The sequence below is a fragment of the Globicephala melas genome, chromosome 7, assembly GCF_963455315.2.
Source record: "Globicephala melas chromosome 7, mGloMel1.2, whole genome shotgun sequence".
Classification (NCBI taxonomy): Eukaryota; Metazoa; Chordata; class Mammalia; order Artiodactyla; family Delphinidae; genus Globicephala; species Globicephala melas.
Window position 1 is genome coordinate 75,758,232 of NC_083320.1, and position 72,089 is coordinate 75,830,320.

General features: G+C 38.7%; 1 non-coding gene across 1 annotated transcript; it reads left to right on the forward strand.

The window, feature by feature from the left end:
- Window positions 1-23,872: 23,872 nt before the first annotated feature.
- Window positions 23,873-24,005, forward strand: LOC115851127 (small nucleolar RNA SNORA72). Its single transcript, XR_004038627.1, has one exon. It is a non-coding gene; the product is annotated as a small nucleolar RNA SNORA72 (small nucleolar RNA).
- The last annotated feature ends 48,084 nt before the right edge of the window (window positions 24,006-72,089 follow it).

The following is a 72,089-nucleotide window of genomic DNA, read 5'->3' on the forward strand; positions in this document are numbered from 1 at the left end:
TGTATGAAAATTAGTAATTTTGAGACATGCTTATTAATCAAGACTTCTTTATAAATCATAGTACATTGTATATACTTCTCTTCTGCATTTTAATAACAAATTTGATTTTCCTCAGTTATTCTTGCATTGCTAACTTTCAACATTTTTCATCTACATTATGTCTGTGGCAGACAAACTATTGATCTATGTGATACGAAATAATGCAATTTTCCTATTTTCTGTTATTTAAATCCATGTTAAAATACACCTTTTGCATCAGAACTTTTATTGAGAAATGTCATATTTAAGACCTCCTAGATGTATCTACATAGGGTGAAAAAGTGCTAATTTATGAGAACATCTCAAAAAGTATTTATTACTTTTTATAACTTCTCTATTTTCTTTATTCTTGCCATTTGTAACATATTCAAAACTAGAATAAAATAATGCTGTAATTAACCTACCTTGTCTGCCAAATCAGAAAGATAAACATTTGTTTAATATCTTCTAACAGTGGTCAAGAAATGTAACAACTTTCACTTTTATTTTATTTTAACATGATATAATCATTATTAATAATAAATATCTGAAAAGCAAAAATATACATATATATATATATATATATATACACACTCCATATATATAATGAATAATTGAAGAGTCGATGCCCAGATCCCCAGGTAGCAAATTATAAGACTCTGAGAGGGATAAATTAATAACCTTGATGTTGTAAGACTTCTTTCTCACAGCTTTAAGGAAAAGAAGGAACACATGGTAAAACCCATGTCACTCATGGAAGACAACACGCAAAAGAAGGATCTTGGAAGAATTAGACCACAAAATTGATGTGTGCCTTGTGAAATGAAGGAGTCCTATTGAACATGTTTAATGATATTCACATTTCCTCTTTTCAGATTGTTTTGACAACATATTCCTATATATCTAACTTACTGAGTAATGTATTTTTTAAAGTGTTTGATTTCTTTTTCAACCACCTTCTATATAATGGGGAGCTGGGAGAGGAAAAGCATTAAAAGTAGTCAGTTTCAGACATTTACCTGGTTTAAAAGAGAGGAACATAAACCAAGTACAATCAATTGCATGAACAATGTCCCAATTTCATATAAGTACTATTTCTCTAAAATGTTTCACAAAATTGGCCTCCTGATAGTATCAAAATCCCAGAAGAGCTGGTTATTGCAGCCTGAGCTCCTATCAAGCCAGAAGTAATATAGATGAATTTGTACCAAATTAGTGACATCAATTCAGATTGACAGATTGAAAATATAAAAGTAATTTGGGGAAAGGTATCTTTTTCTTTATAACCCACAGAGGGATTCTAGAGTTTGTAGCTTGCCTTGGTTTTAAGATTTCTTAACTGATAGTTGTCAATAGTCACGATTTTTCAATAGTACAAGCTAGGCTGAATTTGTATTAACTGCAAATTGCATAAGTAGTTCATTTTCAATCACATAAATTATAGGCTGAGTGCAAGGTCGGAATTCCTTTCCAGAATTATCACAGTATATTTTCTGGATTTGACTGAAAAGTCAATTACATTTTATGCTAATAAATAAATAAGATATGAAGCCATTAATACATATCAAATAATATGTTTTTTTTAAATCAGTGATATATAAACTTTTTGGATTATATTTTTTTTAGCTTCCACTGAAAACTACAGAGGAAGTGGAGTTGAGAGTGGTACATGTTCTCACTCAGTGTCCATCTGTGAGGCAGGGCAGTTTATTTATTGTCAGATATCTCTGGGTCAATTGCCCACTGGGGTAGGACGACTACCTGAAATATTCAACACAGAGGTGAGCTGTTTGGTAACTCCATTCACTATTCAGACCCAGGGCAAGTTGAACTAGTAGGAGTCAGGGTTCAATTTCTTGAGGAGAATAATTAGTGAGACCAGGAAGAATTCTGCTCTGAAAGACAGATTGAGGAACACTGCAAGTTTGGGAAACAGAACCTCAAAATAGGGTCTGAACCCTATATGCAGGAAAATTCAGGCTCAGGAACATGAGGGGCTGGCAGCAAACTATCAGAAGAGGCTCTCTCTGAAGGTAGTGGAGCTCAGGAAACGATGTGGGACTTCACAGAGAGCATGAGAATATGAAACTCCAAGTCAAAACTTCATCAAAATGAAACCTGTCTTACATACACTATGCCATAGAGATAATACTGGTAGATGAAATATTAAAGTCTTACCAAAAGCAAGAGAGTTAAGAGGCTAAGAAATCATAAACAGTCAGTGCTTTAAAAGATTTGGTTTGGGAACTGGTAAGAGTTCAAGCCTGTTTGGTGAGGTTTTAGCAAACTTCCTCTATAGGAGAGGGTGAATGCTGATGACTGTCAATTAGCCAGTGTTGGAGATGCTTGGCAGCTAGCGAATGAGCAGTATTACCAAAACCCACCTTTCCTACACCTTCTCAATCACAGGCATTTATGTTCTTTACACAAAAATTCTGTACAAGTCTTTAAGCCAATCCAACTCAAACAGGAACTTTTATCCCTCGACAGAAGATTTAGCATTAGTCTTGGCAGCCATGGGTCTCAAATAAGGGGCTAAGCCATGGAACCTTTGTGCCTAACAAGCAATATCCTTCTCCTAACCTCAGCCTTCTCGGCTTCTTCCTGTTTTGTCAGCTAGAGTTCAGTCCAAACTATCTGAACTCCAGCTCAATCGTTAGAGTACCTGACAACTCCCATAGCTTTCAAACCCCCGTTTCATTTGCCCTTGCCGGATGGGGGTGGTGTGTGATGACAGGAGTGTCAGAGGTGGAAATAGACCCTGATGTTTTGATCTGTGGAATTTTAAGGACTGAGTTTGAGCACTGATTCCACCATATACTACTGATGTGATCCTGTGCAGGGTTGACTATTTCACTGAAGTATTGATAGGGTTAATTGAGACAACCCATACAAAGAATCCAGCAAACTACCTAGGATTAACAAGTAACTGAATCGCTTTGATGCACAGCAGAAATTAACACAACATTGTGAATCAACCATACTTCAATTAAAAAAATTTTTAAGTATTTAGCAAATGTTAGATATCAAGTGCTGCCTGAGATTCTACTCTCAGAAAACTAACCCAATGCTATGATGCTGTTGCCCCACAGATTGTCCTATTTCCTTTCTGTCCTAAAACAGCAACAAAAATAATCATTCCTTAGGAAACATATCTGATCACATATATAAAGTGCACACCAACATGCCTGAATTTTAGTAATTGTCAGTAAGTGTAAATTGCCACATTTTGTCTTTTTGAATACCAGTGTGGTAGAGACTGTTGTTTGTTTATCTAGAAACCATTCTCTTTATTTCTCCTTCCTCCTATAACCACCATTTTGTTCAGACCCCTCCCAACTCACTCAAGGGAAGCTGACAGCATGTTCAGCTCCAGAGGGGGTCATATTCAGTAGGTCTTAATTATTCCCAGCCAATTATAGGATCCTATACCTCATGTGGGTGAGCCAAAATGGCCTTTCCTGAGTGATTGTTATTTGACCAGAGATGGGCACAGGCTTTACTTGTTTCTATCAATCTGAAGGGAAGAGCTTTTAGTTCCATGGTTAAGAGAGTATTTTTAGTCTCTCTCTCTTCCCAAGCATACAACCTAAACTGCTTCTAGCAGCCATTTGGTGCTGATGAGTGAAGCCAGCCTGAGGAAGAGTTTAAAGTTGAAAAGTCATCTGACCATATTTGTAAAGTCCAGGAAATGGAATTCTCCCATTTGAGATAATTCTTCGCCTTATTAAGCCAGCCCAAATAAGATTCATTCATTCACTGCAACCAAAAGCATCTCAAATGACAAAAACCATTCTCTGCATTTCTTTTTTTTTTTCTTTTCTAATCATTTGAGCAGATCTGATCAGCTCAGATCATTCTGATCACAGTCATTTTTCTTTTGTGATCTCCATGCTTCCTTGGTTGATTTCATCCATTGCCAGTGGTTCTAATGACCCTCTATGTATTGATATATTCAAGTCAGAACTCACTACTGAGTGCCAAAATCATATTTCCAAATATCATTAGTTATCTCCTCCTGAGTCACCCACAAGTTTCTCCAAATTAGCATCCTAATCTTATAATTCCCATCTATGTTAGTATGACCTCTTCCTCTACGCATATTCTCATCATTTGTTGTATTGTCATCCACTTAACTTGAAACTTCAAGACTTCATTCTCATTTTCTCTTTCTAGCACCTATCCCAACAGCAGTGCATATTTGTCTTTTCTACTTCCGAAAGTAGCCCTGAATTTATTTCCTCTTTGCCTTCATCATGTAACTCTGTAGGCAAAGTTCTCCCTCATCTCTCATATGGGGTGTTGCAATCTCCTCTTGTTTGAACTCCCAGCCATGAATTTCTCCTCCTTCCATCTATCCTCAAGATACAAAGTATTATGTTTCTAAATCAAAAAGTGATTTCCTCCTTTTTTCTACAGGAAAATCAAACTGTTCAGCATATCTTCCACAGCTCTTCATGACCAGACCCCACTCCACCTCTCTGGGTTGATTTTCTTCTAGACTTTCTTTCACACATTTCCAGGCTCCAACCTAGAAATGTCTGATGAGGATGTCTCACTTTTCTCCAAGCATGCCATGTTTCCTCTTGATACCGCATAGTTATAAGTGTTTCTTCCTCTGCTTCAAATGTCCTGACCTCATTTCTCTGCCTGGAAAACTATTATTTATTCTCTAACATTCATCTCAGTAATCTCCTAAATATTTATCCTTAGCAGCAACCTAAGCTCTCAGCCCGAATTAATCTCTCCTTGCCCTGTATTCAAAGCATGGTATACAGAACTTCTCATATAGTATTCTCCACATGATGGCATTATTTGTAGCTTGTGAGTCTAGATCTGCTCTTAAACCATTAGCACTTTAATAAAGGGAGAGTGCATGATTCACCTGGGAATCTCTCAGACTAGTTAACACAGTGTCTGGCATATAATAATGTTTTAATAAAAGTCTATGAAAGGAAAAACAGCAGGATCTCTCAGGGCACCACTCGATGGAGAATGCATGTTTTCTCAGGAAAGGTTAGATTTTGTATCAGTTGTGGTTTGTGCTAACTACACTCATACTCTGTCATCTGTCTATCACCTGGCAATTCTGCTTCACTTTCCAGGTTATCCTCAAGGACAAATAACTTGGAAACTCCTCTTTCAGCCAAAAGCTGAAAAATACATAGCTCATGTCCTAGATCTAAATGGAAGAATAAAGATAATCATGAATTCATTTCTAATAAACAACCCATCACAGCCTAAAGCTCTTAGAAGTGAAAAATTCATGATATCCACATCTACAAAATGCAATGAGGTTTGAATAAAATCAATAGAGAGGCATAAATTGATATAATGCTTTTTATGTCTTCTGTTACAGCCGTATTGGGGTTTTTTTTTTTGCCCAGAGTAAAGCGGTTGTTTTAAGGTAAAGGGAATGTTTTGCCAGAGCAGGGCAGAGGATGCAGAGCCAAACTTATTTCGACCCAACCACGGATCACTACTCAGGAGCCTTCCTAAAGAACAGTTCACCATATGTGCTGTAACACCTTGTGGGACACAGTGGTACTCTGTTTCCAAGCTTCCTGACATAGATGATGGCCTGCAGCCAAGTATTATGTGCTGTATTTCCAAGTAGCTTTGCAATGGTGCTACATTCTTCTAAAGTGTTGCTTTGCCCTTTCTTCTGTGAAGGTCTTGGCACATGAATCAGGAGGCTTTGCAGGGTTTATGGGAATGTAATTTCTCAGTTTCATGGAGGTCTGGCACATTCATGAATCTGATGAAATTCATTAGATTGAAATGGAATCCAAATTGTCATCATGAGACGATTCTGAATAAAACACATGTTCCCTGATGAATCTATGCTGGAAAAAAGCTGTAAAACAACAGTTTATGTGTGGCATATTTCTGTATTGTAATCACATTTTAAACTTTTTTAGTGAGAAAATCAATTGAGAAAATCTAGAATAAATAGTGCTGGGTTCATCATCATCATCATCATCATCATCATCATCATCATTTCTTGAGTGCTTCCTATGTGTTTGAAGGTATTAGTGTATTTAACTATCCCAAGAATCTTATGAAGCAAGGCACTGCTATTACACTCATTTTCGAGAAATTGAATTATGGAGTCTTGGTGTACACAGAGGACCAGGAGGCACCAAAGAAAGAGGTAGACCACTCCAGATTGGTAGGCGGCAGGTTTAATTAGCAAAGGAACTTACATACAAGTCTTGTTTTGGGCAGCCATAAAACAAGTAGATCTCTGCACCTGCCCACCAGAATCTTAAAAGTTTATATAGAGATCTTAACTGGGCTGCCATGTGTATCATCCAGATGGTCTCACCAACATCTTATTCTCTCAAGGCTGCGTCCTTGAAAATGGCTCCTACTGTGGAAATGGTGGGCAAAGCATACATCCCAAAGACAGGGACAGGGATAAGTAGCCTCCAACTGCCCTGCCCAGATCCAGCTCGAGGGTCAACTGGTGGTCACATCCTCCAGATTTCTTCCTCAAACAGGTATAAAAGTAACTTTTCCAGAGGTGCACGGGCAGGAAGTAGCAGAACTAGAAATGGAATCCAGATTGTCTTCACAGCCTACATATTTTATCACTATGCAAATTGCCTCTGTTTTAGTATTATCCAAAGAGAAAAATTGACCTTGTGAAAAAGGTGAAAATTGGACTTACACATCCCTGAGGTCAAGATATAGTGCCAATTATAAAATTTACTTTATTTTACCCTTTGATCATGCCATTAGCACTTGTGCATGACCTCGTCTTGAATACTCAGGAGTCATTTACATGTAAATTACCTTTATCTAACTTTTATTAATTTAACATGATTTAATCTCTGAATTGTGTATTTGAAAGTAATCCAGAAAATACACAAGAGCAAACATAGCCTGGAAGTTTTAAACAGCTAATTTGAATACTTCCAAAAAATAATAAACAAGTTGTTTAAGGTTATTTTGAAATCCAACAAAAAGCCAACTTAATCAATGTCATGGTCAGGTGGACAATATTTCAAGGTACAAATGAAACTGCAAAGAGTAGCTTTCAGAAGAGAGAGGAGTGGGCTATACAGTCACCCCAAAATGGAGTCTGCAACCTCTTAGGTGCAGTAAAGTCATCCAATTAAAATTACAGTTAATGGATTGCAATGACCAACTTGACCCTATTATTACAAGCTGTGAAAAAAGAACTCTGAAAAATAGATTTTCAGCTTAGAAGATATGAATTAAAACACTGCTAGAATATATTCATATCAAGTTGAGAGACCCTTGCTGACTATGAGAGGAAATGCTATCCAATTTTCAACTTCCTACAGGAGCTGAGAAGTAAAACATGTTCAGAAAGTAGAATGAAATCAATATCGTAGCAACCAAATTAATCTTTCATTAGCAAATAAAAACCATGTATCCTCATCAAATCTCAAAGGCTAAATGGTAAAAATCCCAGGAGCTTAAGATAGAAAACATACCATTAAAGCTTGAAAATCCCATTTATCAGTAAAAACAAGCTTATCTTTAATGCTATCCTTTCATAATTTATCAAGTACAACTTCCACCTTCGGTTAATACATTGGGTAAGCAAAAGCTCTTTATATGAATCACTCTGAGGAGGAAAATGAAATGTTTATAGAGTAGAAGGCTCAATGCAAGGAGGAGAGGTTAGAAATGGAATTTCCATGTCAACACTGCGTGGAAGGGGAGAAGGCACTCTGGCACAGAAACTCAGCTAGTTCCAGAGAAGACTGAAGGAAATAAAGACAAATTTCAGACCCTAATTCTCTCCCTTTGCTTTAGCTAAACCACCAAAGGAAGCAATCTGGGCTTCTTCCAAAGGAGAGAAAAGGGAAAGAAAAAAATAGATATAGATATAGATATTGATAGTATACAGGTACACAGTATATATACATAATATAAATAATGTGTACAAAATAAACATAAATACACATGTATAGAGTCTTAACTGGCATTTTGGATTTCATGTAAAGACTGCCAAATTCTTCAGCAATCATTTTCAAATTTTATAGGTCCATCGTCATAAATGCAAAATTCAACGTTAAATAGGTTTACACAATAAGAGAAGGCAGTAGAACCCTCTCTGCTGTGATAGCTTGCAGAGGGTAGGAGTCAAGTGTGATGTACTAAACAAGTTCTGTGCCCTGACGTCTTAGAAGTTTGATTATGTTGTTAATCAACTTTTCAATGGTATTGTTCGTCATTTTCTTTTTTTTAACATCTTTATTGGATTAAAATTGCTTTACATGGTATGTTAGTTTCTGCTGTATAACAAAAGTGAATCAGCTATACATACACATATATCACCATATCTCCTCCCTCTTGCATCTCCCTCCCACTCTCCCTGTCCAACCTCCCTAGGTGGACACAAAGCGCTGAGCTGATCTCCCTGTGCTATGAGGCTGCTTCCAACTAGGTATCTATTTTACATTTGGTAGTGTATATATGTCCATGGCACTCTCTCACTTTGTTCCAGCTTATGCTTCCCTTTCCCCACGTCCTCAAGTGCATTCTCTACTTCTGTGTCTTTATTCTTGTCCTGCCCCTGGGTTCTTCAGAACCTTTTCTTTTTTGATTCTTCTATATGTGTTAGCATATGGTATTTGTTTTTCTCTTTCTGACTTACTTCACTCTGTATGACAGACTCTAGGTCCACCCACCTCACTACAAATAATTCAATTTCATTTCTTTTCATGGCTGAGTAATATTCCATTGTATATATGTGCCACATCTTCTTTATCCATTCATCTGTCGATGGACACTTAGGTTTCTTCCATGTCCTGGCTATTGTAAATAGTGCTACAATGAACACTGTGGTGCATGACACTTTTTTGAATTATGGTTTTCTCGGGGTACATGCCCAGTAGTGGGATTGCTGGGTCATATGGTAGTCCTACTTTTAGTTTTTTAAGGAACCACCATATTATTCTCCATAGTGGCTGTATCAGTTTACATTACCTCCAAAAGTGAGAGAAGGTTCCCTTTTCTTCAAACTCTCTCCAGCATTGATTGTTTGTAGATTTTTTGATGATGGCCATTCTGACCAGTGTGAGGTGATATCTCATTGAAGTTTTGATTTGCATTTCTCTAATGACTAGTGATGTTGAGCATTCTTTCATGTGTTTGTTGGCAATCTGTATATCTTCTTTAGAGAAATGTCTATTTAGGTCTTCTGCCCATTTTTGGATTGGGTTTTTTGCTTTTTTGATATTGAACTGCATGAGCTGCTTGTATATTTTGGAGATTAATCCTTTGTCAGTTGCTTCATTTGCAAATATTTTCTCCCATTTGGCGGGTTCTCTTTTCGTCTTGTTTATGGTTTCCTTTGCTGTGCAAAAGCTTTTAAGTTTCACTAGGTCCCATTTGTTTATTTTTGTTTTTATTTCCATTTCTCTAGGAGGTGGGTCAAAAAGGATCTTGCTGTGATTTATGTCATAGAGTGTGCTGCCTATGTTTTCCTCTAAGAGTTTTATAGTGTCTGGCCTTACATTTAGGTCTTTAATCCATTTTGAGTTTATTTTCATGTATGGTGTTAGGGAGTATTCTAATTTCATTCTTTTCCATGTAGCTGTCCAGTTTTCCCAGCACCACTTATTGAAGAGGCTGTCTTTTCTCCATTGTATATTCTTGCCTCCTTTATCAAAGATAAGGTGACCATATGTGTGTGGGTTTATCTCTGGGCTTTCTCTCCTGTTCCATTGATCTATATTTCTGTGTTTGTGCCAGTATCATACTGTCCTGATTACTGTAGCTTTGTGGTATAGTCTGAAGTCCGGGAGCCTGATTCCTCCAGCTGTTTTCTTTTCTCAAGATTGCTTTGGCTATTCGAGGTCTTTTGTGTTTCCATACAAATTGTGAAATTTTTTGTTCTAGTTCTGTGAAAAATGCCAGTGGTAGTTTGATAAGGATTGCATTGAAACTGTAGATTGTTTTGGGTAGTATAGTCATTTTCACAGTGTTGATTCTTCCAATGGAAGAACATGGTATATCTCTCCATCTGTTTGTATCATCTTTAACTTTTTTCATCAGTGTCTTATAGTTTTCTGCATACAGGTCTTTTGTCTCCTTAGGGAGGTTTATTTCTAGATATCTTATTCTTTTTGTTGCAATGGTAAATGGGAGTGTTTCTTTAATTTCTCTTTGAGATTTTTCATCATTCGTGTATAGGAATGCAAGAGATTGCTGTACATTAATTTTGTATCCTGCTACTTTACCAAATTCATTGATTAGCTCTAGTAGTTTTCTGGTAGCATCTTTAGGATTCTCTATGTATAGTATCATGTCATCTGCAAACAGTGACAGTTTTACTTATTCTTTTTTGATTTGGATTCCTTTTATTTATTTTTCTTCTCTGATTGCTGTGGCTAAAACTTCCAAAGCTCTGTTAAATAACAGTGCTGAGAGTGGGCAACCTTGTCTTGTTCCTGATCTTAGTGGAACTGGTTTCAGTTTTTCACCATTGAGAACGATGTTGGCTGTGGGTTTCTCATATGTGGCCCTTATAATGGTGAGGTAAGTTCCCTCTATACCTACTTCCGGGAGGGTTTTTATCATAAATCAGTGTTGAATTGTGTTGAAAGCTTTTTCTGCATCTATTGAGATGATCATATGGTTTTCCTCCTTCAATTTGTTAATATGGTTTATCAAATTGATTTGCATATATTGAAGAACCCTTGCATTTCTGGGATAAACCCCACTTGATCATGGTGCATTATCCTTTTAATGTGCTGTTGGATTCTGTCTGCTAGTATTTTGTTGAGGATTTTTGCACCTATGTTCATCAGTGATGTTGGTCTGTTGTTTTCTATTTTTGTGACATCTTTGTCTGATTTTGGTATCAGGGTGATGGTGGCCTCGTAGAATGAGTTTGGGAGTGTTCCTCCCTCTGCTATATTTTGGAAGAGTTTGAGAAGGATAGGTGTTAGCTCTTCTCTAAATGTTTGATAGAATTCGCCTGGGAAGCCATCTGGTCCTGGGCTTTTGTTTGTTGGAAGATATTTAATCACAGTTTCAATTTCAGTGCTTGTGATTGGTCTGTTTATATTTTCTATTTCTTCCTGTTTCAGTCACAGTAGGCTATGCTTTTCTAAGAATTTGTCCATGTCTTCCAGGTTGTCCAATTTACTGGCATATGGTTGCTTGTAGTAATCTCTCATGATCCTTTGTATTTCTGCAGTGTCAGTTGTTACTTCCCCTTTTTCATTTCTAATTCTATTGATTTGAGTGTTCTCCCTTTTTTTCTTCATGCCTCTGGCTAATGGTTTATCAATTTTGTTTATCTGCTCAAAGAAGCAGCTTTTAGTTTTATTGATCTTTGATACCATTTCCTTCATTTTTTTTCATTTATTTGTCATCTCATCTTTATGATTTCTTTCCTTCTGCTAACTTTGGGGGATTTTTGTTCTTCTTTCTCTAATTGCTTTAGGTGTAAGATTATGCTGTTTATTTGATATGTTTCTTGTTTCTTGAGGTAGGGTTGTATTGCTATCAACTTCCATCTTAGAACTGCTTGTGCGCATCCCATAGGTTTTGAGTCATTGTGTTTTCATTGTCATTTGTTTCTAGGTTTTTTTTTATTTCCTCTTTGATTTCTTCAATGATCTCTTGGTTATTTAGTGGCATATTGTTTAGCCCCCATGTGTTTGTATTTTTTACAGACTTTTTTCTGTAATGAAATCTAGTCTCATAGCATTGTGGTTGGAAAATATACTTGATATGATTTCAATTTTCTTAAATTTACCAAGGCTTGATTTGTGACCCAAGACATGATCTATCCTGGAGAATGTTCTATGAGCACTTGAGAAGAAAGTATGTTCTGATGTTTTTGGATGGAATGTCCTATGAATATCAATTAAGTCCATCTTGTTTAATGTATCATTTAAAGCCTGTGTTTCCTTATTTATTTTCATTTTGGATGATCTGTCCATTGGTGAAGGTGCGGTGTTAAAGTCCCCTACTATTATTGTGTTACTGTCGACTTCCCCTTTTATGGCTGTTAGCATTTGCCTTATGTATTGGGGTGCTCCTATGTTAGGTGCATAAATATTTACAATTATTCTTTCTTCTTCTTGGATTAATCCCTTGATAATTATGTAGTGTCCTTCTTTGTCTCTTGTAACATTTGTTTTTTTAAAGTCTATTTTTTCTGATATGAGAATTGCTACTCTAGCTTTCTTTTGATTTCCTTTTGCATGGAATATCTTTTCCATCCCCACTTTCAATCCATATGTGTCCCTAGGTCTGAAGTGGGTCTCTTGTAGACAGCATACATATGGGCCTTTTTTTTGTATCCCTTAAGCCAGTCTATGTCTTTTGGTTGGAGGATTTAATACATTTACATTTAAGGTAGTTATCCATATATATGTTGCTACTACCATTTTCTAAATTGTTTTGGGTTTGTTATTGTAGGTCTTTTCTTCTCTTGTGTTTCCTGTCTAGAGAAGGTCCTTTAGCATTTCTGGTAAAGCTGGTTTGGTGCTGCTGAATTCTCTCAGCTTTTGCTTATCTGAAAAGCTTTTGATTTCTCCATTGAATCTGAATGAGATCCTTGCTGGGTAGAGTAATCTTGGTTGCAGGTTTTTCCCTTTCATCACTTTAAATATGTCCTGCCACTCCCTTCTGGCTTGCAGAGTTTCTGCTGAAAGATCAGCTGCTAACCTTATGGGGATTCCCTTGTATGTTATTTGTTGCTTCTCCCTTCCTGCTTTTAATATTTTTTCTTTGTATTTAATTTTTGATAGTTTGATCAATATGTGTCTTGTCATGTTTCTGCTTGGATTTATCCTGTATGGGACTCTCTGTCCTTCCTGGACTTCATTATTTCCTTTCCCATATTATGGAAGTTTTCAACTATAATCTCTTCAAATATTTTCTCAGTTCCCCCTTTTTTTTTTCTCTTCTTCTTCTGGGACCCCTATAATTTGAATGTTGCTGTGTTTAATGTTGTCCCAGAGACCTCTGGGACTGCCCTCAATTCTTTTCATTCTTTTTTCTTTATTCTGCTCTGTGGTAGTTAATTCAACTATTTTATCTTCCAGGTCACTTATCCATTCTTCTGCCTCAGTTATTCTGCTATTGATTCTTTCTAGAGAATTTTTTTTTCTTTTTTCTTTTTTTGCAGTACGCGGGTCTCTCACTGTTGTGGCCTATCCCATTGCAGAGCACAGGCTCCGGACGCACAGGCTCAGCGAGTGGTTTCCTCATAACCACTTCTGTATTAGACTTGTATAGATCAAATGCATTAAAAGATATCTGCAGGGAGTAATGTCAGTATCATGGTAGAATGAGACACTCCCTTTGTCTCTCCCCTTCAATCTGCAACCAGTGAATCATCCACAACTCAACAAAGGTGCCTATACTCAATACACCAGGACACTGGAGAATTCCACACATCTGTACATCTAAAGGTGGGTAGACTGAAACACATAGAGAAAGTAGAACCAGGGTACAGGGGAACGAGTGATGTTGCAATCCCAGATCCTTAGCTGTGGTGGCTGAACCTACTGCTCCAGAGAACACAGTAGCATCAGGGTAGGCAGCACACAATTCCAACCTCTCAGCCATAGTGATGTCTGTGGCCACAGGGAATGAAGCAGCAGTGGCAGTGGAGCCAGTGACCCTGTCCCTCCAGTGATGGAGGTGCTCATGACTCTTACCACCCTTCTTGTCCACAGCAGTGGCACCCACAAATCCAACAATCCCAGACATGACAGAGGCACCCGCTAACCTGGCTCCTCCCTCACTTCACCCTCCTCTCACGGCAGCAGAGCTTGCAACACAAGAGACCCCAGATATGGCAGAAGGGCTTGCCATCCTTGTACCCCAGGTAGGGATGCCACTGACACTAGCAGCAGAAAGGTACCAATGACCCCAGAGGCACAAGCAGGGACAACAAGGGCACCAGGCAACACCTCTGAGAGAGGTGGTAGAGGGTAGAAAGTGCCAACTCTCGAATATAACCAGGGGTAGCTCAGGTAAGAGAAACCAAAAACTTGTACTGTAGCGCCACCTACTGGAAACCAATAGAAAGCCCTTTAGTTCTAACTCCCTGAATAGAATGAAGTGGGAAAAAAGAAAAAAGAAAGATAAAAGGCTTTACCTAAGAAGATGTTTGCTACTTCAAATGCACTGGCAGAAGAGCAACTCATCAAACACTATGAAGAATCACTATAACACAGTATCACAAAAATAAAATGGCAATTCTCTAGAAACTAAACTTAAAGTCAATCTAACGAGAATTCAAAATCACTATCATGAAGAACCTCAATGAGCTACAAGAAAAGTCAAAAAGGCAGTTCAATGAGATTTGGAATAAAATTCGTGAACAGAAGGAATACTTGACCAGAGATTTAAACTCTAGAAAAGAACCAAACAGAAATTATGGAGCTAAAGAATTCAATAAATGAGATAAAGAATGTGCCAAAAAGCATTTTAAAAAGAGCAGACCATATGGAAGAGAGAATTTGCAAACTTGAAGATAGAAATCTAGAAGTGATACAGGTAGGAGAGGAGAGAAAATTAAGATCTCAAAAAATGACAAAATTCTGTAAGAACTATTGAACTCTTTTAGGAAGGGAAACTTTAGGAAAATGAATATCCCAGAAGGAGAAGGGGTGGGGGGAGAAGGGAGCAGAGAGTTTATTTAAAGAAATAATAGCCCTTCTTATTAGATTGATTGAAATTCTTTACCCGTGCCATGAAGAAAAGGAACATGTTAATGTGAATTTCAGTGTGAATAAAGAAAAAGGGGAAATTACATAGGAAGGAAAGTCTATGGAGGAGATAAATGATGGGTATCAAACTTTGGAGGTGGCCTAATGTGTCCACTAGAATTAGGCACCTGAGAACTGTCATAGGAAGGGAGGAAAGGAAGGAGAGGTCCCCAAAAGAAGCAAGGCAGGGGTGATATTTAAGCCAAGCACTGCCTTCTTTATATACTTAACTGGCTTGATTCTGCCAGGTACTTCTTTCACTAGGACCAAAATGTTCAAGACAAAAATGAAATACCTAAACTCAATGCGGAACTATGTTCAAGTCAATTTTTCTTTAGAATGTAAAAAGCACAAAAATATTGGTAAAGATGTGGACACTGGGCCAAAAATGCAGCTGGGAATAAAGGTGATGAGCATCCTTTTTGGGTGTGGCAATCTCACATGAGCTCTGTGTGTTCCCCTGCTCATGCCTTAAAGATGATCTTCGTGTCCATGCTCCTTGCCAGTCTTTCAGGAGCAACACCTCTCTGTTTTAGGTTTTCCGGAGGTATATTCTGAGTTATATGAGATGAGACGAGATGACAAACGCTAAAATAATCTGCACATTCTCACGGTTTGCTGCTTTCCCTTTTCTCCTTTTCTCTTGGATTTCTTCTTTTTCCAAGAAATAAGAGTCCAACGTATTTCACCTGTATTTCTTCTCCCCCTCCCCCTCCCCAGCCCCCTGGTTCTGTGCATGTATATTGAAGAGGCATTGCTGTGGCAACCTTCTGTGAGGAAGCTTTCAAGCTGCTCTATTACTATATATTAAAGAAGATCATACCAGAGGGAACCATTTTTAAGGTAGAAGAAATTTAACCAAATTTATATCTCAAAATTAAGAGGCACCAGGACTCAGAGTGTAAAAATATTCTGTAAGTGAGTTCCTCATTTACAAATATTATTAGTGTTATTACTCTTTGTATTCATTTTTACCTTGGGTTTGGAAAACCATTTCCATTTTCCCCCTAGAACATACTGCAGATTGGCATCTGGTACAGTTGTTCTTAAGTGTATTCCTCAGTGTGTGCTATAATAAGTGTCTCTCTCTTTAGTCTCTTCGGTTTTCCGTAAATATCAACTCGTAATTTTCCTCTTCCTCCTCTGAAGTCCTATCAATGAAAACAAAACTACCATCTATAGAAGATGGATTGGCTCCTGTTAGATGAATCTGTCCTGTCCAAGAGCGTCATGAACTCAGCACGTTATGAAAACCTATGATTTCTAAATGTGACTCTCAGGTGGGTGTCAAGAGGTAAGGAATATTGGAAGTAAAGTCTAGCCTTCTGTTGTGTCCTTCTTTCCTTCCTTCCTAGCTCAGTTCTCAGGTTTCTAATTCCAATGGACACATTGGGCAGCCTCCAAAATTCGATACCCATCATTTATCTCCTCCCTAGAATTTCCTTTCTATGTAATTTCCCCTTTTTCTTAATTCACACTGAAATTCACATTAACATGTCCCTTTTCCTCAGGGCCCTGGTAAATAATTTCAATCAATCTAATAAAAAGGGCTAATGTTCACTAGGATACTATTGGCCTGTTTATGCTAAGCCCTTCATAAACATTATCTCAGTCAATACTCACAGCCGTACTATGAAGTGGATACTATCATTTTTTGTTTTTAAGGTGAAGAATTTGAATGTTAAAAGCCTTCCATCCCTTGCATAACAACACACAAATAATATGTGAAAGAGCCAGATTGAACCTGGTTCCCCTGGAGTGTGAGCTCAAGCTTCACGCTCTGGACCATCTCATCCATTGCTTCCAGCTAACTAACCCTGGTGAAGACGTCTGTGACCTGTAATGCCCTAGAGTGTCTTTCTCTTCTTCTGAAAGTTATTTTCTTTTTACAGAGGAATCTGTAATGCATCAGTAAAAGAACAGATTATGAAAGAGATTTAAGCTTGAGAAATGTTTGGCACAATCTCTCAAATTCTACCAAAGTGACTGTCCTTTCCATTTTCACTAGCGTTGCTGTTTGAGCCTCTGCTCTGTTTCTTCCAGGGATAACCTCATATAGAAATGCGAGAATCCGTCTACCTCAGAGTCCAATACTCAGGTACGTAGGTGGCTGAGGCTTTTCTGGGTGACACACTGCTCCCTCCACTGGACTGTGGGAGAAGGAGAAAAACATGCTCAAATCTGAAAGTTTGACATGGTACCTAATTTCTTATGTAATTTTCTTTATTGACACGATACCTAATTTTATTTACATTTATTGAGAAACTAGGAGAGACAACATCACAAAAAACTCAGGGGCGTGATGGTCCCACAAAGCTGAGAAATAATAAGGGATTCCAATGAAGCTTGTCCCTAGCACAGCTGTGCCTTCTGTGACTAGGTTTTATTTTTTATTTAGGAGGCACAGCAAAGATGTGTTTTTCACACCAACAGGAGAAGCTTACAATTGTCATCGTGATCTGTTTTAAAGATAGAGCTGGCACCATTATCCTAAATTTCTATTTGAGAACTATAGTCTGTAGACTGCACATGCTTTATCTTTCTGGAAATATTTTACAATCTAGAAAAATATCAATATGGAAAAATATAGACCGAGAAGGTGAAGCAATTTTAACAAAGACAATCTAAGTTTACTACATTCTACACGATTCTGAATTCCATGTAGTGCAAAAATATGGGCAGAGCAGTCATTGAGCCATTCCAAACCTTAAAAATAAATCCAATAACATGGCAAGATTCATGGTTTATTAACCTTACTTATTTATTCATCCATTCATTCAAGAGTCACTTATAAAGTTCTTACTATGTGATGGACTCAGAGTTAGATGCAAAGAAAAATTTTTTATTCTCCCCCAAAAAGCAAGTTCTGAGACTAAGGTTTGGCTTTAAGTTGTTTCTTTGGGAAGCGATCTCAGGAAGCACATGGGTCAGGCAGGAAAGAAGTAAGACAGAAGGGACAGCAGCCGATGAAGTGTGTATAATTAAGTGAGTTACTACTCTGGGTCGCTAGAATTTAATCCTGCTGGCCAACTCTGCAAGGCAGTGTAGAGCATGCGCCTAATATTTTTCCCACTTGTGGGGCAAGAGGGTTGGACTATTTATATACTAGCTTTCTTTTTTTTTTTTTTTTTTTTTTTGCGGTATGCAGGCCTCTCACTGCTGTAGCCTCTCCCGTTGTGGAGCACAGGCTCCGGACGCGCAGGCTCAGTGGCCATGGCTCACGGGCCCAGCCACTCTGCGGCATGTGGGATCTTCCCGGACCGGGGCACGAACCCGTGTCCCCTGCCTCGGCAGGCGGACTCTCAACCACTGCGCCACCAGGGAAGCCCTATACTAGTTTTCTTAAGTCATCAGTTGAGGGCTGAGGCCAGGTCAGGGAAAGGGGTGATTAATTCTCTAGGACCTCCATATGAAATGCATGTGAGCATAGCAGCACTGCCAATGGAGAAAGCCCAGGCAAAGAGATGTAGGGGTTAGTGAATTAAAATAGTAAGGCCCAGGGGACATGGGCAGGCCACCTGTAAGTCTGCTACAGAACATCAAAGTTGTATGAAGTGCAGTGAAGAGCTCACAGTGAGACATGGAGGTCAGGCATACATGCGGTTGATCTGGGTTAACCTTTGGACTGACCTGAGAAAAGAGCAACATCTTGTATCATTTGTGATTAGAGGCAAGGACATAAAGTTGAGAAACATAAATTTGCCATTAGAAGTGGAAGCTGTTGATGAATTAAAGAATAAAGGCCTCATCTTCTGATTAAGTAGGGTGTAGATAATCCCCAAGAGTCAAGGAGAGAGAGTTCAGTGAGAGATATTCAAGGAATTGGAAAAGGAGACAATCAAGGACATTATGCTTTAATCATACATAAGGTCAAAAGATAGAAGAGAACAGAAAAGCAGTTTATAAATATTTTCATCGCCAAACAAGTTTTGGAGTCTCTCAGACCACATGTGTGGAAGTAGGGAGATATTTAATGAAGAGAAAATCATGGATGCACTTTGTGCCTTTCCTAATGTCCTATCAGTTTTGTCTTATGCTCAGCTGATCTCTAAAGAATCTGATTTTACTATCAGTCAGCACTGAGAACACTGATATTACTAATCCACATCAAATCACCCAGGCTCAAAATCTCAACTTATGGAAGTAATATTCATGGGAAGTTGTTTAAGCAAAATGCTTTCCATTCTTTATCCACTTCTATAAGTATTATTTAGACCGCTAGAAAAATGCATGTGTGGATCACATTTTCTTAGGGCTTCTTAGGATAACTTTCACTGAATTATGAATACTTACTGTATCTTAAGATCGTTAAAGATCTGAAATAGTCATCGAAAATTTGCTTCTATATTTGTCAAGAATTTATCAATAAATTGTCTATTTTATCATCAAATGTCTGTTTTGAAGGCCCATCTGAAAATTTTTCTTACTTCAACTGAAGAAATGATGTGTATCTAATCCTATGATGATAAAATGCTGTAACTTGTTTTACAAATATTACCCTGGCTAAAAGGAACTTGGATACAAACATGAGGCCTGAATTATTTTTATTTTTTTGCATTTACCATATTGGCCATTTGCTGTATTATTCAGTTATGATTTTCTAACTCTATTTTTATTATCATTTTCATTGGGATTTTTGTGTATGTGGCTGAAAGTCTCATTACAGAAAAGTAAGTATAAATAAATTTTAAAGTGAAAATAATTTTGGGAGCTATGTAATTTTTTTAAAAATCACAAAATATGATTATGCAAAGGGCATAGGACTATATATAGAATAAAGCCACTAATCTTATTTATGTTAACCCCAGGCCATCAAAATCACTGCTCTGTCTTTGCCATCACGTCTTTTTATGCTGATGTGATTTCAGTCTACAGGGAGTCTACAACATAAATATATCTGCATTACAGCATCACAAAATAGCACATTTTCCACATCTACACACCTAGAAAAGGGACCCAGATTTAGTGAGATTCAATTTGTCACTTTAAGATTATTAATGTACCACGGTTTCAGAAAAATATTGTGAGGGAGAACCCCAATTCATACAGGCTAAGTAAACTTGCTAGTAACGGAAGGGGTCAATATTCAAACATAGGTCTGTTTGAATTTAGAATATCCTTTCTACCAAAACACTTTATTTTGACTTATATCTTCCAACTATACAGATAATAATATGTAAAGAAGGAAATAGATGTATTGTGTTAATATCTATTCAATGCCTGGTGGCTATAAGAGTATGAAAAGCCTTGCTATGGCAGTTCTAGTACAGACCATTAATTGCATCACATCACTGACTAGTTTTGTCATATGACATTTTATTCTTATGTGTTTTTAAAGAATAGTTTATACATTTCTACAGGGCTTTTTAAAAGCCATGTATTGGTGCATCATTAAACTTGTGCATGTCTATTTTTTATGGTGATGGCTCCAATAGCAAGGCTGAGGCACTTGAGGAGGAGGGTAACTGAACTGACTCTGCTGGCAGAACTCAAGGCAGAAAGCTGGATGACAATAAAACATACACAATGTTAATATTAAGTGGTCTCAGCAAATTAGCCATGAAAGAAATAGAGTCAATGCACCTCTCCTCTGAAACTTGAGTGTAAAATGATGCTAGCTTTTGGTCTTCTCTAATTTGCACATCTGATGTGAGTGAATCAGTACACTGTCATTTATGCTGAGATTAAAAGTACAGCCACTGACAGATTATCTCATCATAAAAAAATGCTGGTGGCTAAAAGTAAGGGGTTTTGGGCTTCCCTGGTGGCGCAGGGGTTCAGAGTCCGCCTGCCGATGCAGGGGACACGGGTTCGTGCCCCGGTCCAGGAGGATCCCACATGCCGCGGAGCGGCTGGGCCCGTGAGCCATGGCCGCTGAGCCTGCGCGTCCGGAGCCTGTGCTCCGCGACGGGAGAGGCCGTAACAGTGAGAGGCCCGCGTACCGCAAAAAAAAAAAAAAAAAAAAAAAAAGTAAGAGGTTTCTCCTTTCTATGTTCACTTGATTTCCTCCATCTTTTCACTGACAGTAATAGCAGTTTCACAGGTCATGGGTAGTGCAAAGAAGCATCACTTAAAGTACTTGTCTGTCATTGTTTAGGCAAAGATGCCTAAGGAGAATGCTACCTGCTATTACAGTCAAAACCTTGTTAACAAGGTGGATTTTTGCCAAGAGTGAGGCTGAAGTGAGAACTACATCTCAGGTAAGCGGTCACCCACCCAATTATAATTACCAATGGAGTTGTAAAAAATCAAGAAAAATGTCTGACATAGGCACTGTTCTCCAATTTGGTGCTTGAGTTTCTGCACCAGAATGTCCTAATGTTGTCTTTTTTTTAATCTAACAAATCAGAATCTCTGGAAGTGACACCCAGAAATCTGCATTTATAACAAGGAAATCAAATATATTAATATTGAAGTTGACTACTATTTCCTCTAGTTATATATCAATATGCCTACTCCAGTTTGACGGGAAAAAATGACTTTTTCCTTATTATTTATCATCAAGTAAAATTGTCACAATGATAAGGATTGTGTATAATGAATGCTTCATTTTCATTTTAGGTAGTCAAAAATTTGAAAAATTCTGAAGTCCAGATCTCAGACCATAAGCTAATTCTCTTTTATTTTCATATTTAAAATACAAGAATTCAAGTAGTTCACATCAAAGTGATAATTACAGAATAATTTTTTAAATTATTACAAACATTTTAGAAAACATAATGACTAAGTCTCTACATTTTTCAAGCTAGGGCTAATATTTTAACAAATTAGCCTTGCCTCTCTTTATAACAAAGAGGGTTTTGGTCATTTTTGTGACTGGTTTATCAGAAGACTAACAAGAAAATTCTGCCAACTGATTAACATGGTTATGAATAAACCATATCCTTTAACTGTGGTTTCCTGGATGGCCAATCCTGTCACTTGTTATTTGTAAAGCTCATATAAAAAGAAAACAACCATATACTAAACAACCTAATTTTTTTATGAGATTCAGAGTAAATGATAGTTCTATGAGGTACACTTGATTATTGTCAGCTCCATTTTTGAGGTAAGCAAAATTATGGCATAGAAAAGTTAAGGACTTTGCCCAGGGTCACAAAGATGGTAAGTCAGCAAATAGCAGGATTCAGACTCAGTCTAAAGCCCATGCTCTTAACGGCTGTCTCAGACTCTTACCTCTGTTAAGAGGTTAAGAATATAATCATATTTCTAAACCGTTTTATTGTTATGCAGTTTAGTCTATATCTATCTTTTAATCTGGAAATATTATAGACCTTTTGGAACACATTCCTACCTACTACAATGATGTTATGACACTTGCATAAACTGTCAAAAAAACTCTCCCCTTTTTTAACGTTTCCAGAAATAAATTATAGTTTTTATTTGATAATTTATATTTTATCTTTTTCTATAAAGTATCTTCATTGGTGAGTATAGATAGTAATAACTATACTTATAACACATTTATAGAAATCACAGTAGAATTTATAGCAGTCTAGAGCTAAATAATATACTGTGATGATTATTCTGAATAATTTTCAAGATAAAGATCAGAGAAATTAAATGTTTTGTGTTTGTTTGTTTGCTATGCGATGGACATTAATTAATTTTTGTCTGTGAGGATCCTTGCCTCCTTCCTCATAGCACCTAAATTTCCTGTTAAGGAATTACTTCTGCCCCATTTTGGTCATCTTGCAGGGAGTGAACAGTTGATATTGTGGCTGTCAAAGGTGCCACATCTTGCCTTATGTTGGCCAACAACACCTGGGCTCCACATATGTCACAATCCTGGTCTCCCTTCAAAGGCATTGAATCTTGAGCATCTGAGGCAAGAGTGGGAGAATATTTAGAGGTGATTTATCCCAGTGGGACAAGGGGGCAGTAGCTGCTTATGTCTTTTGTCTTATACATGCAGCTGTCTCAGATTTGAAACAGTTTCTGTTTTTCTTGCTTTCTAGCCCTTTAGAACAGGTATTAGTTCCAGCCTATTCTTTTCAGTCCCCAAGCCTTACCCAGATCCTTGCAATAAATCAAATTTCACTTTATTAGCTAGAGTTGCTACTTTCTGTTACTTACAACCATGAATCCTAACATACACATCTTGTCTATTCTTTTGTCCCAGGTCACCCAAATAGTAAATGGCTGAAAAACAACTTGAGTGAACCTGACTCTCCTTACTTGAATTCTCATACCCTTTTCAGTAAGTAATTCTGCTTCCCCAAGTATACATAGTACCTTCCACATCCTTCACATTCAAATCTTGCTGTCTGCACTCTTGATATCCAAAATCCTAGAACCAAATAAAGTTACTGATATCTCTTTCTATCCAAATTGTTTATCTAAGTGGTTGTTATTTAAAATAAAAAGACAGGGCTTCCCTGGTGGCGCAGTGGTTCAGAGTCCGCCTGCCGATGTAGGGGACACAGGTTCGTGCCCCCGTCCGGGAAGATCCCACATGCCGCAGAGCAGCTGGGCCCGTGAGCCATGACTGCTGAGCCTGCACGTCCGGAGCCTGTGCTCCGCAACGGGAGAGGCCACAACAGTGAGAGGCCCGCGTACCGCAAAAAATAAAATAAAATAAAAAGACAAATTGATTTGGATAGAAAGGGATACATTGTGGGCAATGAACCTGTTCTACAGCATTAACCAGATTGGGTAGCAAATGGACAGTTACCAAATACATTTTCTGTATGAGGAGCAAAAATCTTATATTAAGACTCAGACTGCAATTGTAGAATTAAAGACTGAAAAATGGAGTGGAAATATAGGGCAATATCCTTTCAAATAGATTTCCTTTCTTTAAGATGTAATCAATATTCTCTAATAAACATTGTACGCAGCTGCCCCTGCCCTAAACTCTCCTGGGAAATTTTCTGATTCATTATGGAAAACTGCCTAAAATATCTGTACCCTCTGATAAGACTCTCCTGAACTATAATTACAAATTGTGCTTTAGAAGTTGTTTTCAGGAAAGAAGAACATCAAAATTTTATTTCCTACATATTAAGATAAAATAATATAACCTAAAGGAGATACCTATTATATGAACAATCAGAGACTGTTTTGACCTGAAAGGGATTGTAGTGACCATCTACCTCAAAATTCCATATTTATAAATGTGGAAACAGAGGGTCAGGAGGATAAAGTGACTTGTATAAGATGATAGAGGTTCAGGGCAGGCTAAACATTCACTATATTAAGATCATGCATGTGTCCCCAGACCTAGTTCTTTTCTTAGGTCTGGTTGTATAAATGCTGGTGATAAACAAAGTCTGATTTATATGATGCATCTTATGTGGGAAATGTCTGTGACTCTAGGTATCCGATCAACCTTGAGAAATGACAGCACTGTTAGTGTAATAACTTCTGAAGATAACCATTGCTAATTTGATGATTACCAGTTGCCATTAAATGAATTTAAAAATTATTGTGTTTTTTTTTCTAGAAAAAAAAAATTAGATGAGAAAGGTTGTTAGTGATCTTTTCTGACTCCCGAGCTAGTGTTTGTCCTATCACACTCTACCTATGATTGACAAAGAAATGAAAAGTTTTATTTTGTTCTTGGTCAGTTCTTGGTCATTATAATGTTTCCTTCTCAAACTACATTTGCTAAATTTTACACTTTATAATTCACAATCACATTTTTATTAGGCTCTCTACACTGTCTGTTATTAAATTGTCATGTTTTCAGATGCTTAGGGCTTTGGAATGTCCTATTACACTGGGTAACAAGGCCAAAATACAAAGAAGTACTGTGGGCTAATGGAGTCATGGAGCAAAAAAGCCTGAGGTAAGGAGCAATGCAGAAGCAAAGTAAAATAGAAAAGTACTCCAAGCAAAAAACAACTTATCAGGCTTAAGCCTAAAAGAGAATAATGTGGGTTTCTATTTGACAGCGAGAGGCAATGCTTAATGGAAAACATTAAAAGGAAATGGTTTACGGTACTTCGCTTGAGTCTTTACACATAAAAGATGTCACTTGTGTTCAGACAAGTGGAGAAACCCACGAAGTGGGGAGAAGAGCAGAAAGTCATTCTGAAATAGGGAAGAATAAAATGCCTGGATAAACATTTTATACCTGCAGTAGCTATATTTTAATAATTTAAATCATTTTTCAAGACCCTATTAAGTTAAAATAAATTATTTTTGGCATTCAGAGAAGAAAGATAGATATGAAATCTGGAAAAACTGAAGGAGGAAAAAAAGATTAAAGAAATGGAAGCTCTTTAACTCCCCTCTTCTACCATCAAAACCTTTCAAATAAAGGTTGTTGTTTTAAATACTCAGGACATTGAAGACCCACTTTCTGTATATAGATTGTAAAGCCATACATTTATTACACCAGTGTGAGACTCATCAGAATTTCCTTATGCCTCTACATATATACAGAGCTGGTGATCTCTAGTTGTTTTAATGCTATGTTTCTGTATAAAGAGTTGACATTTGGCATAATCATTATAATATTTATTTTCTGACTGGTGTCACTATACCATAGCTGCTCATCAATTATAGAAATTAAAGAGATTTTTTCTTTAGGTAGCTGGACATCAAACATTAATAGCTTGTAAAGTAGTTACTCCTTGGCTTCCCAGAGATTTCTGACACCATTACCTGTCAGAGTTTCCATTCTTTGCTTCTGTTGAAAACTGAAACTGAAACTACTGCTTCCTGGAGCACCAATCATCATGGTCCTGGGCTCTCAGATTGTACCTTTTGCCCCAGGTCCCAAGAAGAATTCCTTAGTGGCAGATGAGGCAGCACCTCACAATGACAGCACCCTCTTAAACATATTGTTTCACCTGGTCCTTAAAGAGAAGGAGGTAGGAATGTTTAATTTTGAGATGTGGTATAACCAGTGCACGGTCAAATATCAAATGCCAAGTAGGCAGCAGACTAGAAGATTCTTTTCCAATGAGTGTCCTCTTTGGAATAATCTCTAGAATCTCCATACCTTTGTCAAAATACACTTCTGTCGTTTGAGAGATTCCTCTAAAAAAAATCTACTAGTTCCAGTGGATACAAAGATAAAGTTTAGTTTCTTAGATTAATCAGAAATGGTTCAGAAGATATGACAGGTACACTTTGATGAAAGAGAAGCTTGAAAAATAAATCTACTAATTGGAGGAGCTTCCCTGGTGGTGCAGTGGTTGAGAGTCCGCCTGCTGATGCAGGGGACACGGGTTCGTGCCCCGGTCCAGGAGGATCCCACATGCCACGGAGCCACTGAGCCTGCGCGCCCAGAGCCCGTGCTCTGCAACGGGAGAGGCCACAACAATGAGAGGCCCACATACCACAAAAAAATCTACTAATTGGAGAAAATACTTAGATGAGGAAAAAAAAATCTGAGCAGTCACAGAACAGCATGAATTCAACAAATTCTAATAGCAAAATGGCTGGCATTGAAAAAGGCGTTGAGCAAGGACCAATATTGAAATTTTCCAATGTTCAGTTCAAATTCCTGAGACTATGTTCCAATAGGTAGCAACCTTGATATCTGGTCCTCTTCACTTTCTCCAAATGAGTGACCAATAGATACTGGAAACTCCAAGGTTCAGGCAGGTATTAAGGAAGTGTTATCTACCCAGAGATCATACTATGTAATTAACAAATGTCAAAATACTCCAGAAGAAACATCCTTCAGGAATGCTGCAGTGGTGAATACTGTTGGTTGCCTACCTGTAAGACCATCCTTCATGCTCCTCCATCCTTGCAGACAGAACCCTGATTTTGTTCAGGGTTCTGTGTTTCTGAGGAAGATAAGGTCATGTGTTTTTGAGGAAGATAAGTCTAAGCCAATCATGGTGGTCTCATCACTTTTGCCATTATACTCGATTGGCTTAGACAGAGCAAGTATTTCAATTCTGGCCAACGAGATGTGACAGGAAGTCTGGCTGGTGGCACCTAGTAAAGTTTCTCAACTCTTATAAAGGAACACAATACTAGAACCACCAGTTTTTCTGGATGTCTGGAACTGAGAATCTTCTTGAGGCCATGAGTGTAGCCAGTCTAAAAAGACAACTCAGTATGATGAGAATGGCAGTGCAAAAAGATTGAAAGAAGCTGTATTCTTGATGTTTAGCCTCTCAATCAACCTAGTAGTTGCTCTATATTCTGGATTTATGAGATAAATATCTCTCCTTTTAAAAAATAGCAGTGTTGAGTTTTTGTTATTTGTAGCTGAGTACATCTTAATTTTATGTAGTAGCCAATTTATAGTACTGGTATAGAATTGCAACTCCATACCTTCTTTAGATTGGAATAATTGAAGTAGATGGAAGATAACTAAATTCATGAGTAGAAAATATGAATCAGCAGTAAGTAAAATCTACAGCTGCTTTATGAAGCAGAACCTAAAACAACATGTGAACCTATTGCCTATTAGGAGCAAGGGCTCAGTCAAAATGAATTCACCTTTGAAGGAGACAACAAACATTAAATACACTGACGAAACTAATACGTGGGAGACATGTTTCCAACTCAAAGAGCAAAGCATACTGCACCTTGCTTAAAAAGAGTCCACATTCATGAGGCAAATGGAAAGTCAGTATGATTATAAGAGGATGTGGAGGAATTTCTAGTCTACTAAGTATCAAGAATCAAGATTTTCAATTTCATTTCCTACCATTGCCAGTGACATAGAAATGTTCACATTTTCTAATGAAGTCTTGGGCTTTTCCTTTTATTTTTAAAATCAAATGTATTCATACTTACATGCATTACTTCATAATGCTTTCCTATTATAATTTAAGGATAATTTCATATTCAAGTTTTCTCTGCCTAGAACTTCTTCAAGTCATCTTTAGGTCTTGCTCAAATGCCATGTCCTCTACGAAATCTTCCCTAACATCCTCAAGTCAGGAATATTCTCTCCTTCTTTTTGTCCTTGTTGTAATGTGTCTACACTAAGGTATAGCTCTTTTCAGAGTATCTCTTGCAATGATTTTGGCTATAAATGTGACTGTCAGCTTGCTGAGGTCACAAATCATACATCTTTAAATTTGCACCTTGTCATTTGGGATTGGTTTTGGAGGAAGAGAAGAGTTTACTAGACACGTGGACCAACTGGTCTCTGTGTCACTGAGTGGAGGCTCTTCCCTGTTCAGGCCAGAAAGGTCAGAAAACAATGAAAACACACCTTAGTAAAGTGTGGCTATAAGGAACAAACTTAGAAGCTTCTGACTGAAACTTTTCTTTAAACTTTAATATGAAAGATTCTGCAAAGAATCATGCTACACACAATGCAGCATATTGTCTTTTAAATAGAAGCAGTGGTAGGACAGATGCACCTGTGTGTGAGCCTGTCCCTCTCCATATGGTTTAATTAGAGCCCATACTTCATCCCTGATCTATTAAAAGTATGAATCAGATCTTATATTTCCCATAAGAAAAATCCTCACTATAATATTATTAGAAAAACAAAACAAACACAAACAAAAAACCCCTCCTTCCTTCCACAGCGTAAGTGATTCCTGTCAATCTGGCTGCTGCTGCAGCAGCTTCATTACCTCAGCCTCTTACCTCACACTGCATTCATCAGGCGCCAAAATTCAGCCTTTTTGCAGCTCCTCATTAAGTTCATGCCAGCCTCATGGGTTTAGTTTTTAGAGTTTCCTCTGCCTGGAGTCTTCTTACACCAGCCATTTTCTCACTCACGTCTCAGCTTAAACACGTCCTTGACATGGTCTTACCAAATCATCGTGACTAATATAGCACCTAGGATTTTATTTTACTAAAATTATTTTAATTACTGATTTATTTTTATGCTTGCTGTGGGTTTCCCTGATTAAAATTAAACTGTTTGAGGGCAAGACAGACTTTGTCTTTCCTGTTTACTGCTATATTCCCAGCAAAGAACATAAAACACAGTTGGAGATCAATACATATTTGTTGAAAAATGAAAGCATGAATGAATGGACAATATCCTCAAAAAGATTTTTGGAAAATGGCTAGGAGAAATGGACCTCAGCATTCCAGTGCAAGTGCAGGGCAGAGCATGTACGAGACAACTGTGATGTGCTGGCCTTTCCAAACAACCTCCTGAATTAGGAAAATGCTAACTGAGGGTAGCTTAGATACAAAGGGTAAATATGGTGAGTAGATTTTTCCTTTTGGTTTTAGAGAGAATCAAGTGCACTCTTTAAAAATTATTCTTATATTATTATTATATTATAATTATTATAACTATATTATTATTAATTATTATATTATATTATTATATATTAAAATTATTATTTAATCTGGCATCTTATTATAAGCTATCTGAGGGTAAGACCATTAAAATTCTCTAAAAAAAAAACCTCCAGCTTTTGTTTTTTATCTGCAATAATTATCTATAAGGTAAACTATATGCTTGTTTTGTCTTAAAAGACTTTCTTTTGGCTTTTAAGTTGGAAATAACGTAAGTAGGACAAAAACTTAAGAAATAAAAAATGTTAGAATTTTCAATGCTTTCACAGAGAATGGCAGCCACATTTAACATGGAATAATAGTCCTTTATTCTTAAAAATAAAGCAGATATTTTATAATCATCAGTTTTATTTATTTCTGAGCTGCTAGGTTTTGTTTTTCCCCATATTTTTTGTTCTTTCAGCTGTTGTAACAAATCTCCTCCATCTAATGAGTTCCCAAATAAACCTGATTTGAGCAGCAACCAGCTTTTTAAATTATGTTTTTATGGGAAGGAAGATGCTCTGGTAGGAAGTTATGAACGTGAGGAGTCGAAGGTTTGGCTCGCCAAGCCCTCCAGTTCTTAAAGCAGCTGCATGGGGCTCATGAAGACATGCTGCTTGTAACAGGTAAAGCAGATCTTGGTTTTACTGAAAAACGTGATAGGCCCACATCAAAGCAAAAGGTTAAAAAAGTAAAATAAAAACATAGTTTTCATCCTGTTAAATTCAAAACTACTCCCCTTTCCCTCTTTAAATATGTTGACTCAGATGACAAGAACATAACTGGGTTTCTGAATTATTTGAATACTTAAAGCTATCGTTACTATGTTTTATTTAAATCCAGATTTATCTACGTATTTATTTTGTTTTTCACATAAAACAACTGGACTTTATTTTTTCAGTTATGAAAATTTTCAAACACAAAGGTTAAGAGACTCATGTAATGAACCGCCAAAATCAATATAGCTTTTTTTTTTTAACCTATGTGTAAGGCCAACTGGCCCGAGGCAGGGGAACACAATCAGATTCACAGGTTGCATCAGACCGAAATTCTCCGGACCACCCAGTTCCAGAAACTGCCCTGGAGACATTCCGGACCACCCAGTTCCAGGAACTGACCTGGGGACTTTGAACCCAGCCCAGCCTTCCCGCCTTTCGAGGGGCGGGACTAACGGTCCCCCAGGACACCCGAAAAGACCACCAAATAAGGAATACCCTGCGCCCTCCCAGATTCACCACACCCCTTTCCCTTCTTCCCCTATAAAATCTTGCCCAACCCTCGCCCGGGTGCGACTTCTCTGGCCCCTTTCTCTCGGACCAGTGAACCTCGCCCGGGAGCGCTCCCTAATGAAGCTCACTTGAAGCTTTCCTCTGTTTCGTGGTGCCGTTTGTTAAGATCCGACCTTACATTTGGTGCCGAAACCCGGGAGGGGTACCAAGCCCCGCGGGTTACCGCGCGGGCCACTCCTCCCCTCCCCCAGGAGACAACCAGGGAACCTCTACTCATCCACCCGATCCGGCAGAAAACGGGGTAAGTCCCCCTCCCTTGTTCCCTCCGACCCTCAGAGTCCCTGCCCACCCAACTCCCTGTCCTTAATCGCGGCCGCGTCAGGGATTCCTCCGTCCTCTCTCCGGGCCTCGGGCAACTGTGGAGACGTCCCAATTGCCTGACCGCTCTCCGACCCGCCGGGCCTCAGGTGACTGTGGAGACGTCCCAATCGCCTGACCGCCCTCCGACCTGCCGTGAATTGGAGACTGAGACCAGGGACGCCTCTCTCCCTCTCCATTCACTCAGGGACAGACTGGGGGTCATGGGAACCTCACAATCGAAACCAGATCCGAAGACGCCCCTGGGGTGTCTCCTAGCCAATTTTACAGCCCTCGGTTTCTCCCAAGATCTCCGTCGCCCGACGGCTTATTTTCTATTCCACTGTGGCCTGGCCACAATATCCTCTAGACAATTAGTTCTGAAGGGACTTTCGATTGTAACATCCTCCGTGATCTAGATAATTACTGCCGCAGGACGGGCAAATGGTCTGAGGTCCCCTATGTCCAGGTTTTTTGGTATTTGCGCTCCCGCCCCACCCTTTGTGTCAATTGTTCTACCTCGCAAAATCCTCCTTGCCAAACATCTCCTCCATCCAAAACCTCAGTCCCCTTGGATTCCTCCCCACTAACCGACCCTCCCGAATCTCTTACCACTCCCCCCTTCAGAACTCCTCTCCAACCTCCACCCTACCCTGAAGCGGTCCCTCCTCCTCCCGTTCCCACTCCGGCCCCTCCAACAGCTCCCCCGCCTCCCTCAACGGTTTCTCCTCCCACGCCCCTTGCTTACACGCTCTCACGACTCCCAGGATCCAAATCTCCTCTGCTCTCTAAGGGAGGTAGCAGGAGCGGAAGGACTGGTCAGAGTCCATGTCCCTTTTTCTCTCCAAGATCTCTCTCAAATAGAAAAGCGATTAGGCTCCTTTTCTGCCGACTCTTCCCGCTACATCAAAGAATTTCGCTCTCTCTCTCAAGCTTACGATCTAACCTGGCACGATATCTTTGTGATCCTATCTTCTACTCTGACCCCTGACGAGAGGGAAAGAATTCAAACTGCTGCCCGAAACCACGCAGATCAGGTTCACCTTACCGACAACTCCATGCCTGTCGGAGCCACTGCCGTATCTGGCACCGATCCAGGCTGGACTTATCAGGAAGGCCAAGATGGCCATCGTAAACGCGACCTCATGATCCAGTGCCTCCTGGCTGGCATGCAGGCTGCCGCTCATAAGGTAGTCAATTTTGAAAAACTAAAAGAGATAACCCAAGAACCTAACGAAAATCCAGCTATCTTTCTCAATCGCCTTACAGAGGCCTTAACGCTCTACACCCGGCTGGATCCCGACACCCCGGCAGGGGCAGCGGTCCTAGCCACCCATTTTATCACCCAATCAGCCCCGGACATCCGAAGGAAAATTAAAACGGGCAGAGGACGGCCCTCAAACCTCTATTCGAGATCTGGTAAAAATGACCTTTAAAGTCTATAATGGCCGTGAGGATTTGGCAGAATCCAGCCGACAGGCTCGGATGCACCAGAAGGTGGCCCTCCAAACCCAAGCTCTTGTAGCCGCCCTAAGGCCGGCCATCTCCCATGGGTCACAGCATCCACGGGGTCCACAAAAGGCAACCCCGCCGGGGGGCCTTCTTCAAATGCGGAAAAGAAAGCCACTGGGCTCGCCAATGTCCCAATCCCCGACCTCCTCCTAAGCCCTGTCCCAGCTGCGCGCTAATGGGCCACTGGAAGAGTGACTGCCCTACGACTGGCCCTCCCTCAGCGTCTCCACGCGGGGGGCAGGCCGACCCAAGGGCATTACCACTCGAACTGCTGGTATTGGCTGAGGACTGACGGCGCCCGGACTCGAAGACCCCCATCACCCTCGCCGAGCCCAGGGTAACGCTACAGGTAGCGGGTAAGTCCATCTCATTTCTGGTGGACACGGGGGCGACCTATTCGGTCCTGCCTACTTATTCCGGGCCAGTTTCTCCTTCCCAGATCTCAGTAATGGGTATTGATGGCAAACCATCCTTCCCACTGCAGACCGGTCCACTCCATGTCATATCGAAGGACTCCCTTTTACTCATTCCTTCTTAGTCATACCATCCTGCCCAGTTCCCTTGCTAGGCCGAGATATCCTTTTCCACTTAGGGGCCTCCCTCCAGCTGGTTAGACTAGGTCCCCTCCTCCCAACTCCTGCTTCCTCTTCTCGGCCTGTCTCTAGAACCCTCCCCCTCCTATTCCCCTCTTCCAATCACACCGAACCCAATCAATCCCCAAGTCTGGGATACTTCTAAGCCCATAATAGCAACACACCATTCCCCCGTTCTCATCCGCCTAAAGGACCCCTCCAAATTTCCATCAAGGCCCCAATTTCCCATCTCTGAGACTCACCTTAGGGGCCTACAACCTATTATCACCAGACTCCTAAACCAGGGACTCCTTATCCCCACTGACTCTCCCTGCAACACCCCCATCCTGCCTGTCCGCAAGGCCTCTGGGGATTATCACCTGGTCCAGGACCTCCGAATAATCAATGAGGCCATAATTCCCTCCACCCAGTAGTACCAAACCCATACACCTTGCTCTCCCATATCCCCCTATCCACAACCCATTTTACGGTTCTGGATCTCAAAGATGCCTTTTATCCCCCTACATCCCGACTGCTATTTCCTCTTCGCCTTTACCTGGACGGGTCTGGATACTCATACTTCCAGTCAGCTCACCTGGACAGTTCTTCCCCAGGGCTTCCGCGACAGTCCTCACCTCTTCGGTCGCTGGCACGGGACCTCACTTCCTGCTTCCTTACCCCCAGCACACTCCTTCAATATGTAGATGATCTCCTCCTTTGTAGCCCATCTCTCAGCCTCTCAAGACAACATACTGCAGATCTCCTCAATTACCTTGGCTCTCGCGGTTATCGGGTCTCCCCAGCCAAGGCTCAGTTATCTGTATCTTCTATAACCTACCTGGGGCTCCACCTTACCCCTACCACAAAAGGTCTAACAGCCAACCGCACCCGGATTATCCGTGAACTCCAGCCTCCGGAAACAGCAGAACAAATTCTCTCCTTTTTGGGCCTTATAAGATTTTTCCAACACTGGATCCCTAACTTTGCTCTCCTCGCTAAACCCTTATATCTAGCCGCTAAAAAAAACCCTCAAGGACCCCTCACCTCTCCTTCCGCCGTTGACAGGCCTTTCTCACCCTCCGTAACGCTCTGATATCTTCTCCTCCCCTTTCTCTGCCCAACCCAAACAGACCTTTTCACCTTTTTGTGGATGAACGGGCCGGAATAGCCACTGGACTCCTTGCCCAGCCTGTAGGGCCTTCCTACCGCCCCGTGGCCGACCTCTCCAAACAGCTAGACCCAACCATTCGGGGATGGCAACCATGCCTTCGGGCCCTAGCAGCGCAGCCGAACTGACCAAACAAACACTCAAACTGACTCTGGCCCACCCACTAACCGTGTTTTCCTCCCACCGGCTGGTCGACCTCCTAGGCCACAAGTCTCTCTCCCTCCTGGGCCCCTCCCGCATCCAGGAGTTCCACCTACTGTTCATTGAAAACCCTGCTATCTCCCTAGACCTCTTCCCCCGCCTAAACCCGGCCTCCCTCTTGCCTATCTCCGATATCGGGGCCTCCCCTTCCCACTCCTGCTCCCAAGTCGTAGAGGCCCTCAGCCCGCCGAGAGAGGGACTCTTTGACACCCCTCTTTAAAATCCAGACCGCACCCTCTTTGTGGACGGTAGTTTGATACTCAGTCCTGACGGACGCCGACGGGCAGCCTACGCGGTGGTAACTATCTCAACTATTATCGAGGCTAACAGCCTCCCAGAAGGAATGGCCTCCCAAAAGGCTGAACTAATCGCACTTACACGAGCCCTTAACCTTTCCACAGACCAAAGGGTTAACATCTACACAGACTCTAAATATGCCTTTCTCCTTGCACACAGCCAGTCAGCACATCAATTGAAGCACCACCAGGCATGTTTTTGTGGTGCAATGGTTCTCTCACAAGAGATCAATTCTTCCTCCCCCTTCCCATGTATCCCCATTACTCTCGTCCCTATAGCCAAGCCGAATTTTCCTCACTAATCATGCCGCCCTTTACCCGACGAAAAAGAGCTATCTTTCTTCCTCTGGTCGCAAGCATCTCTCTCATCTCCTTCCTGGTCGCTGCGGGCATCGGGGGAGGAGCCCTAACACACAGTGTCTGAACATCCCGTGACCTAGAACAGAAACTCCAGCTAGCCATCGAGGCTTCTGCCGGCTGCATCACCTCCCTCCAGCGCCAGATCACCTCAGTAGCCCGAGACGAGCCCTGGATCTCCTGACGGCCGACAAAGGAGGTACCTGCCTCTTCCTACAGGAGGAATGCTGCTATTACATCAATGAAACAGGACTCGTCGAAGACAACATAAAAGCCCTCCATCGCTTAAGAGAAGAACTCCAACGCAAACACCAACAGTCCGCCTCCCCAATTCCCGATTGGTGGCGATCCACCCTCTATACCTGGCTAACACCAATCTTAGGCCCCTTAATTCTCATCTGTATCTTGCTCACGTTTGCTCCCTGTTTTCTTAGGTTCCTTCATAGGCACATGGAGGAAGTCTCTCGGGTGGCCACAAACCAAATGCTCCTCGGCCCTTACACCTTGCTTCCTTCCTTCCCCACTGGCCTCCCCTAAGCCTCGGACCTCTGGTCGCCCGACTCCCCTTTCGACGCCCCCATTCAGCATGAAGTAGCCAGAGATCAGAACGCCGCCCCATTACACCAAAGATGTCGGGATGTAAGGCCAACTGGCCCGAGGCAGGGGAACACAATCAGATTCACAGGTTGCATCAGACCGTTCCAGAAACTGCCCTGGAGACATTCCGGACCACCCAGTTCCAGGAACTGACCTGGGGACTTTGAACCCAGCCCAGCCTTCCCGCCTTTCGAGGGGCGGGACTAACGGTCCCCCAGGATACCCGGAAAGCCCACCAAATAAGGAATACCCTGCGCCCTCCCAGATTCACCACACCCCTTTCCCTTCTTCCCCTATAAAATCTTGCCCAACCCTCGCCCGGGTGCGACTTCTCTGGCCCCTTTCTCTCGGACCAGTGAACCTCGCCCGCGAGCGCTCCCTAATAAAGCTTGCTTGAAGCTTTCCTCTGTTTCGCGGTGCCCTTTGTTAAGATCTGACCTTACACTATGTATTTAAAAGCTGATTTTTTTCTTAGAAAAAGGAGGCTAGCCATCATTTTAGGTAAGTCAAATTACAGCACAATTTGTGGGAGCCGTCAAGAGACTGCTTGAAGTCACAGTTCCCATACCTAGGCAAATATATAAACTCAAGGGGACAAAAGTGAGATGCTAAAGAATTATTTAATTGCCTGGCCACTGGAACCAAGCAATTTATTGATTTATTTTTCAAGAATCATTTGGATCTACCAAGTGCCTATTTTGACATCATGTTGCTTAAGGACAAAGAATGAAGGTCTACGGTCATATAAACATTTCTGGGTGAGGGGTAGAGGTGCTAAAGTGGCCACATTGAGCAGACATTGGCAATCCCATCAGTGACACTTGACTATTGCAACTCATGAATGTAGCATAAGATACAATTCACTTGGAAAAGATAGGAAAATAAATTACTTGTAAATTAAACAAACAAACTTTAGAGGGTTCTAACGTTCCTGAGATGGATAAAGATGGGAGGAAAAGGAGTTAAAGGAAAAATATGGGGTTGGGGTTGCCAAACTTTTGTTTCCTTAACTCTGAAAAATGATTTAAAGATAGAATTTGATTGAATTTATTTCATTACAACCAGAATGTATTGGGAGGAATAAAAAACTGTTGATGAAAATACTATGGAAGTTTTCAATGCAGTAAAGATCAAATATCAAGTAGACACTTGACATAGATTTATGTCTTAGGAAATAAAGAAGGAAATATAAAGTCTCTGCCCTTCCTAACTTTACGTTGGCTTATGCTTTCTAATTTTCTTAGAGCTGTCAGTGGAACCATTTTTGAGAACAGAGTCGCTCCCTTTCTTAATAATTTATATTTACAAGTAAGGTGGCAGTGAAGGCTTTAATGAGAGCTACTTATTTATGTCTGCTAGACACACAGGAGAATTTGGGCAGCAGGGTTGTCCACGTAGCATCCGAATTTGGAGTGTGTTGATCAGACTGGGGAAATTTCGCACGACTTTGGGAAAACTGAAGTAGAAGTAGAAAAGAAGAAACGCAAATACCAAAATGCTTTAAAAATATTATTATAGTAGGAGTTCTCGGGTCACCTAGTGGTTAGGATTCCAGGCTTTGACTGCTGAGGCCTGGGTTCAATCACTGGTCAGGGAACTGAGATCCTGCAAGCTGTGCAGTACGGCCAAAAAATAAATAAATACATAAATAAAATAAGCATTACAATATTATTATGGTAAAGATGAAACAAACGATGAAGAAAGTTTGAAGAGGCACACATACACAGTCTTCTGAAAATAGCACCATTCAGTTCCAAAGAGTCTTAGGATGCCCAAGACATCAGGAAATAAAAAGAAAAGCCAAAGTATTTCACTACTTAGTTTCCATCAGCATTTCTGGGGCCCTGGACATGGGTGATGATATTTGGTGCTGAAAATGTTCTCAGCAGATACTGTGTTAGAAGCAATCTCTCTTTAAATGAAATGTAAAATTTTCAAACTTGACAAAATGAATCAAGTCCTGTCAAATCTCTACTTATATTGATATCAATGTGTATTTACAAACATATATTCGATGAAAAGCAATTCATGGACACTGGCAAATTTTTTAAAAAGTTATCCTCTATTATTATATATGTATATATAATAATATATATAATATTATATTATATTATATATTATATAATAATATAATATATAATATATTAATATTATAATATGTATATATAATAATATATATATTATTATATATGATTATCATATGATTCCCACCAATTTAAATACTAGCAACCTGATAAAATTTGTTGCCAGTAATCTGTTTTAACTTTTATATCTGGTCCCAGGGATTGGTGCTTAATACATGTCTATTCATGAATAAATAGAAAAAAAAAAAGAGAATGAGTGTGTAAGTGAATAACCAAGTAAATACTAAACCCTTCATTTTTTGCCATAGAAACAGTATTATTTTAGTTTCAAATATTCTCTAAAAATTGTCTAACAAAGCCTAGTAATTTGTTTAGCCAAATCTCAATATATTTTCATTAAGTCAAGATTCAGTTTTCTAGTTGCTGCTGTTGTTATTTTGGAACAAATATTCTATGCCTGCAGTCTGCAAGCCCAAGGTTTATTCTTACTCTTTGTCTCTCTTTTTAAGTGACAATTGGTTAAGAAATCAGTTTCCTCCTGTGATATGTTAATATCAGATGTAACACAGCCTACTGAATTTTAAAATTGTAATCTGCTCAAGCTCACAAAGGAAATTGTGCAACTGAATTTCATTTCAGTTTAAGCTAGTTTAGTTAAATATCAGATTGCCAGTCAACAGGGAAATAGTGGAGGCATCTATGGATAATGATCATTTACTACTTTAGGAAAGACTCTGAATCACCATTTCATACATACTAACAAGTGTCATCATATTGACATCTACACAATGAAATAAATATATAGGGGGCTTCCCTGGAGGAGCAGTGGTTGAGAGTCCGCCTGCCGATGCAGGGGACGCGGGTTCGTGCCCCAGTCCAGGAAGATCCCACATACCGCGGAGCGGCTGGGCCCGTGAGCCATGGCCGCTGAGCCTGCGCGTCCGGAGCCTGTGCTCCGCAATGGGAGAGGCCACAATAGTGAGAGGCCCGCGTACCGAAATAAATAAATAAATAAATAAATAAATAAAAATAAATATATATATATATATAGCTTTCTGTTCGACTTTTACCATTTGCAAGATTTACTTGATTATACATACTGTAGCCTGGTAAAGCATTTCCACTTTGCTAAATTCTTGATATATTCTGGTACCATGTCATTTCATTAATAACTATATAACTTGTTTTATCTTCTAGGGCTTAATTTACAATCTCTGCAAGTGTATGTGGCATTGAAGGAGACAATTAGTCCACTGAAGAAATGGAAATGCACTTTCAAGTAGACTGACACCAGTTTTGCTAGAAATGCCATGGTTATGAAAAGGCAGGATGCAAGTCTGAGGGTGAGTTGTAACCCTGCACTTGAGAGAAATAAATAGTGAGACAGAACATGAGTGAACACATTGCCTGGGTTTATTTGTTTGAAAACCTGAACCTACTCTGACAGCTGTAATATAAATAGATATAGAGTGCAGAAAAAAATTATTGAATAAGGCATACACAGACTGTTTTCTACTCTCATCAATAATTTTGATACTGACAAAAGTTTTGCCTTCTGCTATTTCATCAGTCTTTTCTCTCAATTAAAAACTCCGTGAACTTTACCCTATATAACAAAAGTGTCTCTTTCCCTTCCTGCCACCTCTTTTAACGCAGACGTCACTCGGTAGGTAGACTCTAGAAATACAAATCTCACCTTTCTGCTGCTAGTTTTCCTTCTTATTACATAGAATGCAGTGGCAGCTTTTTAGATATTTTATTTGCTTTGGAATTTTCCCATTTAAAATATGAAGTGCTAAGCTAAGCAATGGTAAAACAAATGGTATAAGAGAAAGTTTTCCCTCTCTCTGACACAGACGGTAATCAATACTGAGCTTTGCCTCTCGAATTCTGCAAGTGCCGTTGCTGCCCCAAGTTATGCCTACGGTTCTACAAGCAACCAGGATGAGAATAATTTCGTAGGGGAGGAAAATATCTTTTTCTTCTCCCCTTCTAAATTCTTGACTGGTGTTCCTGTAGCAAAAGAGAGATGAACAAGAGAAAATATACAGATTTATTTAATATAAGTTTTAAGCCACACGGGACCTTCATAAGGGAATGAAGACTAAATGAAACCTGAGTGTTTTTCTGCTAGTTTGATGAAGAATGAGAAGTGGTTGAAAGATGTGATAGGACAAAGGTGAGGCAAGGCCTGTACAGATTCTTCTCTGTGTCTCTTTATTTTTGGAGATAAGGATGCTCCTTTCTTCGGATATAGAGAAGGCATCCCTCACATAGGAATCTTATGACCTGCTTCAGGGGACGGTCAGAAAGTTCTTCCTGCACATACCATTTCTCAAATTCCTTCAGCTTGAAATACACAATATGCCAAGATGCCATCTTTGGGGGTAGTGTGTCCTGAACCACACAGACTTCCATCAAGCTATTTTTGAATTAAGAATGAAACTAAACAGCACAAATAATATACAGTAAAATCTCAAAACAGACATTCACAGGCACAGGGCTGGTGGGATGACATGGAGAGATAAACATTGGCCAGCCAAGGCTGGACTTACTATGGATTTACTAATCTCATCTCCTGCTGTCTCTCAGGTTTGCAAGGACTTGAGTGGGGCTGGGAAGAACCAATCAAGTTAGAAGGCAAGTAGTGCTTTTTAGTCAAGGTTTTGGTCTTGCTACTGTGAGAAGCCTGCTATTCTGAGACACAGATATGGGGAATTTGCACATCAATGGTTTTGCTACCCTTCCTGCTGAGCTGGTTTGGCCACCTAAGAGGGAAACACCTAGGAATTCAACCCACAAATAGGTTTGTTTCTCTGTTTTAAGATTTCGAGTTCTCCTCAGTGGTTGATAGTTCCTCAGGCCTTAACCTATATCCACATTTTCACAGCTATTTACCCCAGATGGTTTTCCCCTCTCTCACTTCAGTGCCTTACACAACACAAGAAAAGTTCAGGGATGAAGGTCCCAGGAGCGCTCAGAGAGATGTACTTTGTCTCCGGGAGAAGGTGCAGAGTAAGACTCTTAGAAGGCACTAAGTAAGGTGGCAACCGTGATCTCAAGTAAAATAGCCCATTGGAATTCTTATCTCTGCATTTCTCTCACTGTAACTCTAGAAGACCACTGGCTGTACGATTGGGAAAATAATGTCTAATTCACAGGGCTGTTATGAAGATTCAGTAAAATACTGTACATGAAGTACCTAGTCCAAAACTTGGCAAATACTGTGGGCTAAATATGTGTATTTCCTTCAACTCTAAATGTCCAACCTCCCTCCACATCTCAACTTACTTCACCAAATCCGAATTCTACCTAAATAAATCTTCGGGTTTAGGAGAGCAAATGAGTCTCCATGACACTCCTCGAAATTGTATGGTTAGTCAGGATTGAATCTTCAGGTAGTATCTAAACCACACCGTATCTCATAGCCACCTTTGAAAGAACACTTGAGTAATATCTCTGTATGTGATTGGAAAAGATGTCATTTTACTTAAGAGAATAGATGCAGTTTGAAACTGAATGACAATCTTGGAGTGTTTTCATTTTCAGTTTAGCAATTTGCTAAGGAATTTTGATGACCTTGAGGATTTTAAGAAGCTCAAATGAACAAAAGTACTCTGCATGACCCCCATCACCAATAGAATAAAAAATAATTACAGGTAAACTTTTGTTTTATTTTACACAATCTCAAATAATGATGCTAAAAAAAGACTTGTAACCTAGTACCTAATTGTTTTTTTAGCTCTCTGGAAAACATGTACGGATTAATCACACATAGTTTACTGGCATGAGCAATAAAGAAAGACAATTACTACTTTCCAAAGCAAAAAAAATATAATAATAATCCACAATTTAGATCTTTAGAAATCTTCCACTGAAGGAAGACTTATTACAACAGCCTTTGAAGAAATAGTTCAGATCACCACAATCATATTTAAATACGGGAAATAAAATTAAACACATTTAGAATTCTACACTGTTCTTCTAACATGTCTTTAACTAAATAGGTGATTAATAAATATTTATTGTTAGGTACACATGCTTTGACTTTTGAAAATATTGTAGAACATACATTTAATTTCCTGAGTTTCAAACATAATGCTTGAGCATAACTATGAATACAGTTATGTTTCTGGGAGATAGTAGCCTGGAAAAGAAGGAAAGACTGTGATAAATTATTCCTCAAAAAACATTCTTTTTGAAGGCACAATGACCCAGGTAACAGCACCACAACTTTTATCATATTATATAGAATTTTCCCCCCAGAAAACCTATCAGATTTGTAAGCATGGCTATAAGAAAGAAAATGCCTTAGAGATAATGTAGTTACAAACCCATCTAAGTTCTGTATTTGTTTTGAGAAAAGATTGGCCCTGTCTGCAACCTATAGTGGGGAACTTTTGGTGTTGTCTCATCCTCCACGGTGGGTGAACTCATCCCTTTCCACTGTTCGGACACAGCAGAATGTTTATTCACAAACAGCACATTTATTCCTAGGATATCAACAAAAAGAAATCCAACATAGACCTTCACTTTTGTCTTCTCTTTCTCAAAACCTCTCTGAATTATATCTGCTCTTCACTGATGATAATCTCCCTGGTAAATCAAGCTCTTGTGACAATGAATGTTATTGAGTTACTAATTAACCTTCCTATTTTTGATATTTCTGGAGATTCTACGTTTTTGAAAATTATTTTGGTTGGAAGAATATCAGGAACATAAAATATTGCATCTGAGCAGACACGTTTCCTTTAACCTTTCCAGTAAAAGCTCACCTCAGTACCTGGTGAGTTTACTGTAATCAAATTTGTAGCTGAAAGAATAGATATTTTCTGATTTTCCCTGAGAAGCTGGTTTGCAGCTTGGCTATATAAGCTGAGAGTAAAAAAGTAAAAAGATTCAATACCAACTGTGGCTCAGGGTCAATTTATAACAATTTTTACCAAAAAATAAAGGAAAATCGAATTAAAGTAAATTTAAAAAAAACTTCTTGGGAAATTTTACAACTGCCCTCAGAACCCTTAAAATGTTCACATTCTACATTGTCTAAAATTACTCCTGTTTTCTTCGTCTTCAATAATTATATTAAAGACTAAGCAGAATATATAAAGCCAAAGGAGATTTAGCTTCAAGATATTAAGCAATGCTATTTACTATTGGAGAATAACTAAAATACGTTTTTAATAATGACAGACTAGAAAGATTTTAATCTTGGTTTATTGCCACACACAAATATGTTTAACAATTTTTATAATCTATATGTTGCTGAAAATGTATTTTGGTATGCATGTTAAGTAAATTAACATTAGCTACTGTATTATATAAACCCTGAAATCTCCACTACTTCATATTATTGAAGTTTATTTGTTGCTTATTTAAAATTCATCTAGAGGCAAGGAGGGAGTATGCAGTATTTAGTGATTCAGGAACTCAGATTGATAGAAGGTCTGCATTTAGAATGCATGTCCCACAAGGCCACCTTAAACATTGACATCCACCCAATATACACAGCAAAATAAAGCCTGAAGGGTAAAATGAGAGATTTTTATAGGCCAGTGCTGGTAGTCATATACATCACTGCCATGCACATCTTATTGGCCATAACTCAGTCGCAATAAAGGTAGGCTTTGAAATAGTCTGAGAAGAAAAGAAAAAACAGGGAAGTCTTTATGGTAGATAGTTAACCAGTGTCTTTTGTAGGCCTTTAATTCTATTAATATCCCCTTAATTCACAATACAATTTCAATATGTGTTCCTTTCAAAATGTTTGATACCCAGATATAATTTTTAAGCCCACATAAGAAATCAAAGAACATTCTTCTAAAATTATGTGTACTTGCAGACTAGTGAATTTCTTATGACTCATTCTAAACAATAAAATATTATATATTCTAAGAAATCATGATTAATAATGACATAGGTATTTGTTATAAACATTGGTTCACGTAAAAGAGAGCTCTCAAGGGAATAAAGATGTGACACATGAAGGTGGCCCCTAACCACATCCACCAGAATCCTTTGTACTTATTCAATATGCCCATCCCTCAACAGCCACAAGTGTTGCTCAAGGTTCACACCTGTAACTTCTCCAGTAACTTCTGAGTCTTGCCTGGGTAACTGAAACCATCTCTCCGGGGGTTGCCTTGAGGGTATACAACCAGATGTATATTCAATGAAAGACTGGTGGGGGGATTACAAAAGTTTTTGCTTTCTTGCCCAAAATTGAAACAGAATCTGCATTTCAGTATAAGCTCCAGAGTTCCTTGAGGAATAGGGTGAGGCTGGACTTCACCTGACAACAGGAAGTTGTATTACTACTTCTATCCTATCTAGCATCCCTAACTCCCTTATAGCTTTTGCCCTTAGCAAGTCTCTTTCATGTACACAAATACTCATTTCAATCTGTTTCTAGGGAACCTGACTCAATACAGGAGATAAATCATTTAAAATATCTTTTAAAGTCCCTGGCATCTCTAGACATATTTCGTGCAGGTAGTGAAGTTGCAAAGACTCTGAATTAACATTTTACATTCTGGAAAATATGTCTGCAATATCTCTTTACAAATCAGGCTTTTCTTGTTTTACAACTATGCTGAGCGTCTTTGGTTTCCTTTATACTCATCAGGAGCACACATGAAGTACTAGGAATAAATATAAATGAAAAAGATATAGCTAGAGAACCAAGATCCAAGGAAGAAAGTTGGCCTCAGCAAGTTAGTGAATAGAAAAGATGACAACACAAGCAAATTGATTACCAGCAGAAACTATTTCAAGTTAACATTGAATCAGTAAGTGCATATGTAACTGGAGTCAGGTATATTTAATATTCTAAAACTAATTGGGCATACACTAAATGATTCTGACCTATACAAGTTTAGTTTACTTTAACAGAATTTTTTTTAAATAGATGTATTTGCTTAGAAAATTTAAATGTACCTTCTAAATCCATGGAATAATTGAAGAGAAAAATATAAAGGTGTTACATTTTGCCAAATTAATTTATAGATGTTTTACAATCAAAAGAAAATTTCAGTAGGTGTGTGTACATGTGGAAATTGCCAACTCGATAATCATTAAGATGTAAATGTAAAGGGCAAAGAATAACAGATAATATTGAAGAAGAACAATTTTTATACTTATTCTACAGGATAACAAGATCTATTATATACAGTAAATAAGACAGTATGATAGAGGAATAGGTGAATGAAACAAAATGGAGTTAATGCACCAAATAATGCCACCACCCCAAATATGTCCATATCCTAATCCCTGTGAATGTTACCTTAAGAAAGGGACTTCATAGTTGTGATTTAGGCACAAACCATCCAAGAGATAAATAATGGAAAGATTTCTTTATAATAAGAATAGGGGGATTAAGAATCAAGAGAAACAGAATGGATATATAAGAAAATTTACCATTTAGATATGTTAGAAATCTAAAATATTTTTATTTTAAATTAGCAAAGGAGAAAAACAATCTCCGTGAAGACTCTAAATAGACCAGATCCCAAGTTTCAGTTAACCGGAAAGATATAACTATGTTAAATTTATCTGTACCTAATAAAACAGCTTCAAAATAAATGAAATAAATGTATATAGTAATACCAGGCTAAATAAATATTATATGTTACATATAAACTTATATATATTACATACAAAGTTATATAAATGATGGAGTTTTATAAGGCTACAGTTATATAAGTCTAAAGATAAATCCACAAATCTGGAGAATAAAAACACACACATATAAATCCGTGAGTATCCAAATGTCAACCATAGAAAGAGTAAACTGTTTTTTATATTTACATGGTGGAATACTATTCATTAGAAGTTCTTTGAACACAATGAAATTAAGCTAGAAAACAATAAGAAAATATGACTAGGAAATTCCCTGGTGGTGCAGTGGTTAAGAATCGCCTGCCAATGCAGGGGACATGGGTTCGATCCCTTGTCCTGGAAGATCCCACATGCTGCAGATCAACTAAGCCTGTGTGCCACAACTACTGAGCCCACATGCCACAACTACTGAAGCCCACATGCCTGTGGTCCGCAACGAGAAACCACCACAATGAGAAGCCCACGCACTGCAACAAAGAGTAGCCTCTGCTCAACACAACTAGAGAAAGCCCATGCACAGCAACGAAAACCCAATGTAACCAAAAATAAATAAATTAATTAAAATAAATTAAAATTAAAAAAAGAAAATATGACTAGAAAAATCCCATGTTTGTAAATGTACAATACAAATGCAAATACACTTGGCCCTCCTAATCTGTGAGTTCTGTATCCACAGATTCAACCAACTGCAGATCAAATATATATCTCCCCCAAATTCCAGAAAGTTCCAAAAAACAAAACTTGAATTTGCTGCACACTGACAACTATTTACATAGCATTCACATTATATTTGCAACTATTTACATAGCATTTACATCATATTAGGTATTATAAGTAGTCTAGAGATGATTTAAAGTATATGGGAAATTGTAGAATTATAATGAAAATTACACCATTTTATATAAGAGATTTGAGAATCCCCGATTTGCAAGGGGTCCTGGAACCAGTCTCCCATGATACTGAGGGTCAATTGTAACAAATGGATCAACAAATAAATTATAATTAGAATTTTAAAATATTTTAAACTGGATCATATAAAAATACAAAGGATACAGCTAAAAGATTACTTTGAAGAAAATTTATCAAGCTTAATGTAAGTATTAAAAGAATAAGAACTTTTAAATTAATAAAATATTCATTCTAAGAGCTGGGGTGAAAAGAAAAAACACAAAATCAGCAAATAAACCCAAAGAAAGTAAAAGGAAGGAAATAATAAACACCAAAGTAGAAAATAATGAAATGGAAACAAACGTATAATAAAAGATTCACAAAGCTAAAAGTTAATTCTTTGACAATATAAATAAAATTTACACACCTGTGGTGAAACTGATTAAGAAAGAAAGACACCATAAAACAATTTCAGGAATGGAAAGGGTGGAGTACTACAGAACCTTCAACATCACAAATATATCAAAATATGACTATGCACAACATTACACCAAGAAATCTGAAAATGTATATAGATGAAATAGACAAATTCCTAGAAAATTCCAACTTATAAAAACTAAGTCAACAAGAAACAGAAACGTTGATGGAATCCAGAATTTACAGAACCATAACTAGTCACAATTCCAGTTATTGAACACATGTAGATGCAGTACCAGTGAAAGGTTGTTTCTTTTGGTTAAATGTGATTCTTATTAGTCTGCTTTGACAATTTAATCCTTTATGTAAGCACAGTTTTATTCTTCTAAAAAAATACTGGAGTTAAATTTCACCGAATATTAATAATTAGGTTTTGGGGGATGGTGCTATATTTGTTATATTGTTTGGGGATCTTATTTAGTATTTTAGGTTACAAAATAAAATTTTAAAACAATATTTTATGAAATGTAAGGTACTGACACTTGATACACTCCATTTTTAGTTCAAACATACTTAAAATTTATATAATAGAACTAATACTATATAAAATTATTTAGCAACTTATGTATTGTTTAGCAACTTGGAAATGTGACAACTTTTTATGCAGCAAGTTGTTATAAATAATTCTAAAAACCTGAAAGTAAGAGTATATTATAGAAACATTTATTCATAGCTGGTACTTCTAAAATGTAAAGTGGTTTTCAAGGGAAATCAACAACATATTTAGAAAGCCACTATTACATGTATTCACTATACAGTGTCAACTGGTCTTTAGTGTTATAATATTAGTCAACTACCACAACTAGAGAATTATCTTTTGCATAAATGAGTCAATTTTCTAAGGCCAGGAGCTACTTTGGGCTTTAAAAATCATTTTAGTTTCATTGAAAAACCTTCTCATCTCCCATTTTATTTAATTGTTGTTTCATCCTCCATTCCCAGGAAATTTGAAAGAAAGTCTCTTTATGAAATAATATATGTATATAAAGATATAAATATAGAAGTTAGGTCAATTTAAAGATTGTCATTTTAATGAACAGCAATAAATTTATTTTCCTGTATCTGAATAATAACTGTGAGCACTATCTCTAGTTTGTTCAATATAACTTGATTTTTATCTCTCTGCTGCTTGAGGGACAAGTTAAACTGCAGTAAAATATAATAAAATAAAAAATAATTCAAACACAGTCTTCATATCAAAATACTCTCTAATCATCAGGGGATTGCAAACCAAAATCCCCATGAGATATCACTTCATACCTATCAGAATGGCTATCATCAAAAAGACCACAAATAACAAATGTTGGTGAAGATGTGGTAAAAAGGGAACCTTTGTGCACTGTTGGTAGGAATGTGAATTGGTGCAGCCACTATGGAGAACAGTATGGAGGTTCCTCAAAACATTAAAAATATAACTGTCATATTATCCAGCAATTCCACTTCTAGTTATTTTCCCAAAGAAAACAAAAACACAAATTTGAAAAGATATAAGTGCCCCTATGTTCACTGCAGCATTATTTAGAATAGTCAAGATATGGAAGCAAACTAAGTGTCCATAGATAAATGAATGGATATTAAAAAAATGGATAAAATGGAATGTGATATAAACACACACACACACACACACACACACACACAAAACGGAATATCACTCCGCCATAAAAAAGACTGAAATGTTGATTTGTGACAACATGGATGGACCTTGAATGTATTACGCTAAGAGAAATAAGTCAGACAGAGAAAGACAAATACCATATGATTTCACTTATTCGTGGAATCTTTGGGATTGAACCCAGGCTACAGCAGTGAAAGCCCAGAATCCTAACAACTAGGCCACCAGGGGACTCCCACTTATTCATGGAATCTTAAAAAGAAAACAAATACAGAAAGAGACTCATAGATACAAAGAACAAACTGGTGGTTGCCAAAGGGGAAGGACTTGGGGGGGGATGGGTAAAATAGGTCAGGGAGATTAAGAGGTACAAACTTTTAGTTATAAACTAAGTCACAGGATGTAATATACAGCATAGGAAATGTAGTAAATAATATTGTGGTAAATTTGTATGGTGAAAGATGGGAACTAGACATATTGTCGTGATCACTTTGTACTGTATAAAAATATCTAATTACTATGTTGTGTACCTGAAACTAATGTAATATTGTAAATCAATTATACCTGAATAAATAAGGGGTGTGGAGAGAGAAATACAACCAAATTTTTAAAAAATTTCTTAAGATAGACTGAGAATGTTGGTGGCATGGGGAGAAACCCTCCTCCTTCACTTGCTTATGTTTGTATATATTGGCATAAGCCTTTTGAAGGGAAAGTTAGCAGTGTCTGTGATATTTAACATGGGCATAGTTTTTACCTCCAGAAACATCATTATTTAAGATTCTATACAGCCATGTGTACACAATAATACAAAAGTGTTCATCATCACATTGCTTCTAGTAGCAAAATTATAGTAATAGCCTAAAAGTTTGTTAATAGGAGAATGGCATTAGATCATAATACTGTGAAATATTACACAGCCATTCAATAAAAAAGGTAAATATCTTTGTATAGGAATGAAAATATAGCTTAAATACATTGTTATGCTTAAAAACCCTCTTTATCTTTCACAATCATGCATATTGGGGAAGTAGTTTCACACACTGGTAGTGTAAAAAGAATAGAAAATTATAAGAAGACAATGCTAATAAAAGAACAGAAAATTGTATCAAGCTTTCATTTTAAGTGAAGAAACATCTACCCTTGAAGAAACTGCTTCAGACAAAACATTTCTTACTTTTAACTATTTTCTCTCTGAGTCATTTAGGAAAAGGACTGTGCCCTGGTGAACTGCTTGATTTCCCACTACTGTAAATTATATTGCAGAGGAATCTCACACCTATTCTATAAGCTGCTGTTGCTTGTATTCATAATTGCTCTCATCACAGTCAAGGTGTTTTATCAGTCTTCTGATGGGTCCCCTGCAGCTAAGCACTACTATAATTGACCTGTTAATATAAACTGAGGAATTGAGATAAAATCTACCTCATGCAAGTGAGTTGATCAAAACAAATTTGTCATATTTCTTAAATGAAAAAATATAACACATAGTATAGAGGATATACTCAATCTGAAGCATCTGAATAAAAAGATTAATATTAATCTCATTTTGAAAGTCATCCCCATTTATGGTCTTCAGAACATTTCTATTCAGATAATGTCAAAAGTCAGTTCTTCCCATTAGCTGGTTGTGACACTAAAAAAAAGTGCACCTCCCCAAGTTTCTTTTTTACTACAAAGTAATATCCATACAGATATTTCACTTCATGGGAAGTTGAAGGGGCTGGAATAAGAAGTTTAAGCAGATATTTATAATATATCCATATCTATCTTAGGCCTCAAAATTTCAAACATGAACAATACAATTTCTAATCTCTTCAATTCACAGGTGCCTCTGTTGACAATTTTCAACTCTCTTGAATATCCAAACCCTCAATCATGTAAAAATAATTCAATGTTTCTTAAATCACTCATATAATCAAGATTAGATGATGCATGATTAGTCATTGTTATAATGAAAGGGGAAGATATAAGTAAATATTTATAAATGATAGTCAAGATGGGATCACTCTGATGAAATTCATTTTTCCACAAAAGCTGATGAAATAATCATTTCAGTGTTGACAACCTCTTTTGGATAAAAGACAATTCAAAGTAAATATTGAGCTATCAAGATTGCAATTTATTCATCTTATGAGCTTAAATTGTTGCCCATAGTACAAAAATTGTTCATGTAACGACCTTCATTTTAAGATGCTGTAGGGTTTTTAAAAATAAAACAAAACAAATCTTTCATCTGTATGATGTTATTAAATCCTCACAAAAATCTCTTAATGTACATTAATCTTCATATTAGAGATGAAGAATCTAAAGTTCAGGCAGAACAGGATGCTTGCACAAGTTCTATAGCACAAATTAATAAAGTATGGACTTGAGAACTAGACACTGGGTTCAAATTCTTCTCTACTTTTCATTTATTGGGTGACTTCGTGGAAGCTACTCGCACTCTCTGTGCTTCAGTTTCCTCATCCATAAAGTGGAGTGATGGAAATGACAGTACCTTTTTCAAATCCTTATTATGATAAACAAATGAGTTTAAATGCTCCTAAACAGTTCTTGGCACATAGAAAGTACAACATAAGTATTGGATATTATTATTTTAAAACTGCAGTTGATGGAGTCTAGACTTGAACTTAAATCTTCTGATGTCAAATTTAGACTTTGGAGCAAGACAAACTTGGATTTCATTCTTACTCAACTATGCAAAAGCAGTGTGAGTTTTGGGAGAGCAATTTTCTTCATATATAGAATAGGAATAAAAATATACTTGCACACTTAATAGACTTCTTGTGAGGATTATACTTGTCAACATAGTACAAAAGCTACATAGTGTCTTATAGAGACCAGCATCACAGTAGATGATAATTCCATTTTCAACTCCTGTGAAAGTAACTTAATGCTTCTACTTACATATGATATGCTGATCAATTCATATTTATTGAAAATTTAATGCACACACAAGCACTGCTGGGTTTACTGGCTCACTTCTCAAAGTAAGCCATAAGGCATCATCCTCATTTTACAGATGAGGAAACGAAGGCAGAGAAAAGTTAGGCAATGTATCGAAGATGAAAAAATTAAGTGATGGGATCAGAATGAGAAACCAAGCAGCTTGGTACCTGACACTACATTCTGTTGCTTCTGAGCATTTCCATAGTTAGGTGCAGTTCCTAATGTGATTACTTTTTTAAACAGAACACATAAGACTGGTATCTATTCTGGTAACCTAGGAGTCAACATTGCCTAAAAATGCTTCCTACTACCAAATATCTAGAAATACTGGAATAAATACAACAAACATTCTCCCAAATTAACCGATATGCCCAGGGTCAAAAATGACAAGTGAGTGGAAACAACAGTTTTAATCAGTTGTCAGGGGTATGCCAATCTCCATGGCTAAGAAACATCTGACTTAACAGGTGCACTATGAACAGGAGACAAGATTCTGAAAGCAAGCAAGGTTGGGGAGTTGGCATACCCCACAAAAATCAGATCCTTAAAATAGAGGCTAAAGACCATTTATTGCCCAAGGAAGGGAATGGACTGGGACTACATCTATCCTGGCCAAGGCTCTGAGTGCAAGAAAACGTCTCCGAGAATTCATAATCACTGGACTGACATTCAGTGTTTTCTCATGCAGTTGAACATCAGTTCACAATTCACACCAATATGGAATGAGTGTTATGAATGAGAATTTGCAAAAACAACACACTTTAGTCCCACGAGGGTGTTGTACATTTAAATTATAAGATGTGGAATACAAAATAGTATATTAAATAGAAATTTAATAGTATATTAAAGAAAAAGAAAGACAGGATTTTTAAAGTAAACTGATTAATTAAAATGATGAAATAAATGCTTAAATTACTAATAAGAGAAATAAGAACTTCATCAAGGAGCATTGGTTCTTTATACAGGATACAATCTTAAAACTCTAGGCAGATTTGAAAGGAAATTAGAGTGCATTTAAGGAAACGAATGCAATCTTTAAAATAAAATATAACTCCAAGGACAGGTTAAACAGCACACTTTACACTACTGAAGATGAAATTAATGACATAGAAATATGAATCTGAAGGTACAACCCAAAATGTACAAGATACGAAATAAAAAGAGCTCACGCAATGTGAAAAAGTGGAAACGTCTTCCAGAGGTCTAATTTGAGTTGCAACAGTCTGATTCAGAATGTATATTGATGCAGACTTCTTAATAACAGCAGAAGACAAAAGAGAGGGAAAGATGTTTTCAAGATGCTTCAAGAAAGCCAGAGTTAAAACATATTCAGTTAAATTCTTATTGAAAAACATGGATGAAATAAAGACATTCATTGTGATGCAAGGGTAAAATTAAGACACTTTCAGACAAATGAAACAGTTTACCATCAATAGACTTTCACTAAAGGAATTTCTAAAGGATGTACTTCAGGAAAAAGGAAAATGTGCAAATGATCCTGTAGAAATATCTAACATTCAACACAGCAATGTGAACAAAGAAATGAGAAAGTGATTACTAAGGTGTAATCAAAGAGTAATTGAATTAAAAAAATAATAGTATAACAACATCTATTGGGGGAATAAAAGTTGGGAAGAACTGAAACACTGGACAACAATAACATGTAAGTCAGAACTGACAGGAAAGATATAAGAAATTTTTAAGATTTTTATTATTTAGAAAGAAGGTAGAGATTGGTTTGATTTAAACTTTGTAAGTACAGAAAAAATTTAAGTAACCATGAGAGGAATACAAATGCAGTATTTAATATCCAAACAGTTGTAGAAAACTAAGCAATACAAAGAAGACAGGAAAGGAGGTTAATAAATAGCGAAAGCAGGTCGTACAGAAGGCACAATAATGTGTTAGAAATAAATCCAAATATATCAGTAATCACAACAAATGTGCATAAAATAAGAATGTTTGGTGATAAAGATTTTTCTGGATACAAAAGAAAATTCACTTGCATATTGTTTTACAGTTACATTAAAAACACAGCTTGGCTTCCGGAAAGATGGCGGAAGAGTAAAACGCGGAGATCACCTTCCTCCCCACAGATACACCAGAAATACATCTACACGTGGAACAACTCCTACAGAACACCTACTGAACGCTGGCAGAAGACCTCAGACCTCCCAAAAGGCAAGAACCCCCCCACCACGTACCTGGGTAGGGCAAAAGAAAAAAGAATAAACAGAGACAAAAGGATAGGGATGGGACCTGCACCAGTGGGAGGGAGCTGTGAAGGAGGAACGCTTTCCACACACTAGGAAGCCCCTTCGCGGGCGGAGGCTGCGGGTGGCAGAGGGGGAAAGCTTCGGAGCCGCAGAGGAAAGCACAGCAACAGGGGTGCTGAGGCAGAGCGGAGAGATTCCCGCACAGAGGCTCAGGGCCGACCGGCACTCACCTCACAAGTCCGAGAGGCTTGTCTGCTCACCCGCCGGGGCGTGTGGGGCTGCGAGCTGAGGCTTGGGCTTCGGTCGGAGCGCAGGGAGAGGACTGGGGTTGGTGGCGTGAACACTGCCTGCAGGGAGTTAGTGTGCCACGGCTAGCCGGGAGGGAGTCCGGGGAAAAGTCTGGACCTGCTGAAGAGGCAAGAGACTTTTTCTTCCCTCTTTGTTTCCTGGTGCGCGAGGAGAGGGGATTAAGAGCGCTGCTTAAAGGAGCTCCAGAGACGGGCGCGAGCCGCGGCTAACAGCACGGACCCCAGAGGCGGGCATGAGACGCTAAGGCAGCTGCTGCCGCCACCAAGAAGCCTGTGTGCGGGCACAGGTCACTATCCAAACCCCTCTTCTAGGGAGCCTGTGCAGCCCGCCACTGCCAGTGTCCCGGGATCCAGGGTCAACTCCTCCGGGAAAACGCACGGCGCGCCTCAGGCTGGGGCAACGTCACGCCGGCCTCTGCCGCCGCAGGCCCGCCCCGCACTCCGTGCCCCTCCCTCCCCCTGGCCTGAATGAGCCACGGCCCCCGAATCAGCGGCTCCTTTAACCCCGTCCTGTCTGAGCGAAGAACAGATGCCCTCCGGCGACCTACACACAGAGGCAGAGCCAAATCCAAAGCTGAGCCCCTGGGAGCTGTGAGAACAAAGAAGAGAAAGGGAAATCGTTCCCAGCAGCCTCAGAAGCAGCGGATTAAAGCTCCACAATCAACTTGATGTACCCTGCATCTGTGGAATACATGAATAGACAACCATCATCCCAAATTAAGGAGGTGGACTTTGAGAGCAAGATATATTATTTTTTCCCCTTTTCCTCTTTTTGTGAGTGTGTATGTGTATACTTCTGTGTGAGATTTTGTCTGTATAGCTTTGCTTACACCATTTGTCCTAGGGTACTATCCGTCCGTTTTATTTTTGTTTTTTTAATTTTTTTCTTTTTTTTCCTCTTAATATTTTTTATTTTAATAACTTTATTATATTTTATCTTACTTTATTTTTTTCACTTTATCTCCTTTCTTTTTTTCCTTCCTTCCCTCCTTCCTTCCTTCCTCCCTCCCTCCCTCCTTTCTTTCTTTCTTTCTCTCTTTCTACTTCTACAAATTCTTTCTTTCTACTTTTTCTCCCTTTTATCCTGAGCCGTGTGGAAGAAAGGCTTGTGGTGCTGCAGCCAGGAGTCAGTGCTGTGCCTCTGAGGAGGGAGAGCCAACTTCAGGACACTGGTCCACAAGAGACCTCCCAGCTCCACATAATATCAAACGGCAAAAATCTCCCAGAGGTTTCCATCTCACCACCAGCACCCAGCTTCACTCAACGACCAGCAAGCTACAGTGCTGGACATCCTATGCCAAACAACTCCCAAGACAGGAACACAACCCCACCCATTACCAGAAGGGCTGCCTAAAATCATAATAAGTCCACAGACACCCCAAAACACACCACCAAACGTGGACCTGCCCACCAGAAAGACAAGATCCAGCCTCACCCACCAGAACACAGGCACTAGTCCCCTCCACCAGGAAGCCTCCAAAACCCACTGAACCAACCTTAGCCACTGGGGACAGACACCATAAACAACGGGAACTACGAACCTGCAGCCTGAAAAAAGGAGACCCCAAACAAAGTAAGATAAGCAAAATGGGAAGACAGAAAAACACATAGCAGATGAAGGAGCAAGATTAAAACCCACCAGACCTAACAAATGAAGAGGAAATAGGCAGTCTACCTGAAAAAGAATTCAGAATAATGATAGTAAAGATGATCCAAAATCTTGGAAATAGAATAGACAAAATGCAAGAAACATCTAACAAGGACCTAGAAGAACTAAAGATGAAACAAACAACGAGGAACAACACAATAAACGAAATTAAAAATACTCTAGATGGGATCAATAGCAGAATAACTGAGGCAGAAGAACGGATAAGTGACCTGGAAGATAAAATAGGGGAAATAACTACTGCAGAGCAGAATAAAGAAAAAAGAATGAAAAGAACTGAGGACAGTCTCAGAGACCTCTGGAACAACATCAAATGCACCAACATTTGAATAATAGGGGTTCCAGAAGAAGAAGAGAAAAAGAAAGGGACTGATAAACTATTTGAAGAGATTATAGTTTAAAACTTCCCTAATATGGGAAAGGAAATAGTTAATCAAGTCCAGCAAGCACAGAGAGTCCCATACAGGATAAATCCAAGGAGAAATATGCCAAGACACATATTAATCAAACTGTCAAAAATTAAATACAAAGAAAACCTATTAAAAGCAACAAGGGAAAAATAACACACAAGGGAATCCCCATAAGGTTAACAGCTGATCTTTCAGCAGAAAGCCAGAAGGGACTGGCAGGACATATTTAAAGTGATGAAGGAGAAAAACCTGCAACCAAGATGACTCTACCCAGCAAGGATCTCATTCAGATTTGATGGAGAAATTAAAACCTTTACAGACAAGCAAAAGCTGAGAGAGTTCAGCACCACCAAACCAGCTTTACAACAAATGCTAAAGGAATTTCTCTAGGCGAGAAACACAAGAGAAGGAAAAGACCTACAATAACGAACCCAAAACAATTAAGAAAATGGGAATAGGAACATACATATCGATAATTACCTTAAATGTAAATGGACTAAATGCTCCCACCAAAAGACACAGATTGGCTGAATGGATACAAAAACAAGACCAATATATTTGCTGTCTACAAGAGACCCACCTCAGACCTAGAGACACATACAGACTGAAAGTGAGGGGATGGAAAAAGATACTTCATGCAAATGGAAACCAAAAGAAAGCTGGAGTAGGAATTCTCATATCAGACAAAATAAACTTTAAAATAAAGCCTATTAGAAGAGACAAAGAAGGACACTACATAATGATCAAGGGATCGATCCAAGAAGAAGATATAACAATTGTAAATATTTATGCACCCAACATAGGAGCACCTCAATACATAAGGCAAATACTAACAGCCATAAAAGGGGAAATCGACCGTAACACATTCATAGTAAAGGACTTTAACACCCCACTTTCACCAATGGACAGATCATCCAAAATGAAAATAAATAAGGAGACACAAGCTTTAAATGATACATTAAACAAGATGGACCTACTAGAGAATGGACTTGAGGATATGGGGAGGGGGAAGGGTAAGCTGTGACAAAGCAAGAGAGAGGCATGGACATATATACACTACCAAACGTAAGGTAGATAGCTAGTGGGAAGCAGCTGCATAGTACAGGGAGATCAGCTCGGTGTTTTGTGACCACCTGGAGAGGTGGGAAAGGGAGGGTGGGAGGGAGGGAGACGCAAGAGGGAAGAGATATGGGAACATATGTATATGTATAACTGATTCACTTTGTTATAAAGCAGAAACTAACACACCATTGTAAAGCAATTATACTCCAATAAAGATGTAAAAAATATGTATATTAAAAAAAACCATAGCTTGAAAGTCAAAAAGAAAAAGAAAGGATACCTAGTCAAATATAAGCAAAAGAATGTTGCTGTTGCTATATTAATATTAGGCTATTCTTTAAGAAACAAAGCACTGTCAGGGAGTAAGAGGGTCACTACTAAAGGACAAAAGGTTCATTTTATCAGAAGTATTGTTCTGTTCTAAACTTGAAAGCTTATTAACACAGCCTCATAATGCAAACATTCACCATCTAAGATTTTTAACTTTCTTACTAAATTAATAGATTAAGCTGACACAAATTTATAGAAACTATTTTAGCAATACAATTTATCAGCTTGATTTCTCTACCTCCCAAGTTACAGAATGCATATTTATCAAGTTTATATTAATAAATAAAGCATCACATTTTAAGCCATAAAATCTCAAAAGTAGTTTATAATTGATTCATATAAATTACAATGCTACTAGAAATAGATATCAGAAAATTAGAGTCATCAGAAAGAACCCATATACCTCAAAGTACAACTAACATACAACCTCAAAATATCTCACTGAACAAAAACCAAAACCAAAACAAGGACCATGATGGTGTAAATTGAAAAAGACAAAGAACTGAATGATTAAGAAATACTACAAATCAAAATGTGATGCATACAGCTACCAGGAATTTAAAGAAAAATTTATTTTCTGAAAGTTTTTATATTAGAAGAGAACAAAAAGAAATTAATGAGCTAAGCTTTCAATGTAAGACATTAGATAACAAACAGAATAATTAAAATATGAGCAGAAATTAATAAAAGGAAAACAAAAAAAAGTCAAGCAAGTAAAAAGCCGTTTTTTGTTGTTGTTGTTTTGTTTTTGCGGTACGCGGTCCTCTCACTGTTGTGGCCTCTCCCAGTGCGGAGCACAGGCTCCGGATGCGCAGGCTCAGCAGCCATGGCTTACGGGCCTAGCTGCTCCACGGCATGTGGGATCTTCCCAGACCGGGGCATGAACCCATGTCCCCTTCATCAGCAGGCGGACTCTCAACCACTGCACCAACAGGGAAGCCCAAAAGCCGTGTTTTTTTAAGTCAGCTAGACAAATAAAACAGCCCAAACCTCTGATTGCCATACAAAAAGACAATAATTATAGGTACAGTATGGGTGAAAGAGAATTTTAAAATTGCTTTCATGCCAAAACATAGGTGAAAAGGAAAGTTTTCAAGAAAAATAAACTTAGTAAAACTGACCCCCAAAAGTAGAATACTTAAGTGTAACTATTTAAGAAATTAAATCAATAGATGTTAACCTACACATCCACACCCTAAAGCAAAAAACAAACCAGAATCAAAACACAAGAATATATGGAGTTTTCAGGCAAGTTCACTAAACATTATCCAACGAATGGATAATTTCACCTGCCTTCAAGTTCTCTCAGGAAATACTAAATTGCCAACTCATTTCATGACAAATTCAGCAAAAAATTACAAGAAAGATAAATTAAAGTTCAATATGATGAACATAGTATAAAAATTCTAGGGCTTCTCTGGTGGCGCAGTGGTTGAGAGTCCGTCTACTGATGTAGGGGACACGGGTTCGTGCCCCAATCCGGGAGGATACCACATTCCAGGGAGCGGCTGGACCTGTGAACCATGGCCGCTGAGGCTGCACGTCCAGAGCCTGTGCTCCGCAACGGGAGAGGCCACAGCACTGAGAGGCCCGCGTACCGCAAAAAAAAAAAAAAAAAATTCTAAACAAGATACTAGTGATCTGTGTCCTTCAACATATAAAAATAGAGTAGATCATGAGAAAGTTGGGTTTTTACCACTAATACTAGGTTGATTGAACAATCAAATATAATTTATCACATTGACATATAAAAGACAAAACACATATGAACAGCTCAATAATCACTGGGAAATTTTTTTTTTTTTTGCGGTACATGAGCCTCTCACTGTTGTGGCCTCTCCCGTTGCGGAGCACAGGCTCCAGACGCGCAGGCCCAGCGGCCATGGCCCACGGGCCCAGCCGCTCTGCAGCACATGAGACCCTCCCGGACCGGGGCACGAACCCGCGTCCCCTGCATCGGCAGGCGGACTCTCAGCAACTGCGCCACCAGGGAAGCCCGGGGAAATATTTTTATAAAATGAAATGCCCACCCATAAGAATTATTAGTACATTAATATTTTATTTCATATGTGATAAAATGTATTGGTGATAGAGGCAGTATGCTGATCAAATGTTCCATGTTCCCCTATATTTCCCATACCCAGTCAGAGCCATATAACTACTTACACACAACAGATTATGAGTGGTCTATGGACAATTTTCCATTTTTCTTTCCCCAACATGGTCATAAAGGTGCCACAAATTCAAAGCAACTTAAATCCTTTAAGAGTTGCCTAGACATCAAGCAGAATTTGTGTCATGCTAGAAACAAACTGTTGATATAATTCATAGAGATTTTGTCTACCCTGTCATCAGTAATACAGACAAAGAATTCATAACCAGAATTAATAATAAACTGCTTTACAACTCAATAGGAAAACTATAAACTATGCAGTAGAAAAAAATAGGCAAGAGACATGAACAGACATCACAGAAGGTGAAACTGGGAGAACTGAAAATGAAATAACCATCAAAGATCCTCAACACCACTATTTTTTTTTTAACATCTTTATTGGAGTATAATTGCTTTACAATGTTGTGTTAGTTTCTGCTGAAAAACAAAGTGAATCAGCTATATGTATACATACATCCCCATATCCCCTTCCTCTTGCATCTCTCTCCCACCGTCCCTATCCCACCCCTCTAGGTGTGTCACAAAGCACCGAGCTAATCACCCTGTGTTATGCATTGCTTCCCACTAGCTATCTATTTTACATTTGGTAGTGTGTATATATCAATGCTACTCTCTCACTTTGTCCCAGCTTACACTTCGACCTCCCCATGTCCTCAAGTCCATTCTCTACATCTATGTCTTTATTCCTGTCCTGCCCCTAGGTTCATCAGAACCATTATTTTTTAGATTCCATATATACGCGTTAGCATATGGTATTTGTTTTTCTCTTTCCAACTTACTTCACTCTGTGTGACAGAATCTAGGTCCATCCACCTCACTACAAATAACTCTGTTTTGTTTCTTTTCATGGCTGAGTAATATTCCATTGTATATATGTGCCACATCTTCTTTATCCATTCATCTGTCGCTGGACAGTTAGGTTGCTTCCATGACCTGGCTATTGTAAATAGTGCTACAATGAATATTGTGGTACATGACTCTTTTTGAATTATGGTTTTCTCAGGGTATATGCGCAGTAGTGGGATAGCTGAGTCATATGGTAGTTCTATTTTTAGTTTTTTAAGGAACCTCCATAATGTTCTCCATAGTGGTTGTATCAATTTACATTCCCAACAACAGTGCAAGAGGGTTCCCTTTTCTCTACAGCCTCTCCAGCATTTATTGTTTGTAGATTTCTTGATGATGGCCATTCTGACTGGTGTGAGGTGATACCTCATTATAGTTTTGATTTGCATTTCTCTAATGATTAGTGATGTTGAGCATCTTTTCATGTGTGTATTGGCCATCTGTATATCTTCTTTGGAGAAATGTCTATTTAGGTCTTCCTCCCGTTTCTGGATTGAGTTGCTTGTTTTCTTGATATTGAGTTTCATGAGCTGCTAGTATATTTTGGAGATTAATTTGTCAGTTGCTTCATTTGCAAATATTTTCTCCCATTCTGAGGGTTGTCTTTTCTTCTTGTTTATGGTTTCCTTGGTTATTCAAAAGCTTCTAAGTTTTATTAGGTCCCATTTGTTTATTTTTGTTTTTATTTCCATTTCTCTAGGAGGTGGGTCTAAAAGGATCTTGCTGTGATTAATTTCATAGAGTGTTCTGCCTATGTTTTCCTCTAAGAGTTTTACAGTGTCTGGCCTTACATTTATGTCTTTAATCCAATTTGAGTTTATTTTTGTGTATGGTTTTAAGAAGTGTTCTAATTTCATTCCTTTACATGTGGCTGTCCAGTTTTCCCAGCACCACTTATTGAAGAGGCTGTCTTTTCTCCACTGTATATTCTTGCCTCCTTTATCAAAGATAAGGTGACCATATGTGCATGGGTTTATCTCTGGGCTTTCTATCCTGTTCCATTGATCTATATTTCTGTGTTTGTGCCAGTACCATACAGAAGTCAGGGAACATGATTCCTCTAGCTCCGATATTTCTTTCTAAAGATTGCTTTGGCTATTCGGGGTTTTGTGTTTCCATACAAATTGTGAAATTTTTTGTTCTACTTCTGTGAAAAATGCCATTGGTAGATTGGTAGGGATTGCACTGAATCTGTTGACTGCTTTGGGTAGTATAGTCATTTTCACAATGTTGATTCTTCCAATACAAGCACTTGGTATATCTCTCCATTGTTTGTACCATCTTTAATTTCTTTCACCAGTGTCTTAGAGTTTTCTGCATAAAGGTCTTTTGTCTCCTTAGGTAAGTTTATTCCTCAGTATTTTATTCTTTTTGTTGCAGTGGTAAATGGGAATGCTCCCTTAATTTCTCTTTCAGATTTTTCATCATTAGTGTATAGGAATGAAAGAGATTTCTGTGAATTAACTTTATATCCTGCTACTCTACCAAGTTCATTGATTAGCTCTAGTAGTTTTCTGTTAGCATGTTTAGGATTTCCCATGTATAGTATCATGTAATCTGCAAACAGTGACAATTTTACTTCTTCTTTTCCAATTTGGATTCCTTTTATTTCTTTTTCTTCTCTGATTGCTATGGCTAAAACTTCCAAAACTAAGTTGAATAATAGTGGTGAGAGTGGAAAACGTTGTCCTGTTCCTGATCTTAGTGGAAATCGTTTCAGTTTTTTACCACTGAAAACGATGTTGGCTGTGTGTTTGTCATATATAGCCTTTATTTTGTTGAGGTAGGTTCCCTCTATGCCTCCTTTCTGGAGAGTTTTTAGCAAAATGGGCATTGAATTTTTTTTTTTTTTTTTTTAGCAGTACGCGGACCTCTCACTGCTGTGGTCTCTCCCATTGGAGAGCACAGGCTCCGGACGCGCAGGCTCAGCGGCCATGGCTCACGGGCCCAGCTGCTCCGAGGCACGTGGGATCTTCCCAGACTGGGGCATGAACCCATGTCCCCTGCATCGGCAGGCGGACTCTCAACCACTGAGCCACCAGGGAAGCCCTGGGTATTGAATTTTGTTGAAAGCTTTTTCTGCACCTATTGAGATGATCATTTGGTTTTTCTCCTTCAATTTGTTAATATGGTGTATCACATAGATTGGTTTGCATTCATTAAAGAACATTTCCATTCCTGGGATAAACCCCACTTGGTCATGGTGTATGATCCTTTTAATGTGCTGTTGGATTCTGTTTGCTAGTATTTTGTTGAGGATTTTTGCATCTATGTTCATCAGTGATATTAGCCTGTAGTTTTCTTTTTTTGTGGCATCTTTCTTTGGTTTTAGTATCAGAGTGATGGTGGCCTCATAGAAAGAGCTTGGGAGTGTTCCTCCCTCTGCTATATTTTGGAAGAGTTTGAGAAGGATAGGTGTTAGCTCTTCTCTAAATGTTTGATAGAATTCACCTGTGAAGCCATCTGGTCCTGGGCTTTTGTTTGTTGGAAGATTTTTAATCACAGTTTCAATTTCAGTGCTTGTGATTGGTCTGTTCATATTTTCTATTTCTTCCTGTTTCAGCCTCAGTAGGCTGTGCTTTTCTAAGAATTTGTCCATGTCTTCCAGGTTGTCCATTTTATTGGCATATAGTTGCTTGTAGTGGTCTCTCATGATCCATTGTATTTCTGCAGTGTCAGTGGTTACTTCCACATTCTTATTTCTAATTCTATTGATTTGAGTGTTCTCCCTTTTTTTCTTAATGAGTCTGGCTAATGGGTTATCAATTTTGTTTATCTTGTCAAAGAAGCAGCTTTTGGTTTTTTTGATCTTTGCTATTGTTTCCTTCATTTCTTTTTCATTTATTTCTGATCTGATCTTATAATTTCTTTCCTTCTGCTAATTTTGTTTTTGTTTTTTTTTCTTCTTCTCTCTCTGACTGCTTAAGTGTAAGGTTAGGTTGTTTTTTTCACATTTTTCTTGTTTCTTGAGGTAGGATTGTATTGCTATAAACTTCCCTCTTAGAACTGCTTTGACTGCATCCCATAGGTTTTGGGTTGTCATGTTTTCATTGTCATTTGTTTGTAGGTATTTTTTGATTAACTCTTTGATTTCTTCAGTGATCTCTTGGTTATTTAGTAACATATTGTTTAGCCTCCATATGTTTGTATTTTTTTACAGTTTTTTTTTCCTGTAATTGATTATTTTCATAGTGTTGTGGTCTGAAAAGATACTTGATACAATTTCAATTTTCTTAAATTTACCAAGGCTTGATTTGTGACCCAAGATATGTTCTATCTTGAAGAATGTTCCATGGACACTTGAGAAGAAAGTGTATTCTGTTGTTTTTGGATGGCTGTCCTATAAATATCAATTAAGTCCATCTTGCTTAATGTGTCATTTAAAGCTTCTGTTTCCTTATTTTCATTTTGGATGATCTGTCTGTTGGTTAAAGTGGGGTGTTAAATTCCCCTAGTATTATTGTATTACTGTTGATTTCCCCATTCCTGGCTGTTAGCATTTGCCTTATGTATTGAGGTGCCCCTATGTTGGGTGCATAAATATTTACAGTTGTTATATTTTCTTCTTGGATTGATCCCTTCATCATTATGTAGTGTCCTTCTTTGTCTCTTGTAATAGTCTTTATTTTAAAGTCTATTTCATCTGATATGAGAATTGCTATTCCAGCTTTCTTTTGATTTCCATTTGCATGGAATATCTTTTTCCATCCCCTCACTTTCAATCTGTATGTGTCCCTAAGTCGGAAGTGGGTCTCTTGTAGGCAGCTTATATATGGGTCTTGTTTTTGTACCCATTCAACCAGTCTATGTTTTTTGGTTGGGGCATTTAATCCACTTACATTTAAGGTATTTATTGATATTTATGTTTCTACTACTATTTTCTAAATTGTTTTGGGTTTGTTATTGTAGGTCTTTTCCTTCTCTTGTGTTTCCTGTCTAGAGAAGTTCCTTTAGCATTTGTTGTAAAGCTGGTTTGGTGATGCTGAATTCTCTTAACTTTTGTTTGTCTGTATACATTTTAATTTCTCCAGCAAATCTGAATGGGTAATCAGATTTACTCTCCCCTTGTTGGGTAGAGTAATCTTGGTTGTAGGTTTTTCCCTTTCATCACTTTAAATATGTCCTGCCACTTCCTTGTGGCCTGCAGGATTTCTGCTGAAAGATAAGCTGTTAACCTAATGGACATTCCCTTGTGTGTTATTTGTTGCTTTTCCCTTGCTGCTTTTAATATTTTTCTTTGTATTTAATTTTTGATAGTTTGATTAATATGTGTCTTGGCATGTGTCTCCTTGGATTTATCCTGTATGGGACTCTGCGCTTCCTGGACTTGATTGACTATTTCCTTTACCATGTTAGGGAAGTTTTCAACTATAATCTCTTCAAATATTTTCTCAGTCTGTTTTTTTTCTCTTCTCCTAGGACACCTATAATTCAAATGTTGGCGCATTTAATGTTGTCCCAGAGGTCTCTGAGACTGTCCGCAATTGTTTTCGTTCTTTTTTCTTTATTCTGCTCTGTGGTAGCTACTTCCACTATTTTGTCTTCCAAGTCACTTATCCGTTCTTCTGTCTCAGTTATTCTGCTATTGATTCCTTCTAGAGAATTTTTAATTTCATTTACTGTGGTGTTCATCATTGTTTGTTTGCTCTCTAGTTCTTCTAGGTCCTTGTTAAAAGTTTCTTTATTTTCTCCATTCTACTTCCAAGATTTTGGATCATCTTTACTGTCATTACTCTGAATTCTTTTTCAGGTAGACTGCCTATTTCCTTTTCACTTGTTTGGTCTGGTGGTTTTTTACCTTACTCCTTCATCTGCTGCATTTTTCTCATTTTGCTTAACTTACTGTGTTTAGGGTCTGCTTTTCACAGGCTGCAGGTTCATAGTTTCCATTGTTTTTGGTGTCTGCTCCCAGTGGGTGACGTTGGTTCAGTGGCTTGTGTAGGCTTCCTGGTGGAGGGGACTGGTGTCTGTGTTCTGGTGGATGAGGCTGGATCTTGTCTCTCTGGTGGGCAGGGCCACATCCGGTGGTGTGTTTTGGGGTGTGAGTGAACTTAGTATGATTTTAGGCAGCCTCTCTGCTAATGGGTAGGGTTGTGTTCCTGTCTTGCTAGTTGTTTGGCATGGGGTGTCCAGCACTGGAGTTTGCTGGCTGTTGGGTGGAGCTGGGTCTTAGCTTTGAGTCAGAGATCTCTGAAGAACTCTCACTGATTGATATTACATGGGACAGAGAGGTCTCTGGTGGTCCAATGTCCTGAACTTGGCTCTCCCACCTCAGAGGCTCAGGCCTGACACCAGGCTGGATCACCAATACCCTGTGAGCTACTCAGCTCTGAAGAAAAAACAAGAGAAAATAAGTAAAAAATAAAAATAACTAAAAAAAGAAAAAATTATTTTAAAAAGCATCATTAAAAACAAAAGAAGAGAGAAAAAAACCAATAAACAAATCCAGCAATGATAACAAGCGCTAAACACTAAACTAAGATAAACATAAAAATCAGAAACAAATCAGTCACAGACAGCAAACCCCAAGTCTAAAGTTGCACCCAAAGTCCACCACCTCAATTTTGGGATAAGTCGTTGTCTATTCAGGTATTCCACAGATGCAGGGTACATAAGGTTGACTGTGGGGAATTAATCTGCTGCTCCTCAGGCTGCACGGAGATATTTCCCTTTCTCTTCTTTGTTTGCCCAGCTCCTTGGGTTCAGCTTTGGTTTAGGCCCCACCTGTGTGTAGGTCGCCTTCAGGAATCTGTTCCCTGCCCAAACAGGAGGGGGTTAAAGCAGTGGCTGATTAAAGGGCTCTTGCTCATTCAGGTCAGGGGGAGGGAGGGGTACAGTACTTATAATTGGAATACAGGGAGAGACTGAGGTGGCAGAGGCCGGCATGATGTTGCAACAAACTGGGGCACACCATGTGTTCTCCCAAGGAAGTAGTCCCTGGATCACAGGACCCTGGTAGTGGTGAGCTGCACAGGCTCCTGGGAGGGGAGGTATGGATAGGTATGGCCCTGTGCTTGCACACAAGCCTCTTGGTGGCTGCAGCAGCAGCCTTAACATTTCATGGCCGTCTCTGGTGTCTGCGCTGATAGCCGCGGCTCACACCTGTCTCTGGAGGTCGTTTAGGAGGTGCTCTGAATCTCTTCTCCTTTTGCACCCTGAAACAATGGTCTCTTGCCCCTTAGGCAGATCCAGACTTTTTCCAAGAGTCCTTCCTGGCTAGCTCTGGTGCAATAGCCCTTCATGCTGTGTTCACGCAGCCAACCCCAGTCCTCTCCCTGGAATCTGACCTCCAAAGCCTGAGCCTCAGCTCCCAGCCCCCACCCGCCCCAGCAGTTGAGCAGACAAGCCTCTCAGACTGGTGAGTGCTGGTCAGCACCGATCCTCTGTGCGGGTACCTCTCTGCTTTGCCCTCTGCACTCCTGTTGCTGCGCTCTCCTCTGTGGCACTGAAGCTTCCCCCACCCACCCACACCCCATCTCCACCAGTGAAGGGGCTTCCTAGTGTGTGGACACTTTTCCTCCTTCACAGCTCACTCCCAGAAGTGCAGGTCCCATCCTTATTCTTTTGTCTCTGTTTTTTTTTTTTTCTTTTGCCCTACCCGGGTATGTGGGAGAGTTTCTTGCCTTTTGGGAAGTCTGAGGTCTTCTGCCAGCGTTCAGTAGGTGTTCTGTAGTTGTTCCACATGTAGATGTATTTCTGATGTATTTGTGGGAGGAAGGTGATCTCCACGTATTATTCCTCCACCATCTTGAAGGTCCCCCCTCAACCCCACTATTAAATGGAAAAATGCAAAATAAAACCATATGTTTTATAATTTCATACCTATCCTATTGGCAAAACTTTAAATGTCTGACAATGTTAACTGCTGGCTAGAAAGTGGAGCAGCAGGAACCAATATATGGCTGGTGGGTGTGGATTGAGACAACCACTTTAGCAAGCAACCTGATAAAATTTTGCAAAGTTGAAAGTGCTCTAACTTCAACTTATGCTCAAATGCTATGATTTCTATATTCCTTTCTCTGACTCTCCAAACAGTCTGAGGCAAATCTCATATTTGTGCTAAATTACATGAACTTTCATTAGAGTTACAGCAGACATTAGTTACCTCAGTGCTTCCCAGAATCCAAACACACTTACCCTCTTTGGGGAAATACAAGACGTTAACCAGAGGTTTTGTTATTTGTAAGCAACAGCCTCGATTCCTCATTAACGTATACAGGTTAAAGCAATGATCTTTTCATACCTGTGTGCTCAGCCTCTAGTAGAAGACCTGGCTCTAGTGAGCCCTCAAATAAGAGAGATCAATTTCAAAGTACTGAGTAGTTCCCAGGTACAAATTAGATTCTTTGCAATGTGGTTTATGAAGACATTATTTGTAATATCAGAATAGCAGCTTAATAAACATCATTCAAAGAAAGCTCCTCAAAGATAAATTCATTCAGTGTGCAAGATTTGGCCTATTTTATATAACCTTTAATTTCTTCTCAATTTACATTTTATTTTCAAGGTACTATTTTTCTCTTCCAGGAACAAATTACTTAAAGAACCCAAAGTAACTCTTAGGGTGTTGTACTTTAGATGTGTTAGAAATCTATTTAACTAAAAAAATGCAATAATTCACATATATATGAAATGTTTTTCCACTTTACAAACATATATGACTCTTTCCCTATCACAAGCTTCCTGTGATCAAATGTCCATGAAACATATGAGCATAATGAGACCTAATAACTTCCTGAACTGGAAAAACACAATGATTTAGCAAAACCAGGGGGACTTAGCTTTTTTTTCTCTTTTGTATTCTTGAAGTAAGTATTCCATGGCCTATTCAGGGAGATCAATATAGCTTTAGCTCTGTTTTATATAGCTGGGCAGTCATGATGGTAACTGAAAGTTCATCTGGGTTTTAATTGAATGTGTTCCTAGAGATGCACCAAAACAGATCAGAACGACTTGCTTTTAATTTCCTTTGGGCAAGTTGCTGGTGTGGGCAATGTTGAATTACCATTTTGCCTCTTTTGCCTTTTTCTCTTCTTTTTGAGTCTGTCCCTTTGAGCAACACTGCAATAGCTGCTGGCTATGCAATTAGGCATCTCTGTCTGCCTCCCCTTCAATATTTTTCTCCTTATTAAGCTAGTAGGAAAATGTTAAGCCCCTAGGCATCTGCATCTATTAATAGGAAGAGGAGATTAACTGTCACCATTGCATAGATTCATGATGAGTAGACTGCTGGCAGAGTTCTCTTTTATTTCCTTCTTTTTAGTAACAAGAAAGCCACGGGCATCTTTGCAACATCAATAAAGTGGCTCAGCAGTAGGGCCTCTAATCTGGTCTCTGATGAGATGTTGTTGGCCCTCCATCTTGAATTGTCCATCCACAGGATTAGGACAAAGGAAACAATTACACTTAGTCCAAGACTCTCCTTTTACAGATGAAGCAATAGAGGTCATGTGATGAGTCAGAGGGTGGGCGGGTAATTAGTGACTAAGCAGAAACAAGTAGAGTATCTAGATGAAACCCAGAAATGGGCTCCTGTGCCAGCATCACAGAAAGCCATACTCTGACAGTGGGTGTTTGTAACAAAGTGTTTATTGCAGAACACCAAGCAAGGGAGTGGGAGACAAGTTTCAGATCCACCCCAACTTGGTCTTTGACTTAGGGGTCTTTTAAAAGGGAAGAACAAAGAAGCTGAGGTTAATCATGGTCGTGTGACATTTCTTGATAATAGTTTTGGGAGTCAGAATGTCTATGGTTGGACTTCCCTGGTGGCACAGTGGTTAAGAATCCACCTGCCAATGCAGGGGACATGGGTTTGATCCCTGGTCTGGGAAGATCCCACATGCAGCGAAGCAACTAAGCCCGTGTGTCACAAATACTGAGCCTGCATGCTACAACTACTGAAGCCTGCATGCTTAGAGCCTGTGCTCTGCAACAAGAGAAGCCACCACAATGAGAAACCCGTGCACCACAACGAAGAGTAGCCCCCCACTCGTTGCAACTAGAGAAAGCCGGCACACAGCAACAAAGGCCCAACACAGCCAAAAATAAATAAATGATAAAATTAAAAATAAAAAAAAAAGAATGTCTATGGCTTACAAGTCTCTAGTCTGGTTGTCCCTGACCCAGGGGTGTGTAAGCTCATCCTGCCTTGGAGAAACAACCTGAGTTTATACGTTAACGATTCTATAGACAACAGCAATTTTAGACATCTGACTCTGGTTGATTATTGTTTAGTTAGCACAGGATTAAAGTCAGAGGGGGACAAGAAAGGGAACAGCACAAAAGAATAAAGCTTTGAATAGGGAGGGGTCAATCATAAGCTTGGCAGGGGAACTCAGTTTTAGGGGAACTTGGTTTCATGGGTATCCTACCACTACTATAAAATTTCTGAAATTTTTTATATCTCTTATTTTGGGACCAAGATTTAATATCTTTCAGAAGTGAAACACTTAGAAAATTGACTTTTCTGGGATAATAAAAAATTTGTCAACAAAATTGTCTGAACAGAATTAATGGAAAAGTGTTAATTGAAAGGAAAGATGGTAAGTGTGTATTTGGTATGAGACATTCCAAAAGAGTTTTCACTTAATTCAAAAATGCTATTTTCAAACCATCCGAAGATTCTCAATTCAGACAATTCATAAGGGTCTAGGGTTTTTTGTTCCTACAAAAAAACAATTTAAAAACATAATTAGGTAAGCTAAAAATTAGCAAACACAGAGAGGTAGTTTGAAATCACATAATGAAATGATTCTCCAAGTGTGATGCCTGTAAAATGAAGAAGGCTACGTTAATACTACTTACATCATAGTGTTGTTAAGATTTAATGAGTTGGTATAGATAAAGTGCTTAGAACAGTGCCTGGCATATTATAAGCATTATGTATATTATGTACTCTTACCATTAACCTATTGTCACACTACAAGTAATCTACTGGATTAACTGATTAGAATTTAGCTTCAGGAATGGTCTTGAAGAACAAGACTATTAGAAATAAAAGATATAAAGAAGATTTTTTTAAGTTCCTATGGGGAAGATAAACTTGAGTTGAGGGCCTCACTGGGGTACCTGAGAATTAACGTTACTTATGAACTTTGCATTCTCTAAGATATTAAGAAGCATTTGCCACAAAAATGCAATAGAAAACAAACCTCATTGCTTCACATTTCATTATGAGTTTTCTAAAGGTATACATACCTTCTGTGGATAACAGGGCTTTATTTTCCACAAAAACAATTTTCAGTTGTTTCTCTGGATCTTTGAGACAACCAATATGTTTCACCTGTTCCTGGCCTAGTGTCACTTCATAGGAATCTGTAAAGAGATCTGTAAAAGACGAAAATACTGAGACATCCTTTGACTAGGAAACAAAAGAATGAAGCCTGTCATCTTTTATTCTTCCTTCCTCTTTGACCAGTGCTTTTCAAACTTGAATGGGCAGACAAATCGCCTGGGGAATTTGTTCAAATGCAGATTTTGATTCACTGGGTCTCCCCTGGGGCCTGTGAGTCTACATTTCTAACAAGCTTCTGAGATGCCAATATTGCTGGCTCAGTCTTCACACTTTATGTAGCAAGGATTTCTATCACATCTGATTATTAAATTCTGTTGATTCTTTCTCCATGGACCCTTGGATGGCACTTCTTCTGTAGTCTTCCTGGTTCACACACTTAACCTTCCAACCACACCTCTGATTTTTAGTCTTCCTCACTCCAATTCACGTCTCACCACTGTCAAAGTCATCTTTTCCAAATAGTGATTTGATCTCACTCACCCTGTGCTAAAAAATTTGCAGTAGATCACCTGCCGATGATTCATTTACTGGGCATCAACTATGTGATGAGGGCTCCGCTACATCCTCAGAATAAAAAGAGGGAAAAAACACAGGTTCTAGCTTGGAAAGCTCAAACATAACTATTTTAAAACAATATATATATAAAAGGGCAATTGTATAGATATAAGGTCACATCAGAAAAATTAGAAAACTTTGGTTGTTATGATTAAGGTTTGTCATTATCCACAGCCTTTTATGCCAGATTAGCCCCACATTTAGGATGTATGATTCTAGAGTTTCAGGGATTCAAGATTTATTATTATAGACCATAAGTGTCTTTAGAACTTTTTGGTGTCCATGTTGGTTATTCAAACCACATTTCTGCTGTCCTGAGAGTGAGTCCTTGGAGGGCTAAGGGATGAACAAGATGATTGTCCCTGAATCTTCTATCATAAGGTCTGGTATAAGAGCCTTATATCAGGATTTCTGTGCTCAGAATCATCTTCCTTTTTCTCAAACTTCTCATATTTGAAGCTACTAACTCATGCTATATACTAAAAGTCTGATCAGAAGATGAGCCCCTGATAATGACTTTAGCATGCCCTCTCCCTTTCTGAAAGAAAATAGATTTCTTCCTCTGAAAAATACATTTCTTATATCCTTCAAGGTCCAGCTTTAAACCACCTTCTCCCTAAAGCCTTCTCTATTTATATTAAGTGACCTCTGATTCTTCTTAATTCGCAGGAATCTTCATGGCTAGATACTCGGTGGGGATTTATCACATGCTTCATATTTTCTAATTGTTTTATAAAATTTTTAGAACTTAAAAGTCAGAACACTGTCTGGTATTTCTATGTACTGTACTCCACAAACCACTCTATATGGTAGTCATGTTAGTATTTTCATAGGCACTTGATAGTGAAGATGGTGATAATTGGGTTTGGCACTGGGATAATGGTCCTGTCTTTGGGGTCCACATCCAAATGGAAGATCTCTTTCTGAAAGGATAATCAAGGTGTTGGAGGAGCCAGAAGTGTATATACTTCATCTGGAGAAAATGTGTATATTCATCAGGACATTTCTGGGTGACTTGATGACTGTTTCCAAATATTGAATAACCCTCATGGGAGACTGGGATTGGATTATTATTTGTGACAGAATATTCTGTGCCGTATTAGTATTATAACTTCCACTTCAGGCTAAGCCTGAAGACATCATGGCACTTGGGTTACCTAGGCCAGTTTGGAAAGAGGAGGAAGCCAGTGCATGTGAGAATCAAATCTACAGGACTTGACTTGCTGTCTAGCTATGCCCAAGGATGAATAACTTGCATTTCACCTTGTCCAGACCAAAAGACTAATACATAACGGTTAGCTCAGAAAGAAGGCAGGACTAAATCTGGCACTTAACAGCCTCAGTGCCTATGGCCTATGGCTGAAAAGGGCTAGAGTAGGCAAGGCATAATATGGAAGAAAGTG